This window comes from Pollachius pollachius (genome assembly GCF_949987615.1).
Source record: "Pollachius pollachius genome assembly, chromosome: 15".
In the NCBI taxonomy this organism is placed as follows: Eukaryota; Metazoa; Chordata; class Actinopteri; order Gadiformes; family Gadidae; genus Pollachius; species Pollachius pollachius.
Window position 1 is genome coordinate 14,385,078 of NC_136948.1, and position 51,555 is coordinate 14,436,632.

Here is a 51,555-nt window from a genome sequence, read left to right on the forward strand (position 1 = left end):
CCACTAAAAAAAATACATTAAAAAAAAATGAAAACATCTATATGTATAGAATAAAATTGGGAATTGCATCAACTGACCATCTTCATGTACATCATTCAGACAATATGAATATGTTATCTATATTACTACACGCACTACTGTCACCAATCAATACTATCAATATAGCCCTAATCCCTTAAATGATTGTTTTTGAATAGATATTAAAAGCATTGTTCCTCCCATGGGAAGGTTACATTGTTTTTCTCTGAAAGAAATTGCACATGTACCTCTGTATTCATAGAAAGTACATTATCATCACAATTCTTAAAAAAACACATTTAAATTAACAAAAATCTCATTGCAACTAATGGAGCCAAACATTTTCTTTAAAATAAAAGTATTTATTGACCAAGATTACTTAAACCCAATGGTTGAAGTTACAAGGCCTGTTTCACGAATTCTAGGCCTACTCATTGTACCTTTAGTCACTTAATGTGAGCAGAAATTCTCCATCAATGATGGCTCCAATTCTCCACCAACAAGACAAAGAATAACTGTAATTCTGTCAAAACTTCTTTCAACATTAAACCATGTTGTGTACTGCACTCGAAGGCTAGCCGTGACCAGGCGTCCGTAGGAAGGCGGACCACGGTGTGGTCTGTGGTCTCTCCACTCGTAGTCCAGCTACACTGAAAACATACAAGGCCCGTCCAGTCTCCCAGGTGGTCTTGTGCTTCATCATGCAAATACGCAGGACAACGTTAGCGTCCCGTCTGAACTGCCTACACAACGCTTCCGAGTGCTGTAGTTTCGGACTCAGAGTCTTCAGTGTCCCTGTTTAAGGATGGGAGAGGGACAAGAATGAGACGCAATGCATCGACCTTCATGGAAATAAGGCATGCTTAGAAATGTTATGAGTTCAAGTCTACAATTAAGGATGTCAGAACAAAGCATCAATCGGGATGTGTGTGTATATGCCAGCTCTTGGCTCATGAGACTACCAAAGCTAATGTTTGTTTAGTAACACAAACAGGCCACACGTTTGTTCTGTCATGTTGTGAATGAATAGCCTCACTCACAGCAGCTTCTGCAGCAGCTTGCGATTACTCTTCCTCTTTTCCTCATCAATGGGATAGGTCTTCAATATCAACAGTCCGATGGCTATGAGAGCCACAGGGACCGGAGAGACCAGCACCTTTAGAGTTAAGATGACCGACTCGGGTTGGTAGCAGCCCCTGGTCACATACCCGGCAAAGCTGCTCAACAATGTGGAAACACGGAGAGGGGAGGGGGCAAAAGAGTAAGTACAGGTGGTTATGAGAAAAGGGTTATGTTAATTTAAAGCCACATGACCTCTGGCTCCTGCTCTGGATGGTAACCTCATGCATACAGCAATGATCGAATGGGCAATTATGAACTCAGGACCTTTGTATTTGCTAAGTTGCTACATTGTAGAAGCAGTAACTGTTTAACCAAAGTTAGAAAAGGGAATTTGTGAATCATGATGACGAATAGGCAAGACAGATGGAATGAGTAAAAGTGGTTAACAATGCGATTATTAATGCACTTATATTTTAGTGACCACAGTGTGGCCCGTTGCAAAGTAAAAAATAATAACTAACTCCAGGCTGAGCGTGGAGATGCCCAGCGACACGCCCGACGCAAACTTAGTGAAGAAGACATAGAAGGAGAAGAAAATGGCCTCGTAGCCCCGGATGTCTGGGTTCTTCAACTTGAAGTCGTCCACGACATCTGGGAGCATCGACCTGCGGCGACAGACACAACTTAACTAACAAAACTAGCCATGAAATCAGTTGGAGGACCGAGTGGTCACCGCGGTAACAAAACAAGCCACGCCCTAAGGTCTGCTCATGCTTACCACGGCAGGAGAAAAGCTACTGCCACGCTGGCGCCGGTCGCCACGGAGACCATATAGGAAATCACCAGATTGCTCCTGATGCACACCATCAGGATCATGAAGGGAACCGCCCACTGTTGGGGAGAGAGGGGGTGAGCACAATGAGTCGGATACGGGGGAACCCTATCCACAAAGATTACCTCTTTGAAAGGAGGCAATTTGAATTCTGTGGTCGCGTCTCACTGTGATGCCCAAGTATACCGCCGTCTTCTTCCCGAAGCGGGTCAAGAACCACTGCCAAAACGGAATGGAGATGGTGCCTGAGAGCTGTGGAGGAAGCACATGGTAGCATGAGTTAATGATTCGGCAGGTTAAGCAGAGATCACAGTGTACTATAAAGGCTGCTTTTACAGAAAACTCTTTAACGAGAAGATACATTTATTTAAGTGAAATTGCCATTGATTGATAAACAGAGAGAGGACCTTTGGCCTAGGACACATGTAATCATAGAGCTATAAACCCTAGTAGGGAGGCTGGGCAACCCTTGAGCTCCGATGTGGGACATGGTCAGGACCGCCACTGTTGATATGAGCAACCATTTAAAAGTAAGTTTAAAGCAAAACCTAGGGAGAGGCTACAAACCTGTTTCCCACATGGCAACATGGAGCACTCAGTCATGTATCATTGTCTCTTCTACAATAAACCGGCTTTCATCAACACCACCCTGCGTCCTTGTGTTTGAAGAAGCCAAGAAAAAACAGCTAGGTGGAGCGTGGCATGGACTTTGCTACAATGAATACATGCATTTTTTGTTTTACAATGCGAATAGATAGATATCTTGATAAAGTCTGTAAACACGATTGATCACACTCACCATAATGACTAAGAGAATGTTCTGGAAGTCATCTCTGTGGTCCAGTGCGTATGTGAGGAAAAGGGCAAAGTTTCCTTCCATTAGCTGTGCCAACAGAAAAAAAACTATTAACGCGACTGAATGAACAGTTTGCAATTGGTAATTCACTGTATGACATAAAGTTGGATCAGATCAGAACGTTGTACCATGAAGGCGAGGGAGATGAAGAGGAAGCCCAGGACCAGTTTGACGTATGGTCCGTGCCCCATTACCAGTCTCAGGCCTTGGCAGAAGGTTATTGGTTTGGCCTTCTTTTGACTAATATCTGGAGATACACACGGTACATACAACCATGGTGGAGTAGAGCAGAGGGGTAATGAGTTCCCAGGGACCCAGATTATGTGCTGAGCATTCCAGCAATTCCTGCTATGATGTCTGCAAAGCAATTCATGAAGGACACGTATTCAGAAACAATGTCTCTCTGTGGAATTTCTTCAGAGGGAGATTGTAATGAGGTAACGGCCTCTAGGGATAACAGCCGGATCTGAGAGATGTTGAAAAATGTGTGCTGTTTTGTAACGACCATGGATGCAACTAGATTCTCACCTTTCTGCTCCTTGACCCCCACGAACAAGATGGCGGCACAGAGCACGTAGATGGCACAGATGACTCCGGAGGCTATCATGTACGCCTCTTTCTTTCAATGGGAAGACACAGAGTAAGCATTAGCTTCTTACAACTAGTGAAGTACTACTCTTAGTATAGTAGACAATTTAATAAAGAGTATTACACTGATGGAGTATAAGTAGTTGTTTTTTTTACAAAACATGAACTTATTAATACAAATGAAATTGCAGAATGTCAATCTCAGTGGACCTGCATTCTAATGTTTTCTTGTGATGAATGATGCATGGGGGTCTCACCGTGTCGTCCAGTGAGCGAGTTACGTTCCTCAACGGCTGGGTCCCGTTGCCATCGCGATCCAAATCGTACTCTTTGGGGATGCAGGGGGTGATGGCCCCGCCTACGATCTGGCCCTGGATGGCCGTACCCACCACCGAACCCAGCACTTCCACGGTCATTCCTGGGTGTGTGGATGGAGAGGAGGCGATAGGAGAGGGGAGTCAATGCGGAAAAGTCCGAAAACCGTAGGCTCTATCAGAGGCACTGTTTGTACCCCTGTAATGGTAGAAACTTAATTTCTTACATGGTAATGTAGAAATGTACAAACCTGTACAATCGTGTGTGTGTGTGTGTGTGTGTGTGTGTGTGTGTGTGTTTGTGTGTGTGTGTGTGTGTGTGTGTGTACCAAGGCTTACGGTAGGCGGTGGCCGAGTCTCTTTCCTTTTGCTCATCACTGATGAACATGGTGAAGGAGGAGTAGGGCACGTGGAAGCACTGTGAACCCACAGAGTAACAAAGTGAGCCCTCCTGGTGTACTGGGGTGCGTGTAGAATACAGGTGGCATGAGGTCAGTGCATCTGAGAATTGCTCGTTTGCATTTTCAAGTAGTAAATATTTTACTACATTCGTTATGCAAAAAGTTGTGGTTTGTTGCCTCTGTATTGGCTTGCTGGGCATAAATATTGCATATGATTATTTAATTAGTTCTTCAATATATCCATTTCTACCCATTTCTATCCAATGCACACCTTTCATGAGATGAAATGTAAGTAACATCAACATACATATATCGTCATAACATCCCACGTTGAACGGTGAGACCCCGGTGTCTACTGCGCTACACGTTGAACGGTGCGACCCCTGTGTCTACTGCGCTACACGTTGAACGGTGAGACCCCTGTGTCTACTGCGCTACACGTTGAACGGTGCGACCCCTGTGTCTACTGCGCTACACGTTGAACGGTGCGACCCCTGTGTCTACTGCGCTACACGTTGAACGGTGAGACCCCTGTGTCTACTGCGCTACACGTTGAACGGTGCGACCCCTGTGTCTACTGCGCTACACGTTGAACGGTGAGACCCCTGTGTCTACTGCGCTACACGTTGAACGGTGCGACCCCTGTGTCTACTGCGCTACACGTTGAACGGTGCGACCCCTGGGTCTACTGCGCTACACGTTAGCCTTTCTCCAGATTCCCCTACTGACCGTCTGCAGTGACTGGAAGAGACAGTAGAAGACCAGGTACCAGAGGACCTTCCCATGCTCCACCGCAGGAACGTACCAGATCAGGAAGTAGCACGTCACCGCAAAGGGCGTGGACAGGAGGACCCTGGGGAGGCAGGGGTCAAGGGTCAGACCGGACGGCAGACATGTGCATGGCATAAGGACTGGGTTTCAAGTGGGGTGAAACACACTTACAGATACAGGTTACTTTATGGAGTCAGTGAGGAAATGTTTTTATTGCAATATATGCAATGGTCATTGTTCATAAAGATCCTCATTAGTTGATTGATTGATCTTGATGTTTTATCTCTAGGTTATCAGGAATCCTCTCACTCCTCTTCATTTGAAACCAACAAACTGCAATCCCTGGTTTATGTTATCTTTTCATTCATGTCAAACTATATGGATTTTCCCCGTGTGATAGAAGCAGCTGCATATCTTGGACTCACCCTTGGATGTAGCAGATTGATGAAAGCTTTTATAGTCAACAAAGTTGTTGAATTATTCATTCATATTCTAAATGCAGTAATAAGTATTAACTACAAATGAACTAACAGTTAACTAATGGTCTAGTAATCATTTACAAATGGTGTTCAATTTTACTAATGGTGTTCATGTTAACTAAGGTATTAATTTAGACATTTAATAGTTTAACCTTCTGGCTGATGGAATAAGGTTAACTGAAACTGAAATTGAGGTCACATTGCATTTTGAAGGGCTGGGGTTCACACAGACATTGCGACACAGACACGTTTTTGTCATAGACATGTCTGTGCAGTATTATACATCTCATGCAGTATTATAGTTTGCAGTTGTACTGTACAGCAGATACCCCATCTTCTTTCTAACCATTATCTTTATAATTTACATTTAATCAATGTAGGACTCATCTTGTGCAAACGTCACCCCTTCCCCACCTGCATGCTCTGAGACTCCCTCACAATCTTCTCTCCTAGGCACTGCACCATTTGCCATTCGAGGCCGCCTCATTGGTCCAAAACGGTGGTGTGTTGCGGCTGGACCAATGGCAGCAGGAGAAGCTTGTGTTTTCCCCCGACCCCCACACCACGTGCAGCTTTACGAATAACCGGCCTTCTTACGCGGATGCTGAGGTGACTCAGTCAGTATTTTTTGCGGAGCATAGAATGTTACATTTGCATACTGAACATTCTCTGTTTGACTGGCTGTACTCTTCCTGTTCAATGAAGTACAGATACTATAGAGCATGCAATAAATTACATGCACTACATAGACCCTGGCTACTTCCTTCACTATGTGTGTGTCCTCAAATAATGCAAAGTTTAGGATGGATTGCCCTCTCAATATTGCAGCTAAACATTAAATACCTAATCACCAATGTGCTATATAACAGTTCTATTCAAACAGCCACTGTAAGTCGGAGGTATCCTCGTTGGTTGAAGCCCAGGAATACAGGTAGCAGAGGAAGAAAGTATTCCACTCTTCCATGTGAAATGCCATGCTGAGTTAAAATGCAAAGTGTGTCAGAAGAAGGCCCTTTTAAGAAACCTTTTCGCAGTCTTCTTCCCTTTCAAAGCATCAACAGTTCAAAGAATTCTTTCGCTGATAAAAGATGATTTTGTAATTACAGTTGTATTTCTTAATTGTAAAAGCACAATGAAGAAGAAATAAGAAATCATACATAGTACAATGACAATGGAAAACTGCTTGAGTGTCCATGTCGCACATCGTTATTTCTTCTTTTTGTCATAGACATAAATAAATGCTTAATATGATACTTCCCCCCATTCACAAGGGGAAGTAGAGCCAATCTATGACTCATCTTCCAGCAAACTCCTGTCCCTGTTCCTTCCACAAAAAGAACACAGTATATATATATATATATATATATATATATATATATATATATCGTATTTAGAATGTCTATAGTATGTTTTTTTATCATAATTATTCGTTTTTTAATATCCACACATCTTGTGTGTGCATGCATGTGTGTGTGTATGCACGCAAGTGTGTGTGTGTGTGTGTGTGCGTGTGCGTTTCAGGTGTCAGGTCCCCTACCAGGGCATCATGCGACCGAAGCGAGTCCACCTGGTGCGGCTCACCAGGAACCCCACGCAGGGGTCGGTCACTGCATCCCAGGCCCGGCCCACGAACAGGATGATGGATGCGTAGAACGGATCCAGCTAACCACGGGAAAGAAGGACCAGAGACAGGTCAACACTGGGATGTGGAACAGCCAAAGGAATGAAATGTGTCCCTGAATGTTCAGTGGAGGACAGATGGGAGGCTGAGTTGTCCTCGACAAAGGGCTCAATGGGAGGAATATCGAGATAAGGGGAACACCAAATACTTGAGAATTTCACATTTCTACCTTCTCGGCGCACCGGGTTCAGGGAACAAATAATGCAGTGAGATCATGCTTAGAGCTGAGTGGGGTGACTTCATTAGCTTGTTCTCCGTTGCAGTGAATCCTGCTAATTGAACACACTGACTAGTTGAGCGTTAAATCCAAACAGTAGGGGTTTGTGGGACTACATGCCACGCACTGTTAAATGAATACCACCATTCTCAAAGGGGTGTGTGAGTATGTGGGTGCACCCCCTGGAATATCATCGATATATATCTGATAACAATATGATAGTAATTTAAATTGCTTATCTTCACTCAAAAATCAGATAATCTTGCTTATCTGGGTATTATCGGTAATATACTTCATTTTTAAAAATGTTGGTTTTAATTCTCTTCTCTTGTGGCTCTGATGACATGGGTTGAACCTCCCGCCTCACCTGTGCCACATCCAGTAGGTAGATCTGCAGGAAGAAGCCCAGGGCGCTGCCGGTGATCTGGTAGGGTGCGCCGCCTACGGCGTAGCACAGCTTGCTGCAGACGGACAGAGGTTTCCTCCGCTCCTTCGTCTGCGAGGTAGGCCAAAAAAAGAGACCCAAGATGTTTCACACGCACTGAACCCTGTGACTCCCCGGTTCAGTGGGGTCTCAATGTGCACGGACTGCATTTCTACCTGAAGGGGGATTAATAAGCGATGGCGCTTTATAAGATTATGATATGTTCATGTCGTCCCTTCCGGCACACACATGTGCTGACACACACACACACAAACGTAGACACACACACGCTGACGCACACATGCACACACACAAACACATGCTGACACACACACACACACACACACACACACACACACACACACACACACACACACACACACACACACACTGCCTCTTCTCCTCTTTCCTACGAAGTCACTTCTTGTTTGGCCGCCTGCCTCCCTACTATCAAACACTTGGCCTCATTCATAGCATTAAACCTCCACCTGTTAAGACCAGGGACCAAGTTGGCCGGCTCTTCTCACCCCACATGCTGAAAATGTCAGATTTAGACTCAAATCCCCTACGGCTGTAGAGTATACGACCGGGCCTTTGCTGCAGCTTAGAAAGTGGTTTGAGGGTTTTAAATGACTTGAGTTAACACACACACATGCCAATGCACTTTTGCCTGACACGCACTCATCCACTCACTCATTCACTCACTCACTCAAACACTCACACACACGCATATGCACAAATGCATTAAGGCTGGCCCATGGATGGATGGATGGATGGATGGATGGATGAATGGATGGATGGATGAACAGAGGAATGGAGGGATCAGGGGATGGTAAGACTTGAGCTGACAGTAGCCTATAGTGATAGTAAGATCATCCTGAGCGGTTGCATCCTGGTCCTTGGTATCTTTTGCCTGAATAACTGCAGGCATACAACCACCCACCTAGGGGCCATTTTTCATTTCTAGTAATTAATGTCGTAAGTCACTTGAAATTGGCTGGACAAAACGTTTGACTGAAGAAAAGTGGAGGCTCACTGTCACCCCTTTCGGAAGACGCAAAATGGTTTATTCCACCAAAACACTACCTCAGCTAATCGTGTGTTGAGTCACTGCTATGGCTGAAGCGCTAATTTGCAACAAGATAGTCATGTCTGTCCCCAAGAAAGAGAAATCAGGGTCACAAAAAGGTTTCGACTGCAAGCTGAGGGAAACAACTAACTGATTTCTTTCAAAAGAAAGGTGAGCTCAAAGGTTTAAGAATGGTTTAAGCTGATTTCAGCAGTTTTTTAGATTAAAGGCTGTGAGCAAGGAATCTAGCTTGGAGCATAATAGCATTGTATAACATAAAATAATCAATATCATATATTAATCAGCATTAGACCTACAATGTCATGACCTATATAGCAAATAAATTACATCTCTAGCAAATGAATAAAATACCTAGTAAAGGTTAACATCATGAATAAAAAGAAAGATGTGTGAGATAGATGGATCAAGAGAGAAAGGGGGCATACGGCGTCTACTTTTGTATAGGGCCAAGAATATGTGCTACACCCCTGCTTACACCTTCCCGCACAAGCACCTGAGTCTGCGCGTTCGGGGGACACAGCCGCAAATCTAGAGCACCTAAGTAAAACGTACAATGCATACGTAGCCTATAATAGGCTAATATAGAACCGGGCAGCGATTAGCCCTAAACGTTTAAATTGTTTAAGTCGCTAAAAGCTGCCGGGATGAGTGTAAACGCCGGTTGGAAATGAATGAAACGTCCTAATAATGCAATCATGTATTCCTCCCAATCACGTTTCCCATAGCTGTAGTAGTTATCTTACCTTCTTTTCAATTTGTACTCCATCTGCACTTAATGGTTTTACTGGTAATAAAGTTGTCGCCGAATACTGCTCTGCACCATCCCCTCTTGCCATTGCCTTGACGAATGTGGATGAAAATGCTCGGAAGACAAATAGCACATTGAAAATAAATGTGCTTGTGTGGTCTGTTAAGAGCGTCTTGTTCCTCTGCTCACTGCCTGGGTTTGAACATTATAAAGCCTACTACGCTTCTGACGTCATTTCAATGTCATACCTGACGACTCGACGTAGGTCCAAAGCATCCATACACACATCCTCATGTTGCCTACTCTCATCAGTGCTGCTGTAATGGTTCTTTTCTGGTATTTATCAAGGTAGGACATACAATTATGTCGTTTATAATTTGTAATAATTTACCAAAAAAAATCGATCAGGTGGTTACATATACATTTTTACTGCTGTTTCTCACATAATAGGTAGGCCTATTCATATGACAGAGAGGGACATATTTCGCTTAACCTTAGTTTGCCCCCATAATTTTATTCAAAGGATGTTATCTCATTAAACAATATTGATTTAGTAGATTAATTTAGTACCTTTTGTTTTAATGGGATAAATTATAATTGATTAGTATTCTACAGAGGCTTTTGTCCAAATGTTATTATTTTAAATTACACTTGACGTATATAAAAAACAAGATTTTTCCTTTTGTTTAAATATAATACAACATAAAACGAAAACGACAAAGCCACAAAAATTGCGTTATGTGGCTTTACTTATGTGACACAAGTTGTCACATGTCGGCATGTGTGTAGGGTAGTTTACAATTCAGAGCAAGCTTAGAATATGCAAAAATATAAAAATGCACCTGGACATAACTCGATCTCCACTGGAATGCAAATGTCAATTATACATGGTGTGGCAAAAACAGACACTCCCCCCCCTGCTCAGTGACGTAAACAAATATTGGCCTACACAGTTAAAATTAATCCATCTGATCCATCCGCTCCCGCTGTCCCAATAGGAACTAATGGTCTGCCTCTCCCAGTTGAGGTCCTAACTATTGGGTAGACACCAGCTATTATTGAGGTGGTTAGATGAGTGGTTGGAGAACACAAATCCCTGGGTCTTTGGCTTTTGATTGACCTTTTAGAATGTCTGAAAGAAAGACATACAACCTTGTAGCCTTGGGCAAATAAAAAAGAACCAATGGAGGAACAAACATTCAGATTTGACAAAAAAAAGCATTGACACAGGCCTAAAACTTTACGTTGCCAACACAACAGAAGAGTCGTGTCACGTCAGTGATTACAATAGTTTATTCATTGGTTTTAGATACAGAACGTTGTGTGCACATTTTTGTCCACTGTCCAGAAGGGGGTGCCAAAAGGTTACCTAGTTCAAGCTCAACCTGCTACCAATTAACAAGAAGACCTAAGTTGGACCTCTTTGCGTGCTGCCTATATTAACCACACAGGAAGAGTTCATTGAGAGGGCATTAAGTTAGTAATACCTGGCTTTTTGTTGGACGAGCGTCCGACACACAAGCCCCATCAAATCGATAGTCTTATGAAATAAGCTTACGATTCTTCATTTCTTTTCCAAAACAAGACTATTGTTAGTATAAAATACATACTTTTTTAGTAAGCCTGGCAACCTTCTTACCTCTTGTAGATTGTGATTCATTTTCTCGTGGTGAACACTAGAGAGTTCAGGTTCTAACTCTAAAGCCCCAACCCATCATTGTACTTTACAAGGCTGTACGAGAGACGGTGTGTAGACGGTGTGTAGATGGTGTGTAGACGGTGTGTAGACGGTGTGTAGATGGTGTGTAGACGGTGTGTAGATGGTGTATAGACGGTGTGTAGACGGTGTATAGATGGTGTGTAGACGGTGTGTAGACGTGTGTAGACGGTGTGTAGACGGTGTGTAGACGGTGTGTAGACAGTGTGTAGACGGTGTGTAGACGGTGTGTAGATGGTGTGTAGACGGTGTGTAGACGGTGTGTAGATGGTGTGTAGATGGTGTGTAGACGGTGTGTAGACGGTGTGTAGATGGTGTATAGACGGTGTATAGACGGTGTGTAGACGGTGTGTAGGTGGTGTATAGACGGTGTGTAGATGGTGTGTAGACGGTGTGTAGACGTGTGTAGACGGTGTGTAGACGGTGTGTAGACGGTGTGTAGACGGTGTGTAGACGGTGTGTAGATGGTGTATAGACGGTGTGTAGACGGTGTGTAGATGGTGTATAGACGGTGTGTAGACGGTGTGTAATGTGTAGACGGTGTGTAGACGGTGTGTAGGTGGTGTTTAGATGGTGCAGCTGCCTGGGCCACTGGCTGGGGGGGCTCATCAGGAAGGCGGCCTGTACGGTAATGGGTCCTGAGTTGGCCTAGGCCCACACATGAGGTTCAAGAGAATATGGGGTCTGAGGAGCGGCAGCCTGGAAGAACTCTCCTGTTTTTCTTTCCAAAAGGGCCACCACACTTTCAGTTTGGAATTAATCAACATGATATTTGCTCTGTTGAATTGCTTTGTTGACCTATTTTACCCAATAGTTTGCGTTCCTGGGCATTCTGGTGTTACGTGCACCAGTATCAAACTTGCAGGATGAACATAAGACTATGGTTGCTTGTCACATTGTTGGTCTGTTTGATTGGGGCTGCTCTTGCATTTTCGTTGTTGTAGTTATTACTTCTTTCCATCGCTTTCATACGCACACAGCTGTTCACCAATCGGACACCAGGTGGCAGCCTCGTTCAGAAACAATATCTGCTGCAGTGTGGTAAGAAGATGTACTATTTCGGGTTTACCACTTAAATGTTTTAACTAAACTGTTCTTTCATCACATGTTCAACCCACACACACACACACATACACACACACACACACACACACACAGTGCAGAAGTTAATGTGGTAAAAGTAAAAGCTTTGTGTACAAAAGGTAATTATAAAATTACCTTCTGTACTAATATCAACACTAACCGCAGAAATCGGCATGACAAAAACTCAAAGGTGCAACATTGATAAACACGAACGCTGTTTGTCACTGCGAAATGTTTGCAACCTGCTGCCTACAATGGTCAGGCCTTCTGAGGGCGTGTCACATATGCTGTTGACCATCCCTGGGGAGCCATTAAGGTTTTCAATGAGTTGTATTCCCTTCCCTTTCTCTGTCCTCCGCACTTCCCTCATCGTAGCATATGAGCACCATGCCTTTTGAAATGTGCCTCGTAAAGAAATAAAAAATGTCCAGACTGGTTGGAGAAATGGGCAGAGGTCAGGGGATCGATGACCCCTGTGTCACAGAGGCCGTGTGGGATAGGAGTGTTGGCTGACCACTGCAATCAACCGTGAGGATGATTCCACTCAGTACCTCCAAGTCAAAGTATTGCCCCCCCCCCCTTACACACTCACACACACACAGTCACACACACAAATTCCTCCAGTCACAGATTCCCCAGGGTGACTGAGTAGGATGTTAATGTCCGCTGCATGAGTGCCCCTGTTAATACCTCCTACCCCCCCATCCCCCGTTTTACCGATGTCTTTCTCCCATCTCACTCATATGCTACTCTGACAATGGCAGACAAAGCAGGGTACTTGAATTTAAGATGGAGATGACTTGGGGAGCAGGCTATTGTTGGTGTAAAAGCATTGTTACCACAACAATGATACTCCCGATGGGAGAGGTTCAGAGTTTTCAGTCCTCCTGAAGGCCCTCATCTGAATTTTATGGGGCCTTTTTTGTTCCTACTGGTCAGGATGGAGGCATTTGTGAACGTGGCAGATTGCAGGGTGGCCTGTTGTGGTTGGTAAACCGTGCAAGGTGGCCGGTGTAGGCACTGCTTTGTCCCATTAAACAACCTCCCATTGAACAGATGAATCATTTTCAGTTCTACGCCGTCATCCAAGGCAGCCGACATCAGTGTATGTATAGACCTTCTTACTCCTGCTCCAGGAACTATAATGAAATGAAATGAAAAAAGTTAAATCCATTTAAAACCAAATTATAGTTTAGATCAGGTATGCATGAAGGTGCACTTCAGATTCAGGGCTGACACCTGACTCAGTGGGACAGCTTGATGGTTAAAGCCTTCTAGACATAATAAGAATGCCCTCAAAACAACAAAAACAAAGGCCAAAATAAACCGATATAGGCCCAAATACAAAAACACAGGCCGAAAAAAAAACTATATTAGACCAACTACAAAAAACACAGTACAAAATAAAACAATGGAGTCCAAACAACAAGAACAAAGGCTGAAATAGAACAATGAGCTCTCTCCAGTAAGAAGCACCACAGTCAGACAGGGATGATGATGCCACGGGCCAGAGGTGTGTTCGACCTCAGACGCCATCGGCAACAACAGCTGTTTATCACTAATCAGCTCGTCGCTCTCGCTCTGCGTCCCTGAGAAGCTTCCAGAAGGGCTACACTGATCGATGTGCTTCGGGGGTTAGGGCAGGGGGGGGGGCTCTTCGTCTCTGTCTGCCCTTGCCTCTTCTAGGAGTCGTTGGCGAACTTTGACCTCTGACCCGCATCCTGGCCCGGCCGCCTGTCCACACCAGACAATGCGGTATCAAATTAGTTTACACCTCCACTTAATCATTGCCTGGTGCAATATGGCCGCAGCGTGTGCATGTTTAAACCATGTCTGCCTGGAGGTGGACCTTTACAAAGGTCAAGGATGCCTTTACCTCAAGCTGTTTTATATCCAGAAGTGCTTGGACCCAATAAAGATGTCCGTAAAATTATATAATTTCGTTAGGGGGATCCCTGCTGGGTACACACTCCTGCAGCACAATGAGGCCTTGTCACGTTAAGGAGACAAAGAAGAATGGACTACACACCGTTTTACTTGTATGTCCATAGACCAGCAGATGTGGAGAACCGAACTCCTGGCCGTCACTGGGTGTCTTGTGGAGCGATCTTATCATCTCTTATTCACACTGATCTGTCTTTCAGGGTTCATTACAACACAGACCACTGTGGTTTATGTTAGTGTTCAGTCATTTATAAAATATGCATATTTGACTGTCATAAAAAATAAATGAGGCAAAAAACAATTCATTTTTTATGAATTCATGTATGAATTCATTCATTCAGTAAAATTAATTCTAAACAAATTCTGGCTTGCAGACATGGTGATTTGGGGAAACCAAGGTGTAATATAATTGTCATCACGGATTTCCACCCGACTATTTTGGTCGCGTTTTATTTTCTGCTCAAACCCCAGTCATTCTAGTAGAGAGAAAAGAGCCCTCAATGACTTTAAAAGGCTGGGCAGGACTGTATACATCCCCCGCCTTTTATGTAAATGACCAGGCTTACCCGGATCAACCGCTGCAGATATTTTCGAGGCTCCTCCCTCAGTTTTATCATCATATAACAGGATATATCAGTGGCGCGAAAAACGCACTGTGTGGCTCCATATGACCGACAGAGTTGCAGGCTGGAAAGCGTGTGAATAAATAAGTGGTTTTAAATCGTTCCGCCCTCACACCCAGAGCTAAGTCGCCGTTCGGCACCGGGTGTTTTCCGGATCCCTAACTGTGGAGTTTGCCTTTCCTGGAGGAATTTTCCATCTCCTCAATTACGCATTGTGGTTTGTGGATATCCTACTAGGGTGAGTAGCGCTTCCTGTTTTTAACGGTTTTAACTAATTACAGCACTACAAAGTTTATACCGAGGAAGTGTAGAAGTGCACTCCGGGTATCTGGGAAATACTCCTGGTTTAAAAAGTCGTCTTTGGGGGCTAATTTGCGTCGGAAGTCTGTTGTTTGGGAAAGCGTGTGTAACAAAGCATGACCCGATATCCCCGGTTCCCATGTCAGCGCGGAGCCGCCTGTACAAAGGGCATTTAAACATTACAAAGAGCATTCACACATTTCAAAGGGGATTTAAAGATCACTTAGCGCATTTAAACCATCAAGGTAGATGATCAGCAGGTCATATAGTAGGCCTACTGTAAGCGATAAACAATAATAGAATAAATGGTAGAGAAACGCTCCGAATTCGCTACCATTAGTAGCCTACTATTGTGTTGCAGTGCTGTACGACGTGCTCACCATCTGCCTTGATGGTGGTTGCCTTGCTGCAGAGAGCGGTCATCCGCAACATGCAATCAATTATTAACACAGTCCTATTTGGAGAACGTGGGCTAGTAGGAGACGGGGCTCTGGATGGGGTTGCATGGCGCTTTCTACATAGGAGCCCAAATCTTCCCCTTAAAAGTGAATGCGCAGGTCTGTTGACGCTGATTACGGCTGTTTTGTCATGCAGGTGGTGTGCGGTCTTGAATGCAAACTACTTGTAGTATCGTCGCCCATCGGGATACAGGAGTTGACGCCAGGTGGTAGCCTCTGCAAACTCTTAAGGACTTTTGGGAAAAGATGGAGTTCGACTGTTATCAACCGTATTTTTTCGAAGATTTCGACACCAAGGAAGACTTTTACAAGTCCACCGCTCCCAGCGAGGATATATGGAAAAAGTTCGAGCTGCTGCCCACCCCTCCCATGTCGCCCACCCGGACGCTCGGCGGTGCGGCCATGCTCGTTTCCCCGGGCGACAAACTCAGCTGGCTTTCCAAGTTCCTGGGCCAGGACGACGAGTACGAGGGACAGTTCATCCCCGACACGGAGGAGCTCTTTGGCAACCTCAGCTCCATCATTATCCAGGACTGCATGTGGAGTAGCTTCTCTGCAAGGGGCCAGCTGGAGAAGGTCAATAACGACCGTCTGTCGGCCATCCAGAATCGAGGACTACTCCCCGCGCCCCAGATCACGGGGAGGGCCACTAAAGCGCAGTGCGCCTCACCTGATGCGTCACTGGCCACTGCCTTGGCGACAGACTGTGTTGACCCCGCGGCGGTTCTCACAATCCCAACAAACAGCTTTAGGAAACCGGCCTCGTCGGGCTCAGAGTCTCGGACGGATTCCTCGGGTAAGAACCAATTCTTGAATATTGCATGTACCCATCTAGTATATAGGACACAGAACATAGCTAAAGTAAAATAGATGTGGACACTGCACACACCAGCATATATACCCCGGTGTTAAACACTGCGCCCGTATCGCAGTTATGCTTGATGTGTTATTATTAGAATGATAGTGCGGTAGAAGAAGGGCGGGGTGATGGGTGTTCTTGGGGATTTATTGCTCTCTAGGAGAAACTCCTGAAGACCAAATTAGCACATGCCAATTTACATAAAATAGGTTAATCTTATGTTAATTGTTGAGGATTGGCCATTCTACCTGACCACATATCTACGTCCTTTATTTCTGAATTAGCATGGGTGTCAATGGCCCTATACGCATATCTTGATTGTTATTCCACTGAGAAGCAGTTGAACCATTAACATTTTTCCTTTAGCGAAGAATGTCAAGGGTTGCTGCTGGCAATCTTCAGATTATTTCGCCAGTGGCAACTGGCGCCCCAACGCCACTTTACCGTTTGAAATGTTTAATATTGTGAACATGAAGACCTAACCATTTTACCCGTGATTGCCTCACAGACGATGACGAGGAGGAGATCGACGTCGTCACCGTGGAGAGCAAGCAGAACCGCGGGCGTGTAGCGAGGACGCAAAAACCCGAGACCCTCACGGTCCGCGCAGACCCCTGTCCCGCCCGCTTTCACCTGTCCGTCCACCAGCAGCAACACAACTACGCCGCGCCCTCCCCGGACAGTGACGACGACGACGACGACGACGAGGAGGATGACGAGGATGACGACGACGACGACGAGAGGCACGGCGAGGAAGAGGACGACGAAGAGCCCCAAAGGAAGCGCAGCTGCATGGAGTCGTCCTCCGCGTCCCCGGCCGGCTCCTCCTCGGACACGCCCGGCAGCTCGGACAACGAGGACGTGGACCGCCGGCGGAACCACAACTTCCTGGAGCGCAAGCGGCGCAACGACCTGCGCTCGCGCTTCATGGCGCTGCGCGACGAGGTCCCGGGCCTGGTGGAGTCCGCCAAGACCCCCAAGGTGGCCATCCTGACCCAGGCCACGGAGTACCTGGACCAGCTGCACCAGCGCGACAAGCAGCAGGCCCAGGAGAAGAAGAGGCTGAGGGGGCGGCAGCAGCAGCTGCTCCGCAGGCTGGTGGACCTGCGGCGCACGTGAGGCCCAAAGAGGACCGAGAGGAGCCAAGGACTTTAGTGTTTGTTTGATACTTTGGGGGGGGGGGGGATCCTATGACTACTTGCCTTGTGTACAAAGCGTTGGACTTAAGTTTGACAAATTGCCTCTGCGAATCTCTGTGGGCCTCTTAAAAGGTGTGTGTGTGTGTGTGTGTGTGTGTGTGTGTGTGTGTGTGTGTGTGTGTGTGTGTGTGTGTGTGTGTGTGTGTGTGTGTGTGTGTGTGTGTGTGTGTGTGTGTGTGGTAATGGATATATAGCTATGACCAATGTTTGTTCCCGGTATGCTCTGTATAGTTGCTCAAAGAGCCTATTTTGAAAAGAAAATATCTTCATAATTCACCTGTGCGCTGGTGTGAATATCTATGTACCCTACAGTGTCTGTGTGTGTCCAAACTTAATTTTCCTCGATGAAATGACTCTGCATTTCTTATTGCACACTTGGATTGGAGTTAAGTGTAAAAGCCATCGTCATGTACATGAACGGGTCGTCCTCTGATTTAGTTAATTGTTCAAATATCTTTTTTTTTTTTGTACTCACGTTTGTCTGTAATTAGTTCATTACTCCCTGGGAAGGAGGCAAAATCAAAACTTGTAAATGAACTTTGTTCCCTATATACCATGCCCACTGGCATCGTAGAGCTTCTATTTTGTTAAGAAAATGTAAAAACGGGCAAAAAGAATTAAGTGGCACTACTGTACTTTACTCACAAGTCACTTTGTGAAATTCCGAATGCTTTTTCTCCTGTTTGATTTCGACGCATACTCATATCGCCAGCTCATGTTGCATTAAATTTTGATACATTTGCATATAATATTTTGTATTCATCTTTCTATTGTGTGTTGGAGTATTACACTCTTCAGGTCTGTTTGTATGTGTGAGCCGTACAGGCTTTCAATTCACATGACGAGTTGTATTTAAAGCTTGTCTCGCTCCAGCGGGCCGTATGTAAAATGAGCCCAGGATAAGAGTGAGCCCGACCTTGAGTTGTGCCCTTGAAGTGTACGCGCGGTACCTCAAGAGGATCCTCCCATCTGCAGCTGCTGCGGCAGCATGCTTGGGTACCTGATGTTCCTTGAACTAGGTTACACTGACACGCACACGGGGCGAGGCATCTTTAGAACAGTCCCTTGGTAACGGGAAGGACTGGGGTCACTTAAGTGCCATTGGATGCGTCTACCATCGTGAGTTATACGGTTTAACTCTGCCAAAGTGGTTTTAAAATAGAAGCAGGGAGTTGTGAAGATGTCAGAGCTACTCACTTTGTTATATATAGAATTACAAATGACATATTTATTGATCGAGTTGAAAAATATTAAACATTTGAGTGATCTTTAAAAAATCACCCAACCTAATGACCGCGAGGGCATTCATTGACACGGCCACATCTGTGAATGTACAACAGTGAGATATAGCACTGTTATGGTAAAGTTAGCCCGCAGAGCTGGATGCAGGTAACTCGATTATCTGTTCTGCATTTGAGTTTCACTGAGGAACTTGTTTTCAACGATACAAAAGTGGTCTAGAAAGCTCCTCTTGTGGGCGTGGAGCTGATACTTACGGTTCTGTTACTAGAGTGCTTCGACGCAAATTGAACTTGAACCGCTTGCTTACCTGCTGAGGCGATCCCTCGCAGATGCCTCCAGAATCCAGGCCTCATCCGACTCGATCCACGGCTGTTGGAACAATCAACACAAAGACCCATTTTATTCAAAAACAGCCAGATAGAATTGCCAGACACACCCTGAACCACAAACTGTCTCACACCTTACCACCCTTTGTTGTGACTGGCATGGCCGTGGTGTCGTACTTTTATTTTCCGCCACGACTGGGGACAATTCTACCCCTCAGGACATCCTTCCCGCCTGTGAAATTCCCTTTGGATGTATACTTTTTGATCTCAGGAGGATACGTGGCACACACATCGCACCAGACACCCGCATTTAACACGTGTCACCCCCCCCCGTTCAATATAGCAGCCGCACAATGCCTGTCGTGTGCAAGGGGACACCTGCACCGCTACTGTTAACCAAAGCATCCACTGCATGTCTAGGTCTCAAGGCCCAGGAGAACATTCTGTAACAGCGTTTTATTCTCCACGTCAGGTATTACAGGCCTGACCTAGATAGTACAGGACCGACTACAACGTTTGTCTGTGTATGGCAGTTGAGGTGCCAGTAAAAGGAGGAGATAAGAGCGACGACTTTGTGATCGGGGCAGGTGCTTGGCTTATCCAGCTGCCCCTATGCAGATCTAGGAAGTGAGAGCGGCCCTGCTTATCAGATATTAGTCCTCCCCCCGCGGATCAGATAGCAAATGCCTGCTCGGTTTCCTTTGCTCTCACCCAACCAGATATTTTCAGCATTACACAACTTCCGTGTGAGCTCTCCAAGAATGGTGGAGAGGACGTTCTAGGTGTCTTGTAGGAATGCAGTGCTTTCTGAAAAGGTCTCAAGATGCCTTTCGTTTATTGTGATTATATGTGTTTCCACATATAATCTCTATATATAATGATATAATGACTCACAATCCAATGAGGATCGGTTTGCAATTCACCAATGTGTGTGGATCGGCTTTGTTCCTCTGACTCATCCATGCCAAGTGCACCAGGGGTTAACTACTGGTTTACTCAAGTTTCCTCTAACACCCCCTGAAAAAGAGAAAGAACATGGGATCTCTTCCTCAAGGAAGCGTGATGTAAGGGGATCCCTTTGTGCTCGCGAGGTGTGCCGGTGTTTTTTACGGCAGGCTGACGGTTGAACTCCTCCGACTCGTCCGACCTGATTTTTCTTCTCCAGGGGCCCACGCAGCGCCTACGCAGGGCCCCACTCCACCACACACGTGGGATCAATCTTACACACATGTGCAGCCTGTGGGTGGCTGCTGTCTGCTCTGTGCAACACTACAAAAGAAGAAAAGTGTTTCATTCACTCACATCTGCGGGGCCCCGTTCATTTTCCATGTTTTTTTTCTTTGTCATGGCCGCGGACCATGAGAGGCCCGCGGCCTCCGCTGTATGTTCCCATGCCTGAGAGAGTGTATGATGGCTTTACGGCCGGGCTAAGCCTAAGTGTGTGATCAGGGTGGGACTGTGGCGGATCGATTACTCGGCTGGTTTGTGTTGTACCCGCTAACCGTTTCTCCGTCTCCCTGCATATCTCTCTTCTCCCTGCCTTTATCACTCTCACTCCCCCTCTCTCCCTCTCTCTCTCTCCCCCTATCTCCCCCCCCCTCCCCTTCCCGCTCTTTGATTCATTCATTTTCCTCTCACTTGTTCACACGCTAGTTTTTGTCCGCAGTTGCAGCATTGATCGGCCGCCAGCGATTATTTGTCTTCCTTATTACCTCTGTGTGACACGATAGACAATAAGTGCGGCGCGGTGGAGCGAATGAGCTGAGCCAACGGTTTGATCCATTCACTTTGACACTCCATGCTTGGTAGATCAGAGCTCAATGAATTCACAAGATGATAGGAAACCTGCTGCCTTTGTCTGTCTATGGTCTGTCTGTGTATTTTTCATGAGACGCTGTTTGAAAAACATAACAATCCCAATGAAGCACTAATAGGAAAGATTCAAGTTGGTGGGGAGAATGTCATTCTATTTCACAGATAACCAAATTCATGTCCAAGTTCACTCAAGGATCAGTTTGTACAGAGTGTGCATGTATGTGACCTGTTAAACGAATGAGATTGCCCTTGAGCAAATACAGGAGCTACATTCCTTGATGACAGTTCATGCATGATGTAAACATATGAACCGACCAAAAAGCCTCAACTGACCCAGCCATTACTATTATGCTTCTTTGTCTTTCAACTACCTATAAGATTGGTGTGTGTGTGTGTGTGTGTGTGCGTGTGCGTGTTCAGTTCAAAACACTTCAGCCTCAGTGTAATGAACTGCAATATTGTAATTGCCCCATAACTCATTCCTCTTGAGCAACCTAGTGTATGAAAAAACAAGTGCATCCTTGTTCTTGAAAATGTACGTTGTACTTTCGCAATTGGACAATTCCTGGCTGTCACTGCGATCATCATTGTCCTATCCTAATGCTGAACAAACATTGGCTCGAGAGAGGTTGAGCAATTTCTCTAAAGCCATTTGAGCTGGTAGCTAGTGCTGCAGTGGTGTTAAAAGTACACACTGTACCAAAGTGCTAAGATACACTTCTAGTTCTCCTAGAGACGGCATTCCTCCACGCTGGAGTCCCACTCCCGTCTCCGTCTTTTACACAGTTAACGTCTGTCGTGCGCGATAAGCACCAAAGGTTACACCGAGGGCCTGTCTTTTCTGTGTGTAACTGTTCAATCGGTCTTGATGTAAGGAAGTCCAATGATGCAAAACCTAAAAATAATCAATCATTCAATACTGTTTGTACACAATGAACCGGCGATTCGTACTGAAAACCTGCAGCACTGCATTGACTGCTGCCGTATAAGTTTAGGCGTGTTATGTAACTGTCGGAGCTGCAGAAGGAATGCGGGGTGGTTTCTCATCGGCTTCTGACTCTCACTTATTTTAACAAACCTCCGTTCCATAATGCAACTGTCAAGTGGCTGACAGTCAGCAAAAGGAGTAACAACCAGCAAGCATTCACACACACCCAACACACTTACACACACACACACACACACACACACACAAAAATACACACACACACACACACATATGGAAACATTCCCTGATTGCGGTGCTCCATCTCCCTGACCACCGGCCTACGTTTCGGCTGAGGTGTGGACTCAGCTAGTGTCTATCTGACCTTAATGAGGCTCTAGTCATAGACAGTACAATGCTTGTAGTCTTTCACACACACTCACACACACAAACCAATGGGTAGTGGCACTGTGGCCACATCATGAACATGCAAGTCATGCAAGTGTGGACCAGATGACTTATTCTGCTTGGTGACCTCTCACTCTCTTACTCCCCTTCCTATTATCGCTCTATAATAATCTCTATTATCGATTCCTAGTTCCTTCTTTTACAATCTCCACCCGCCCCCCCCTCCTCCGGCACCTTATAAATGTTCCAGTGTCTTTTGCTCTTCCCTCAGGTGCTTATCTCTGCCATTCCCTGATGTAGGTTGCTCCGCTTAGATCATTCCCGCTCCCGCCTGAATCCCCCCCCCCCCGTTGTCAGGCCGGTGTTACATAACATCAATGATTCAGTCGGAACGCACTGTACTCTCTGTCTGCATATGGCTACAGCAGACTGCTGGCCCTCCACAGCCCGACAGAGTAAAGACGCATAGGGCATCGCTGCACAACAACACATGGGCCTCACTGAGGACAGAGAAGGTCAGCGTTTCATGACGTTTGCTGTGGTCTGTTGGCCTCCGCTGAGCGGCCCTCGGTCATCCCCGGGCGCCACCCCCGCACCAGTCGGTCAGTAGGATCAACGGAGACGTGCTCCTCGTCGTCGGGGTGGTAGGGGTGGTAGGAGTTAGCGTCGCTGCGTGTCAGGACGCGGCCACGTCTCGCCTTGATGGAGGCCCCTTCGACTCGCCTGACTAATCTGGCAGCTAATCCTAATCCCGTTAGCGTAAACACCGCTGCCATCTGTGCCCAGCACACACACACACACACACACACACACACCGACGGTGATTACAATGAATGAACCCGGCAAACCCCCCTCCTAGCGGCTGTGAGCAGTGAGCAGTGCGGGGCTGGGGCTAACCCGGGTCCAACGAACGCGCGAGTCATGCTAAGCGCCTACAGACGGCTGGAGCGGTTGACTCCCAGCCGGGAGGTACTCCACGTCCAAGGGTCCGTCTTCTTGAGGCAGCGTCTGTGGTGAGCGTCTGTGGTGCTTGGTTCTGCGGTGGTCTCGCACTGTTGGCACTAGTCGGCGCTTGTCCGGGGTTTTTCGGGCCGATTCAGCACGTTGAATCGGGGGCAGAGGCCGTTGGTGAGAATTCATTCGCATTTGGCTGTTCAGTGTAAGCGAATCAATGCGCGAGAAGAGAAACGGAAGTGAGGAAAGGTTCGTCTTTTTGCCACTCATTTGATCATTTATTATTTTACCATATTCTCGGTGAGAAGCAGTTTTATTACCAAACCGTCAATAGTGAGATTGTTGGGAAACAAAAAAGCGCTGCTTTGTTCTATGTTTGTATACCGCTGTCCGAGGTCTCCCGGTGTCCGTTTTTGGAAAGACAAATACAGACTATCGCCACCTGCTGGTAGGGAGAGAGGCGCAGAGCGTACGTGCTAGTTGGCCGTCTGCTGTAGTCTTTGCGTTGTGTTTGAGTGCAACTTTTTGGCCACGGTGACGCAAGGCAACACTACGGTCAGCCTTCTTCAAGGCTAGTTCTTTGACCTTGGTCTGGTGTGTCAGGGCCTTGATTTGTATTCCGTGATGACAATTTGAAATTCCTTGTAAGTAGTGCCCAACAAAAGAAACGCAAAAGGACTGAATAGCAATACACATGACATACATTGACGTAAAATGAAGACCAATATTTTAGGTAAAGCTACTATAGGGCTACACTGAGAGGTGTGCTTGTATTTATAGACTATAACAAATTAGTTTTAATACGCTTTTACACTTTATATTTCCAAAAGGGTATGGTAGCCATGGTAATGGTCCATTAAGTGCAGCAATACTGGACTACAAAGTGGGGGTAACAGGGCCTCCACAGTACAGCTGCTGTGTTGCCCTCACCCTGGCAACCCGACATGCACACGCACGCAAACACACACACACACACACACACACACACACACACACACACACACAGAACGGGTGAGGAAGGTTAAGACGGTTTGCGTCAATACAAGATTCATGAGAGTGACTGTACCGCTGGCCTTAATTCATAGTGTTTTAGCACATCAAACCCCATGTGATAATAAAGGGAGCAAAGGGCACGTATGCATTGAAAAGCCCCAGCGTTGTTTGATCTGTGAATCTGTCCAAACCTGTTGCCCAGAGCAGCGCACCGCGCTCCGCCTGAGTAAACCCGTGCTTTGTCAGCGAGCAGATGTTCCATTGTTTCGCTCGTGCTCCACAGTATAAGGTTGCACCGGTTGAAGTTGAGACACTTGCTGCATCTTTTGAATTTGCTCCCGTTGAGGCCCTACTCCCCTCCAATCCCTCCCTGAACACGACCATCCCCCATCGCCGCAGTGACCTAAACCCTGCCTCCCCCTTCTCCACACACCCCTCGAGCTACCCAGTGGGGCATTGGCCCTCCCCCCTCCATAGTTAGGGTTACCACTCCTGAAGAGATCTCCCCCCCCCACTCCCCCTCACAGCTGAGCGGGACAACAATGTTGACGCCCACCCCCCGCAGACCCAACTGTTTTACAGCACTGCCGGACCACCATTCCCACACAACTTTCCCATATGACGTAACCGGGCTGGAGCAACCCGCCGCATATCTGTGTCCCACACAAGCCTCCCATTATCCAAACACAGATCGCTGCTTGTGTTTTGGAAAAGCCGCTTGCTGGTTGCATTCCCTTTCCTCTGCCCGGCTCCGTGGCGGAAGTACATTAATCAAGCGTCCCTTTGTGATGGCTAATGTATTTCACAAGACAAGGGGGAAGGATGCATCCTCCGTGATGGAGATATGATGATGTAACGCTGGAGGAGATGGAACAGCAGCTGTCCGTCTCGCCGAGAGTCATCGTTTGCTCCGGAGATGCCTAAAACTCATCTGCTAAGTAAACTTCTAAATCTTTAGCAGTACAACCCCCCCCCCCCCCGCCCTTACTCCCCCACACACAAGCACACACACACAAACTCAATGGCTAAGTCCTTCAACTAATTACCAGTGTGTGTGTGAATCAGAATAAGCATACAAATGTTTGCCTGTCAATACACATCAAGTGCTTCTGCCCGCTCCCTGTGAATCGCACATAGCCCCCACACATCACATCAGCTCTTTCACATTCTTGAATGTATAGTATGCAGATGCCATTGTCTTTGTACTGTGTGTGTGTGTGTGTGTGTGAGAGTGTGTGTGTGTGTGTGTGTGTGTGTGAGAGTGTGTGTGTGTGTGTGAGTGTGTGCCCCCTCCTCCGGTCACAAGTCTCTCTTTTCAGCCCACATCTGAATGTGGCTGCTGTTTCAGATCAGGGCCTCAGCTCTGTAGACCGGCCAGCACCACCACTGTGGCTGCTATGGAGCTTATGCAATAATCGATGCTCTTGTCTCTCCCTCTTCCTCGCTATGTGTGTTCCTGTTAGTGTGTGTGTGTGCGTGCGCTTGAGCAAGAGACAGACAACAAGAGAGCAGAGGGAGGGAGGGAGAGAGGGAGGCACGGGCGGCATAGACTTCCTGTTTTTACATGGGACTCATTGGCAGCAGGAAATAAGGGAAGCACTGCTTTGTTCTATGTTGAGGTAACATTCTCCCGGAGAAAAGGATCCCAGCAACTACCTACTCACTAAACAACAAACCACACCATAGAGGTTACACATGCTATTACCATAAGATTAAGTGTAGGGGCACCAGGTACAATACTCGCTATGTATAATAATATGTTCATGGCCTTCGTGTATTAGGATCATTCTAGACATGGGCAAAACCCCACCCCTGTGGATGTGTCCATTTTCTCTTTTAGCTAGGGAGAGAGTACTCCAACTGACAGCATGGGTGTTGTTTGTTTTGGCAGTTGAGAATGGCGCCGCTTGGGTTCACTGATCAGAAGGTGTTTATTACCTCACCGGCTTCTGATTGGGCGCAATGCACCTGACAAGAGGCTTTTCTCGTTCTAGCATTGCCTCTCCTATTAATCGGATAAAGTAATTCATGTAGTGTGCCTTTGACCCAGAATGACCTGTGTATCAGTCATTTTGGTATATCAAATTCATTAATTTAATTAATTTGATATCATAGTACTTTATTGTCAGGAAAACCTGTGTGGTCACTCGGTAGAATGACCGTATGTAAAATGGTTCTGTTTAGGTATTTTACTGCAGAGATAAATTTGCTTTTATTTTTGCAATAACAAACAGAGCCGAAAAAGTTGGTCTGAAATCAACTGCAAGTGAAGAACAAAGAGATCGGCAACCGCTAGGCCAGCCTTTCCCCTCTGAAGGTCTGACTGAGGTTGTAATAGTCATCTGCATTGCCTCTACCCTCCAGCCGGCATGTGTGTGTGTGTGTATGTGTGTGTGTGTGTGTGTGTGTGTGTGTGTGTGTGTGTGTGTGTGTGTGTGTGTGTGTGTGTGTGTGGGGGGGGGGGTCCTTCTTTGTTCCGTCCCTCAGCACTCATGACTGCTTTTGTCCCCACCCCCTGTCTACCAGAGAGCTTTATCTCTCTTGCTGTCTCGCGCCAAAACGGGGCGTGTGTGTGTGTGTGTGTTTGGTGTGGGTGGGGCGGCTGTTGTATAATCTTTCCCCTTCTTCTTCTATTCCTTCCCTTCCTCATTTCAGCGCCTTCACGCACGATTCTAAAAGCAGTCCAATGACAGCAGGCAAGCGGTATTTGTAGAAAGCCTCTCTGAGTCTAGCCACTGCAGTCTCCCTCCCGCGCGCACGCTCGCTTGCTCTCACGCTCGCTCTCTCTCTCTCTCTCTCTCTCTCTCTCTCCCTCTCTCTCGCTCTCTCTCTCTCTCTCTCTCCCTCTCTCTCCCTCTCCCTCTCTCTCCCTCTCCCTCTCTCTCCATTGCTCTCTGGCTATTTCCCGCCACTCTGGGTGCATGGGGAGGAGCCATCGGCTGCATAAAGAAAGACAGGCTTAGAGTCTCGCGCCAAATGCCGGCGTTATTCAAATCAGCTCAGTGGGTGCGGCCCAACTGCCTGTGTTCCTATTAACCCATTCAGTGCCCGGGGCTGTTTGGAACGCACACAAAGGAAACATACGGTTGAGGCCTTTTTCGAGATAAGGTCCGACCATAACCAAAAGGCACGAGGCAAACTATTATGAGTATAAATATGAGTCCTATGACTCAATCCTAGATTTGTTTGGAATTCTAACAACCACCGTTCAGTTTAATAACATACATTAATGTTCGGTGACACAAGCGGGTGTTGCTGTAGCCTTCTTCAAAACCCCTTTTTCTTAATGACAGAATTGCTTAAAAATGCAGAGTTTCAAAATAACTTCCTTTTCAAAACTGTCCATTTGTTTCACATCCTCAATGCTTTGTCTCAGGATGCCTTCTTACATACTCAACGTCAAGCTTTATCTCTCATCTAGTGAACTCTAGTGGCCATGGATGGGTGTGACTGCCATAAAATGCGTTTTAACAAATCATGCGGCCATGTTTACATTTTGTTTCCAAACTAACAAAACCAAACCACTGAATCCACATACTTTAAAAATGATGTTGAGTAGTTTGAAAGCAAAGCATATATTCACTCTATAGTGGAAGTCTTGTAGGATATATCTAATACAACCAAGCTAATACCACAAACAAGCTTATAGCAGGCCCTAGCCAATCAATAAAAGATCACCGCACACATTCTCCAGGGAGTCTACAGGAAATTCTGGTTGCATGGACATCTCAAAATTTTTTCCAGTATGTTCCTAGTTTGGAAGTGATGGTATTCAGATGTGTAATTTGAAAACTTAGAGTTGTTTTATGGCTGATATGACAAACCTTTGTCAAATGCAATGGCGCCCTCTGGGTGTGAACTGAAGGAGCAGGGGTCCCTTTATAATCCTCTCCCATCACTCCACCTAAACACATTTTGATGTCAGTATATCAGAATTATATATTCAGATGTTGGTCATTATTGCCATGTAAATTCTAATAATATTGGCAATTGTTCTTTCGGGATATATATATATATATATTAATTAACATGTATATATCATGTTTAATACAAACTTTTTCATTTCATTACCCGGAATGTAATTTAATAACTATTTAATACTGCTAGCTTTCAATATGCTTACCCTCACCTCACTAAATATGATAATATGATGTGGGGACGGTGCTGGGTGTCTGCATGTTTGTTCGTTATCGTGACTATAGTAGAGGAGAAAGACTATCAGTGGTTTAGCTATCAGCATCCCAGTTGTAGCTGAAGGATATGCATCACCTAGACAACCAATAACTGCCTGTCTTGATGAAGAGCTTCCATCATATCATTACTCAGTCATGTCGCTCAAAGGGAAAGCTAAACTTGATCTCGTCCCTACGCGCCTCACCGGTCTGATTGATAGGGAGGGGGAGGGCTCTTGGAATATTAACCAATCAGATCAGAGGTAACCCGAGTAACCCCCGCCTCCCCCCGTTGCTTGGCAACAGAGGTGGCTGATCAGAAATTCAATCGGTGGAGTGGAGGCTGTAAGTGCATGGATGAAGAGACATATTACAACATCATCATGATGACTAAAGTGGGTATAGTCAATGACCGTGAAAGAAGTCCATTTCCCCACAGCGGCAAACCTGTCTCACATGTCACGACTTTGACAATGTTTCCGACTGTCCTCATGCAGGAACTGGGCAAGGTTAAAAAAGGGGGGAAGAGCCACAGAATGCCTAGAAGTCATTAAAAAAGGATGAGAGTGTGGGAGACACAGAGCGCATTGGACTGAGAAGAAACACAGACAGAAAAACACCAGAAATGAGTCGTATCTCCCTCTCCGAAAATCCCTTTCTTAATAACATCATCATCTCTCCCAGTCCCAACCCCCCCTGCTCAGGGCAAATTGCTGAATGGTTCTGCTAGAGCGGTTTCCTGGTTCTCTGCTCAGTGCACCACTTGGGAACCTATCGATGAGCGGATAAGAACCGGTATCACCTGCCCTGTCAAGAGAGAGCAGGGAAGAGAGAGAGCGAGAGAGAGTGTGCGATTGTGAATGCGTATGTGGTTGTCAGTGTGTTAGATGAGGAGAAGCTGAGGAGGACGCAGGAGAGGAAGGATGAGCTTCAACAATGGTCCCAAGCAGACGGTCGCAGAACGGGGGTTGGTGAGAAACGGGAACAGTACCACAGACCAGAATGCATCCAAGCCTTCAACTCCCACTCGGAAACCAAAATCAGTATGTATCATTTGCTTCTCTAACATAGGCTGTCAGGACCAAATAAATCTAAAGAACACACTTAAGAAATGTTGCTTGTTTTCCCATCCTAGTATATACTGTAGTATTTAGAAAACAACGCTAGCCTACTAATTCTACAAAAAATGTTATGTTTCAGTAACTGTTAACTGTTCAATTAAATGATGATTAATTTAACATCATAGGCATATAGGTAGGTGTATTTCCCCAGTCAGGAGATTATCACCAACACATTTAGTCCAGTCAAGTGTCTTGGAGGCAGCAGCAGCACACAGGTTTTGGATTAATTTGATTAATCGTGGTGGTGGCTGAGTGACGCACCATTTAAGCAAAACTATTATTGAAATAAAGAAAAATTACATCAATTTTGGAATTAATGACTATCACACTGACCGCTCAAACAGTCCAGGGCGACTTTTAGCCTTGCAAACCTGGAAAACCGATGCAAGTATTTCTGCAGTCTGCAACATTCAGTTTCCCTGGGATGGCAACTTTTCAACTTCTACGGAGAGGATGCTTAGAAACTTTTCCATTCTATTTTTGCGACCTATACATTCATACCAACCTCTCGGACACCGATCACAATAACAATAGTTTTCATATGCAGCACAAGATAACAGCCTGCATGTTTGAACAACAATAGACTCCTATAGAAAATACGAACATCCCCTCTGTGGGAGTGTATGTGGTTGATGGCGGGTTTAAGCAGCCTCACCTGGCCCGAGTCAGACCGATTGGACTCTGGGTCTGGGTGAGGCTGCACACCTGTTGTGAATGGAGAAATCAGTGTGCACAGGTTAAACCAGCCATCACCACGCAACTCAAGCAGTTATCCTGCATGGCAACATGGAGCACCAGCTCATGTATCGTTGTCTACAAACGTTAACACTAAACCGGTCTTCAAACACCACCGCCACCCTTCATCCTTGTTATGGAGGAGCCCAATAAAAACCGCTAGGGTGGAGCACGGCAGCAACCTCGTTGGCTTGTAGCATCGCCATGGTTCCAAACGTATGTTTACGCTACGAGCAGTGCACTTCATGCCGGCGGTGCTGGGTCCAGCAGCCTCAAACGCCTCAACCTATTCAGGCAGCGACGGATCCGTCGGCCAATCAGATCGCGTTACCCATTCGTCAGACATGCCCTCCGTCACTCGTCGACGGGACATGTACAGTATGAACGCATTGTTACCCGCCTCTCTGTATCCAACCTCCCAAGCCCAAGCCGGAGAACGCGGTCACCATCGCCGTGTCCCCCAGGGTGCTCTTCCACATGGAGGCGGAGCAGCAGATCTACGAGACACAGGGGATGGAGGAGTACGTCCGGTTCCAGAAGGAGCACGAGGCGGAGCCCTTGAGCCCCGGACCCGCCTTCTCATTCGTCAAGGTCCGTTAAAGTAGCCCACAGACGGCATGTGTGCTGCACACCCCTCTGCTACCCCGGAGCAGGGTTAGTGTAGGGTCAAATGTATCCTATCCCATCCTATCCCCCCCCCCCCCCCCCCCTTTTCATGCAAGACCACAAACCCTGTTTGTCGGCTGAAGGTTTGTGGTACTGGATAGTGGGACTTCAGGTGACCCATATAGACCCATGAAGCTCTTGCAGCCTTCAACTCGGAATGAATGACAAAACCACGAAGAACCATAATGCTACATAAATAAGAGTCTACATTGACTGACACAACGAACCCCCACACAGACACTAGGACCGAGCCATGCATCTAACGTCCCCTACCTAACGTTTCTGGGTGTCGCCGGCAGGCTCTGGAGGCGGTGAACGTTCGCCTGAGGGAGCTCTACCCCGACAGCGAGGAGCTCTTCGACGTGGTGCTCATGACCAGCAACCACGCCCACGTCGGCTTGAGACTCATCAACACCATCAACCATCACCGTGAGTGACCGACTGAGAGATACACTATATACACATGTGTATGCAGGCTGTGCAGTAACGGACCTGTTACTCTTTCCACTATGAAGACATGTTGACATGTTGTTGCACTTTAAGTAGGGTCCCTGAGTGGGCCCCTGGGTGACTAATTAAATTGATATTAAGTTGATATGGTTTTGTGTGAGGTGCAACAAGGCATTGTGGCAGAAGCATGGTTCTAGTTACTGCTGTCTAAACATTAGATGATACTCATTATTAGATCAAATATTATCGATGTTACGCAGGCACACACAAGGCTGCCTGGGGAGGTCCTGGTAGAGGGAGCAGCGAGCACCGTGGTGGTTAGTTTGATGTTGGATATTCTATAGATATTCGGATATTCATTTCGGCTTCATCAGCAGTTCCTGCTGTGCTTTCACTCAGTCTTGGCAGAAAACAATACGACACCCATTTGCTCCAACTGCTTGGTTGTTACCTAGGGACCGTCAATAAATGATCCAATTCATTTCCTATGGAAGATGGCTTTTTGCTCATTAGCTTCCGAGTTATGGGACCCAGACACCCCAGACCAATGCAGTCCTGTCCTTCTATGTGGTACTAAAAACGAAAACAGCAGGAACTGCTGATGAAGCCGAAATGAATATCCTAATATCTGTTGAATATCCAACATCAAACTTACTATACCACGGTGCAGCGAGTTGTGTTATGGCGCTTGCTAAAGCTAGAGTCCTCCATTGCCACAGTGGGGCTGACCCCATGACCCACTGCCAAACACAGACACGCTCTGCAAAAAGCAACGAGGATATAATAAGTCAAGACACTTATACATTGAAGTGAAGCGAACACCAGGGGCGCTATGGAGCATAGAAAGAAGAGTGAAAGGATGGTTGACCACTAGTCCTCCTCATGTACATTTATTGTTGGAAAGTTAATAAGTAGAACGTTTAATCTATTCTGATGGCATGCGAGCTCTAATGTCAAGGCTTCGATCCTTCAAAGGGGTAGATAAACAACAAAAAAAATAAAATAAAACTACTAGCCACACGGACGCGAAACCAGACTCTCGCGTTATAACGGGGACCTGGGGGCATAAGCGACTGTGCCACGACGGTTTGCAAACATGGCTAGACTCGTGTAAAGCGCTGTCGCCTTGGTTCTGCCCCAGCCGATCGTATCGGAGGTCTGATAATACATGCCAAAGCACACATCAACTAAACTATCCCCGTAGCCGGTGGGTAGACGCGCTAAAACGTCCTGTCCAGACACCAGCGTGCTTGGACACCCACGCTGAAGTGTCTGTCAAAGGTTGAAATCAAACCTTGGTTGTAGACTGGCCACTGTAGAAATAGATTTGTTAAAATCATCTTCTGAATCCTCCATCTTGTCAAACTTTTTTTTTTTCCGACGAGTCCGGACGAGAATCGCCGTAAAATAACAGCAAACCCTGCGTATCTCCGCCACAAAGTAGGCAATGTTTTGCCTAAGAAGGTTCCTAACTGAGTGAAATTATCTCCCCTCATCTGATTGGCTGATGTTATGTGGTACACCCCGCAGAGATTTCTGATATTTCTGTATTATGCTCTCTACGTTTGGTCATTTATTAGACGTTCAGCCCTAGCACTGCGTCACTCCCGGGACTCTGATGGCGTTAAATGTTAATATCACAACATGGATTAACTATTTAGTTCTGGTACATTGGTACATTCCACAAATACATCAATATGCAGTTTCTGTAATATATTTCAACATTGTAGTTGATATATTGTAAGTGATTCAAGCTTATGAACTCTTAAACCTGACAAAAGTATTTCACTTTGGTTTCTTCGTGTTTTTTTTTTTTTTTTAGAGTTGTTCATTGAGCGCTTCTGCATGACTGGAGGAAACAGTCCTATTGGCTACCTAAAGGCCTATCACACCAACCTATACCTGTCAGCCGACTCAACAAAAGTTAGAGAGGCACTGGAAGAAGGTACGTTGCTATGAGGGGGGGGGGGGGGGGGGGGGGGGGGGGGGGGGGGGGGGATGATCTGATCAACCTGACAAATCTATGTGCGAATGTTCCGCTCCTCTCCACCAGGAATCGCTGCGGCCACCATGTTCGCGCCGGAGAAGATGACGGAGGTGTCGGAGGCCCAGCTGCGCGTGGCCTTCGACGGCGACGCGGTCCTCTTCTCCGACGAGTCCGAGCGGATCTTCAAGGCCCACGGACTCGACAAGTTCTTTGAGCACGAGAAGGCCCATGAAAACAAGCCACTGGACCATGTATGGCCCGAGGAATATATTCAGTACCTTTTTATTAATATTGAAAATGTACTGCAAGATTTAACATGAGATTACTCAACGCTGTTGAACCTAGAGCAATGAACCTAGAGCCTTGAAGTTAGTTAACATAAAAAAAATGTCTTTAGTGCACGTTTCAAAAGCAACATTTTTGCATATTGTGATATGCAAAAATGCTATAGCTGTAGCAAAATGCTATACCTATAGCTGGCCTAGGACGGCAGTGCATCTCATGAATAATTCTTAAGAAGATTTGACATGACACCTCGCTGGTTTAATACAAGTTAATGAAAATGTTGACGCTGCTGTTGATGACCACTGAATAGCGCGTACGATTTTAGTTCGATTCCTACCTCTTTTTCCACTGCAATTTGTTACAATCAACATTTAGGTTAAGGTCTAAATTAAAAAAATGGAAATGGTTAGATAAGGTATTAATTAGAGATGTGTAGGTATAAGGTTAGACATGGTTACGTTTAGGTAGTAAGTTGAAGATGGTTTAGTAAAAGTATGTTAGAGGTGGTTCAGTTAAAGGCTAGTTTTAAATAAAATATTTTGCCATTTATTAAAGGAGACATATTATGGTGTTTTCCCAACAAGTAAACATAGTATTTGAGTTCCAGAAAACATGTTTTTGAAGCTGTTTGCTGGAAATAGCTTTTAGGAAAAAAAAATCTTGCCTACCGCTATTCCCCTCTCTTTCAGTCCCTTCAGAATGCGCTGTTTCTGGTGTCTGTAGCTTTAATGCAAATGAGCTGCTGCCGAAGCTTCGGCGGCAGTCCGGCAGCTCCGGCGGGGGGAGCTCAGCGGCAGTCCGGCAGAGAAAGGGATTGTACACCCGGAGCTGAGCTGCCTGGCTGCCGGCGAGTTCCCTCCGCCAGAGCTGCTCGTCCGCTGGTCCACAAACTCTAGCCTATGCTCTGATTGGAGGGGAGTGGGAAAGTGGGAGGTAATATTAAAGTGTGCCCCCTTCCTACGTAGGAGAGGGCGCCGAAACTACATTGACTGAAAACTTCATCATGAACGCCGAAACTGACTCGCTCGTTTTTTAACTGTAGGCAGGGTACTTTCAAAAATGCATATCTCACGCAAAAAATCATGTACAGACTTTTTTCAAAGTTGGTATGCGTGTTGGAGCACCAGAGACCCAAAACAACACCCAAAATCCCAGGAAAAGTGATTGATCCCAGTATTATGGTTTCAGGCGCCTACTCTTTCCCTGCTTTTCCCAGGGGCCGTTGAAGGGATTCCTGGAGGCTTTGGGGAAGCTGCAGAAGAAGTTCTATGCCAAAGGCCAGCGGATGGACTGTCCTATTCGCACTTACTTGGTGACGGCCCGCAGTGCAGCCAGTTCAGGGACCCGTGCTCTAAACACTCTTCGATCGTGGGGCCTGGAGATCGACGAGGCTCTTTTCCTGGCCGGGGCCCCAAAAGGGCCGATGCTGGAGAAAATTCGGCCCCACATATTTTTTGATGATCAGATGTTCCACGTGGAGGGAGCAGCGGAGCTGGGGACAGTCGCATGTCACGTGCCCTACGGCATCGCTCAGAGAGTGGGCCCCAAAAAGCAGGTTAAGGACACAGACACCCCCATGGCAGCCATTTAGTGTGAATTAAGAGGAAGTAGTTTTCTTATGCTCTTATTTATTTAAAACATGAATGATACTCGTACATGGACTGGATAAGGCAGCAATGATGTTCTTTGACTAGCTATTTGAACCATACTCAACATGATTATATAGTTACAGTATACTTTCTGCATCCATCCGTTTTGATTAAATGAAAATTACTTTTAAAACCCATTTAAAATGTTCTTCCCTCCAACTATGTGGCGTCTCACCAGGTCTTAAGTGCAATGGTGATGAGTTTCAGAGGAACAAAGTTCCACCAGTGTCATTTACCTTCGTCAAGTATGGTTGTCTAATGCTCCAACTGACCCATAACAAAAAACATGATGGTCGTTTAAGTAGAAAATTCTGATGACATTGTCAGTGTTTTATTATCGAATGCACTGAAGGTCGATAACATAGTGTCATATTCAATTCTCAGGACATGGCCAAAAAAATGGAAAATATTATTTTAGGCAAGGCAAGGTAACTTTATTTATATAGCACTTTTCACAAGGCAGACTCAAAGTGCTTCACCTATAAACATTGTCATACAATACAATAAAATAATAGATAAGTAGAAGAAACCATATCCAAAAAATGAGTAAAATAGATAGAAAATAAAGGCAAAGTTTAAAAAGCATTCAAAGCATGCAATGTATTTAAGATCAGATCAACAGTCTCTCTTTTAAGTAAATAAGCAATATGAACACGTGAATATGAATGGTCTAGTCCAGTCATGTGACCCCTGTGACGAATAACATCCTATAGAGTACCCCCAGAATCAGACATCTCATTAAGGTTTGTAAACTAAATAGCGACACTAAATAGAAACAAGCAACACATATACATAATGTATAAATACAAGACAGAATAACCAATAATTGTTGGTCGCCAAAAGAAAATAGCTTTTTAATTTGGATGTCAAACAGGTGGTCTGCACCTTAACTCAAGCACAGCATAATTTATGACATGGTCAACAAAATAAGTCAGTAAAAAACTGGATTACAGCCATAAATTATACTTGCTCATTTTTTATCAATCAATGTGTCGATTCAACTAACCTCACGTTACTAAGGGGAAATCTTTTAGCCGACCTTTAGACAAGATGTCTTGTCATGGAAATGTTTGCCAACGCCTGAGAACAAGCTTTGTAGATCTTTTGAACACCCGCTGTTCAACAGGCCCATCCAAAACTTTTCTTGAAAAATATAATAATTCTGAAATGCTTTATTTTTGCAATGCAGCAAACTTTGTTGATATTGATGTTTGATCCGATTTGCGTTAAAGGGCTGTCATCGTCGTGGATGACCGTGAAATCGTGGTAGGCTATAGTATTAGTTATTATCTCATAGTAGCCTAGGGTACAATTGAATGCATCTTCTTTGTATAATAAGCCAAGCTCAGTCTGTTGCTAATGATATCGAAATATTGTTGAAAACTTAAAACAATTAAATAGAATTCTAAAATAGTCTGCCTCATGTTATACGAGCATAACTAAACTATGTGGGAAATATTCGATTCCTGACCACTTTTACAGTCTATAGGCCTTGGATCTATAGAGTGACGCGCTAAAGCACAGCCAGGTATGGTGCGTAATGGAGACTCCAAAGCGCTCTTCTTTGGTCAGCACCAAGCGACGTCTTTACACTCCCGGACCCTACACACTGGCGGTTTCTTTTTTAATGTAAATGCGAATAGACGCGCCGCGGTACAAGAGGGGGTGTGGGGGCGGGGGGGCTTGGGTAGAGGGGTTGCTGCGTTGTCTCTACAACAGAGACAATAAGGCAGCGATATCAACATGAGCAGCTCTAACTGGAGAGACGGTGAAATCCGCGAGCTGCTGACCATCATGGGAGAGAAGGTGATGCAGTCGCATTTAACAAAGACGTTGATAGATGGTGCGCTCTACGAGAAAGACGCAGAGGAACGTTCCTTCGTGCCAAGCTGCGACTGAACAGGCTTGGCAGTGTGAAAGGCGCGATCGCGGATAGGTCCGTCCTATGCACCGGAACCTTTTACAATGCAACAAAATATTTAAAGAGCATCAAGCTTTTATGCACAGATAATATAACAGTATATTAGTCATTTGTATTAGGTTAAACAAGGTTTTTAATTTAAGGACCACCCACAATTGGTCTGGCCCATCCACAACTGGAATCCTGGCGCCGTGCCTGATAAGCATAAGGCTGTTTGGGAGGGTAAATCAGATTAATTTCAATTCCCCCCTTGATTGCAACGGCACATTACGATGTAGGAGAGCGTTCGTTTCTGCACAAAATAAGTTATTTTCATGCTCTACAATGCATTTTTAGTGTGTGAGGATGGGGTGTTTGAGGACGATGTCCTGAGTCAGTATGATTAGACTCTGGGGCCAGGTGAGCCCTGCACACCTGTTGCGCATTGATCAGTGTGCCCATGTTAAACCCGCCATCACCGCACACACTCAGGAAGGTCTCATACATCGCGCCCCCACCTCTTAAGCTTGCTGCCATCACCCCCCTCCTTAAAAAACCTGGCCTTGACTCCGACGACACCAACAACTTCATACCCATCTCCAACCTCACATTCCTCTCAAAACTACTGGAAAGAGCCGTCGCAACACAACTCAAGCAATACCTCCTCTCCAATAACCTGTAAGAAACATTCCAACCCGGCTTCCGAACCCACCACAGAACTGAAACAGGCCTACTTAAAGTCACCAACGACCTCCTACTCTCCTCTGACTCCGGCTCCCTCACCCTTCTCCTCCTCCTCGACCTCAGTGCTGCCTTCGACACGTCAATCACTCCATCCTCCTCAGCCGTCTGCAATCCAATGGCATCACTGACTCCTCGCCCTCTCCTGGTTCACCTCCTACCTGTCTGAAAGATTCCAATAAATCTCCATCAACAACCACAAGTCCCACACCATCCCTGTCTCACACGGAGTCCTCCAAGGCTCAGTGCTTTGCCCAATCCTCTTCATCCTCTACATGCTCCCACTAGGTCACATCATCCGCCGCCATGATCTTCAATTTCACTGTTACGCCGATGTTACCCAACTGTACATCACCACCACAGCCATTACTCCTGCCATCATCTCCACTCTCACCAACTGTCTCACGGACATCAAAACCTGGATGAACCACAACCTCCTCAAACTCAACGGCAATAAAACTGAAATGATCATCTTTGGCCCAAAATCCATTCTCCCCACCTCCCAGAACTTCTCACTTTGTATCGATGGTCACTCTGTCACTCCCTCCCCCTGGTCAGAAACCTCAGCATCCTCATGGACCCCACGCTCTCCTTCAAGACCCACATAAACAACGTCAGAAAAACTTCTTTCTTCCTCCTCCGCAACATTGCACGCCTTCGACCCACTCTCTCATCCTCAGCTGCCGAAACACTAATCCACGCCTTCATCACCTGCAGACTCGACTATTGCAATAGCATTCTCACCTCCACTGTTCTTCAAAAACTGCAATATGTACAAAACTCTGCTGCTCGACGACTTACTCACTCCCCCTCCAGAGAACACATCACTCCCATCCTCCGTCAACTTCATTGGCTTCCCATAAAACGCATCAATTTCAAGATCCTCCTCACCACCTACAAAGCACTAAACTACTTTCCGCCCTCGTACATAACTGATCTCTTCCATCGCCACTCCCCCACTCGCTGCCTACGCTCCGCTGATGCCAACCTTCTCACCCCCATCACCAGGACCCAGTACCGCACCCTGGGGGACAGAGCCTTCACCATTGCCGCCCCTAGCCTCTTCAGGACCACCTACAACATCTGACAAATCATCCTCTGCCATCTTCCTCTCTCTCTCTCTCTCTCTCTCTCTCTCTCTCTCTCTCTCTCTCTCTCTCTCTCTCTCTCTCTCTCTCTCTCTGTGTTGTCTATTGTTGTGTTGTTTTTTTCCTTTTGTTTGAGTGTCTGTACAGTCTGTATTCCTTTTTTTTGTTAAGCGTCTTTGAGTATTTAGAAAAGCGCTATAAAAAACTGATCAATTATTATTAGTATTAAAATATTGTTGCTCTTCTTAAATACTGAATAAATGAGTCAAGATGATGTATATACATTTATTTTTTTTAAATGGGATTTAGTTTAGATGGCTACATTAATCTTGCAATTCTGTTTAACAAGGTCAACTGACACTTAAAATGATAGTCACTCACCCCATTCTGTTATCAAGGATTGTTAATGCACATGGGGAAACTTGATGGATTACTTGTTCACAATTCACCCAAAACATTCAATGCTGTTTAGCCTAATGCAAAAAAGTAAGGCTTAATTAACATCTGTTTGACATAGTGAGAGCATTATCAATTAAGTTGCAGCAGATCTCATAACCTTTATAGCTTTTTTCAGACCCAGTGCAGTTGCTCCTCCTACGCCAGCGGTTGCAGCGGTAGCAGCTGTTCCCAGACCAGCCGCACCTACAATCAAGCGAGACATAATTATAAAGAGACACCCAAAAATGACTGGTTTGCTTTGCGTATTATTCCATTATTGTCCCACCAAAAAGGAAGTAAAAAACATACAAAATATGAACTTATCAAACGGATCCTGAAATGGTTTCAACATGACCTACTGGTTTGGACAATGGACAGAGAAAGGCAAAATAGTCAGGTGATATGGTGCACCGGTGCTAAATTATTTAAAGTCTGCTGGTTTGTCATTCTTACGCTCTCCTGTCGGTTTGTGCTACCCTTTGTTCCAGGTTACCTTACCCAGAGCTGTTGGTAGTTTGACCTCAACTGGACACGCATGCTGATAACCAACGTTAATTCTTTAATGTTACTGGTTGTTTTTTGGTTACTTAAGAAGGAAATAAATATCCTTTGTAAAGTTGTTAGTTTGAACTCCATTTTATAGACCCACTAGGCTAATGATAATCAGTTAGGTGCGTCTGTTTTGAGTCGCCACACATATAGGCCTACCTACTGACTGCAACACAGCCACTGTAGTGCCCGCTGCCACCACCCCTCCGTTCGCTACGGCAGCTGCGGACATCATGCCTGCAGCCCATGACCCAGCGGTGATTCCTGCCGCGGTGAATCCAGCGGCACCCAGAAGTACAGGGGCAGCGAGCACGGCAACACCTCGTAACAGATAAGCAGACAAGCATCCTTGACAACATGATAATTACATGGAAGGATTTTAACACAGAGCACTTTATTTTAAACAGGGCAATGACTTCCAGAGATTGCTTACCAGCACCAAGTGTACCAACGACTGCGGTAGTTACTAAAAAAAGACAAAAACAATATTAATAGTAATATAATTTTAAAGTTGTATTTCTCTTTCGTATAAGTCTATTCGAAACGCTGAATAAACCTTTCGACCAAAAATGTTAAAGAGAAGCTACTTACGCAGACCCATGTTACAGAGAGCTGTCTACGTTTTGTTTATTGGGGGTTGGGGGGGGGGGGGGTGGACTGGGGGAAGAGATAAATAGGAAACGGAAATACACAGCAAAGCGTTTGTCACATGTATACAGTGAAATGAAAAAGGCAGCCACCTGGCGGTTGTTCATTATTTAGCTTTCGTTTCTCGAGGTAGGCTACCATGAGGAAAATAGAGCAGAGCCACTTGTGTGTCCGTTTTCCCTTGAATCCTGTTTATGCTTAAAACAACATAAAAGACGACAATACGGAAAGATAAAGAATGCATACAGGTTTCTGAGAATTTCTGGGTGATAAGTAAATAACTTGTCTGTGAAAAAGCCGTGAAACCGGGAAAAAAACAATTTCTGTTCAAATTTCCTTCATTCGTGGTTGGTGATGAGCGCCACCTCGAGGAGCAATGAAGCAGCGACGCTGGGTTCAGGGAAATAAGTTTAGACCGCCCATTTTATTAATTAAAATATCGAGATTTGGGGGGATATTTTCTGGCTAACTATTCATGTTTAAAGCATAAAAAGCAATCGTAAAACACTAAACTAAAAAAATGATATCGATATTTAGCGTAAGTATCGATTCTCGTAACAAGGCGGATGATAGGTTCTGTTGGGAGTGCTGCCATGTACCCTTATGTAACTTATCAAGGTCATTGTCACAACATTCTCTATTTCTGTACAAGACACTGCATGGACGTCACTCACTTGTCATGTTATTATCAATAATGTTTTTGCCTCTGATGGGAGGTGAGTAAAGTGTTAACTTTGTTTGTTTTTACCGCGTGTGCCGGTAAATGTCCACTCTGCTGTTCACGTGTTTATTTTGCTTCAATGCCAAAGGCCAGCGGATGAACTGTCCTATTTGCACTTGATAACTGCTCGCAGTGCAGCCAGTTCAGGGACCCGGCTCTAAACACTCTTCGATCGTGGGGCCTGGAGATGAAGAGGCTCTTTTCCTGGCTGGGGCCCCAAAAGGGCCGATGCTGGAGAAAGTTCGAGCTGGGGACAGTTGCATGCCACGTGCCCTATGGCATCGCTCAGAGAGTGGGCCCAAAAAGCAGGTTAAGGACACAGAGACCCCATGGCAGCCATTAAGTGTGGGATCTCAGTAGCATTGGGAAATTAAGAGTTAACAAGTCGTTTTCTTGTTACGTTTTTTTTTGGACTCACTCTTTTATTTGAACAATGCTCATTGCGCTAATATAGTTACAGTATCTCTTCTGCATTTTCAATTTAGCCATAAACTGTACTTGCTCATTTCTTATAAATCAATGAGTTGGTTCTTACCTATCTTACCGTTACCTAATAAGGGGAACATTTTTATTTTCCGAGTTGTTTTTTTTTACTTGCAAAGTAAGCCACTATATTGCTTTACTTCCTTCGGGCCTGGTGTTTGTGGTGTTTGAATGGAAAACATGTTATATACTGTTATGCCTTTAGGGGGCGCGGTATAATCTAAGTAACTGCGTAACCATGAGTTGCCAGACAAGATGAGGCTGTAAGAGGAACAGACATGTTCATGTTGCTGTACGCCTGCTATTAAAGTAGCCACGTTTCTATGCATATTCCTCCCTGTCGTTTTTCATCATAAGTATCCACAAAGTCTGTAGAGACACAACAGTGTTGAACCTTTTAAAGCATCGTTGCTCTGCTTAAATTCTGAACAAATGAGCTATGATGTATATGCACATTCCTTTTTTAATGGGATTTAGTTCAGATGGCTACATTTTGTTAGCATAAAGAAATCAGAATTATGTTTAACAAGGTCAACAAGGTCAAATTCTTAAGGTGATAGTTAATCACCCCATTCTGTTATCAGGGATTTTTTAGGGCAAATGGGGAAACTTGAAGAATTACTAGTACACAATGCCGCCAAAAATTCTGTTGTGAAACCTATTGCAAATAACTAAAACCTAATTAAGAAATCTGCTTGACAAGAGGGGAGCATATCAATTAAGCCGCAGCTGATTCTAGAGCCTCTTTCAGAGCCAGTGCAGCTGCTCCTCCTGCACTAGCAGTTGCAGCAGTAGCCACTGCCCCCAGACCAGCCGCACCTACAACCAAGAGAGACATCATTATGAAGGGACCACACAAAACAACTTGTTTGTTTTTGGTAACTTAAGAAGGAAATAAATATCCTATGTAAAGTTGTTTTTGTGAACTCCCTTTTATAGACCCCATAGGCAAATGAAAATCTGTGTAGGTGGGTTTGTTTTGAGCCGCTGCATATTATAGGCCTACCTACTGACTGCAACACGGCCACTGTAGTGCCCGCTGCCACCGCCCCTCCGTTCGCTACGGCAGCTGCGGACATCATGCCTGCAGCCATCGACCCAGCGGTGATTCCGGCCGCGGTGAATCCAGCGGCACCCAGAAGTACAGGGGCAGCGAGCACGGCAGCACCTCGTAACAGATGAGCAGAAAAAACACACTGAGCAACATGATCATAATGTGGCTATGGATTTAGAAATCATATTATAGGCTAACCTATTTTAGTGACTTGCAAGCAAATTATTTTACAGGTTTCACACCGCAACAACTTCCAGAGATCGCTTACCAGCACCTACTGTACCAACGACTGCTGCGGCTACTAAAAAAAGGAGAAAAATAAGCGTTTTAGATATGTATACCTCTAAGTGTAGGTCTGGTATCAAACATGTTGCATTCTAAACACTTAAACACTTGTTAACTTTGAAACAATGTTAAGGACAAGCTACTTACGGTAATCCATGATGCAGAGAAATGCCTCGGATTCGTTTTCCGTTTGCCTTTTATTTGGGTAAGTTGGGGGTGAAACGAAAGCTATTTATCCAATGAACGCCTGATTCCACTAGACAGCACAGCAAAGTGCTCTACTCTGATGCCACCTGACGGTCATTCATTATATAGCTTTCGTTTCTCGAGAAACAAAGCATCTGATAGATTGCGTTTACATATCTTAAATACAAATCTGTTCCGAGTAGTTTCTTGCATGGTTTCAATTAAAATAATTCGGAACAATTAACCTAGATCCCCAGCTTGATTGGAGATGGGTTCATTTCTGTATAAGGTTAGAGATAAGTTTAGGTATTAAGTTAGAGATGGTGAAGTTGATGGTTAAGGTACTGTCTAGGCAGTAGGTTATTTATGGTTCAGTAAATGTAGTAGGTTGGGGAAGGTAAAGGTAAAGGTATAACGTTAAAGATGGTTCACTTAAAGATCTAGTTTTAAATAAAACCTTTTTTAGCGTTTCCAAAATTTAACTCTGTACAACAAATGCATTGATCCCGGTATTATGGTTTCAGGCGCCCACTCTTTCCCTGCTTTTCCCAGGGGGCATTGAAAGGATTCCTGGAGGCTTTGGGGAAGCTGCAGAAGAAGTTCTACGCCAAAGGCCAGCGGATGGATCGTCCTATTTACATTTACTTGGTGACGGCTCTGGGCGGCTAGCGGAGCTGGTTGTTGTAATGCAACCAAAATAACTTTAATTCAACTACCCTTTTGGTTGTCAAACTAAACAAATTGCCAGTTATTCAACTTAAAAGTGTTTCAAAGTGCTCAATTGATGAGACAGCACACTAAAACATCCCCTTCAATTTTTTCTTTATTAAACACTCAGAAGCCTCATCTGACCCACATAAAATGAATGCCCATAACAAGACAAAGCATTAGGAAATTAAAGGAAACCAGTCCAGGTGTTTATTGTTATAGCAAAGGTGTTCCAACTACCCAGCTCTATTCTTGCTGTGTTCAGGACAACTCTGAAATTCAGCCACAATATGCTGAACTCTCCCTCCGGCCTGGAATTTAACATTTTAAGGCATTGCTGCCTTCCTTGAATATTAAATAAATGATCCAAAACAATGAATATGCTGTAATGCATTGTAAGCATAAGCAATGAGAAATAAATTTGGCTTCAGAATTTTGTTTAACAATGTCAACTGACATATTTAAAATGATACACTAGCCCCATTCCAATGTTAGCAAGGATTGCTAAGAGAAATAGGGAAGAACATGTTTTTAAAGGCCTTTGTGTAGCCTATTCCAAAAAACCAATGAAGGAATCGCTTGGACAAGTTCCGGCTGTATTTAGATGAGAAAAGCCAGTAGAGCTGCCGTTGCTCCTCCTGCACTAGCAGTTGCAGCAGTAGCAGCTGTGCCCAGACCAGCCGCACCTACAACCAAGAGAGACATAACAATGATAAAAAACAACAACTATTATTTGTATATTCTATACATTTAGAAATTCAATTATTGTCCCGCCAAAAATGTAATTAATCAACAAAATCTGAACTACCATTATGAAAAAGATCCTGCTATGGGTTCAATGGTTCAAACTTTTGATGATCTCTCTGTACCTCTCTGCCTGGAGTCTACCTGACCGTTTGGCCAATGGGCAGAGAGAGGCGGGATATCCAGGTGATAGTAAGGTGAGATAGTCAGGATGGTGAGAATGTCAAACAGATTTTAAATACTTTGGCATAGGTGCAAAAGCACACATACTTTGGCACAGTTGCATGTGCCAAAGCATATAAGTCAGCTGTTTTGTCATTCACTCTCCACTCGGTTGGTTTGTGCTACTCTTAGTAACGTTAGTATTAAGTAGTGGGAGATGGGCACCTAGTCCAATGGTAATTAGGGGCGAGGGAGGGCCGTCAGAACTGTCACTCAAACCTCTGCGCAGTCGTAAGGAGATGTGATTCATAATGTATTAGGGGAGCTGGGGTTGATTGTACATAGTTCTCTGGTTTATGTTCTTTAAGTTCCTTTTTTTTTTCTATTTCAAGTGGAACTTCTTCAAAATGTAAGATCATTTTGCGCTTGACTACTTAGACGGTTGATTTATTTTAGCCCATGTACCAAACATACATTTTCGGTGGCTGTCTCCCAGCACACGGAGTTATTAAGTCAATTAGGTAGCACAGACTACTGACCTACTGACTGCAACACAGCCACTGTAGTGCCCGCTGCCACCGCCCCTCCGTTCGCTACGGCAGCTGCGGACATCATGCCTGCAGCCCATGACCCAGCGGTTATTCCGGCCGCGGTGAATCCAACGGCACCCAGAACCAAAGGGGCAGCGACCACGGCACCACCTCGTAACAGATCAGCCGACAAACACACTTAGCAACATGATAATTATATGGCTAAGGATTTGAACACGTAGGATATGAATACTATTTTAAGACGCAATAATTTCGAGAGATGGCTTACCAGCACCAAGTGTACCAACGACTGCTGCGGTTACTAAACAAAAGAAGAATACAAAAACAATCTTTAGATTTATATCACTCTTAAGTATAGGGCTAGTACCAAACATATTCCATTCGAAACCCTGAATAAACATTTCTACCAAAATATTAAAGACAAGCTACTTACAAAGACCCATCTTGCAGAGAGATGACAAGGACGCTATCCGCTCCCCTTTATATGGGGAGGGAGGGTGTGAGAGATGGAAAAAGAGGAAACGAAACCTATAGACCAATTTTTTTATTTGTAAACATTCGGATGCGCGCGCAGGGTGGTGGCAGAAAACAGCGAAAGGGTAGTTATTTATAACGGCAAAAGGACCACTCGGATAATAATACAAGTAGCCTAGATAGATTTTTTAAAGATTATAGTTAATATTGATTAGATCTGATTAGTAAAATGTTTTCGACATATTTCAATAGCCTGTCACCCAGTGATAAACACTGATAAACACCCAGAAGTACAGGGGCAGCGAGCACGGCAACACCTCGTAACAGATAAGCAGACAAGCATCCTTGACAACATGATAATTACATGGAAGGATTTTAACACAGAGCACTTTATTTTAAACAGGGCAATGACTTCCAGAGATTGCTTACCAGCACCAAGTGTACCAACGACTGCGGTAGTTACTAAAAAAAGACAAAAACAATATTAATAGTAATATAATTTTAAAGTTGTATTTCTCTTTCGTATAAGTCTATTCGAAACGCTGAATAAACCTTTCGACCAAAAATGTTAAAGAGAAGCTACTTACGCAGACCCATGTTACAGAGAGCTGTCTACGTTTTGTTTATTGGGGGTTGGGGGGGGGGGGGTGGACTGGGGGAAGAGATAAATAGGAAACGGAAATACACAGCAAAGCGTTTGTCACATGTATACAGTGAAATGAAAAAGGCAGCCACCTGGCGGTTGTTCATTATTTAGCTTTCGTTTCTCGAGGTAGGCTACCATGAGGAAAATAGAGCAGAGCCACTTGTGTGTCCGTTTTCCCTTGAATCCTGTTTATGCTTAAAACAACATAAAAGACGACAATACGGAAAGATAAAGAATGCATACAGGTTTCTGAGAATTTCTGGGTGATAAGTAAATAACTTGTCTGTGAAAAAGCCGTGAAACCGGGAAAAAAACAATTTCTGTTCAAATTTCCTTCATTCGTGGTTGGTGATGAGCGCCACCTCGAGGAGCAATGAAGCAGCGACGCTGGGTTCAGGGAAATAAGTTTAGACCGCCCATTTTATTAATTAAAATATCGAGATTTGGGGGGATATTTTCTGGCTAACTATTCATGTTTAAAGCATAAAAAGCAATCGTAAAACACTAAACTAAAAAAATGATATCGATATTTAGCGTAAGTATCGATTCTCGTAACAAGGCGGATGATAGGTTCTGTTGGGAGTGCTGCCATGTACCCTTATGTAACTTATCAAGGTCATTGTCACAACATTCTCTATTTCTGTACAAGACACTGCATGGACGTCACTCACTTGTCATGTTATTATCAATAATGTTTTTGCCTCTGATGGGAGGTGAGTAAAGTGTTAACTTTGTTTGTTTTTACCGCGTGTGCCGGTAAATGTCCACTCTGCTGTTCACGTGTTTATTTTGCTTCAATGCCAAAGGCCAGCGGATGAACTGTCCTATTTGCACTTGATAACTGCTCGCAGTGCAGCCAGTTCAGGGACCCGGCTCTAAACACTCTTCGATCGTGGGGCCTGGAGATGAAGAGGCTCTTTTCCTGGCTGGGGCCCCAAAAGGGCCGATGCTGGAGAAAGTTCGAGCTGGGGACAGTTGCATGCCACGTGCCCTATGGCATCGCTCAGAGAGTGGGCCCAAAAAGCAGGTTAAGGACACAGAGACCCCATGGCAGCCATTAAGTGTGGGATCTCAGTAGCATTGGGAAATTAAGAGTTAACAAGTCGTTTTCTTGTTACGTTTTTTTTTGGACTCACTCTTTTATTTGAACAATGCTCATTGCGCTAATATAGTTACAGTATCTCTTCTGCATTTTCAATTTAGCCATAAACTGTACTTGCTCATTTCTTATAAATCAATGAGTTGGTTCTTACCTATCTTACCGTTACCTAATAAGGGGAACATTTTTATTTTCCGAGTTGTTTTTTTTTACTTGCAAAGTAAGCCACTATATTGCTTTACTTCCTTCGGGCCTGGTGTTTGTGGTGTTTGAATGGAAAACATGTTATATACTGTTATGCCTTTAGGGGGCGCGGTATAATCTAAGTAACTGCGTAACCATGAGTTGCCAGACAAGATGAGGCTGTAAGAGGAACAGACATGTTCATGTTGCTGTACGCCTGCTATTAAAGTAGCCACGTTTCTATGCATATTCCTCCCTGTCGTTTTTCATCATAAGTATCCACAAAGTCTGTAGAGACACAACAGTGTTGAACCTTTTAAAGCATCGTTGCTCTGCTTAAATTCTGAACAAATGAGCTATGATGTATATGCACATTCCTTTTTTAATGGGATTTAGTTCAGATGGCTACATTTTGTTAGCATAAAGAAATCAGAATTATGTTTAACAAGGTCAACAAGGTCAAATTCTTAAGGTGATAGTTAATCACCCCATTCTGTTATCAGGGATTTTTTAGGGCAAATGGGGAAACTTGAAGAATTACTAGTACACAATGCCGCCAAAAATTCTGTTGTGAAACCTATTGCAAATAACTAAAACCTAATTAAGAAATCTGCTTGACAAGAGGGGAGCATATCAATTAAGCCGCAGCTGATTCTAGAGCCTCTTTCAGAGCCAGTGCAGCTGCTCCTCCTGCACTAGCAGTTGCAGCAGTAGCCACTGCCCCCAGACCAGCCGCACCTACAACCAAGAGAGACATCATTATGAAGGGACCACACAAAACAACTTGTTTGTTTTTGGTAACTTAAGAAGGAAATAAATATCCTATGTAAAGTTGTTTTTGTGAACTCCCTTTTATAGACCCCATAGGCAAATGAAAATCTGTGTAGGTGGGTTTGTTTTGAGCCGCTGCATATTATAGGCCTACCTACTGACTGCAACACGGCCACTGTAGTGCCCGCTGCCACCGCCCCTCCGTTCGCTACGGCAGCTGCGGACATCATGCCTGCAGCCATCGACCCAGCGGTGATTCCGGCCGCGGTGAATCCAGCGGCACCCAGAAGTACAGGGGCAGCGAGCACGGCAGCACCTCGTAACAGATGAGCAGAAAAAACACACTGAGCAACATGATCATAATGTGGCTATGGATTTAGAAATCATATTATAGGCTAACCTATTTTAGTGACTTGCAAGCAAATTATTTTACAGGTTTCACACCGCAACAACTTCCAGAGATCGCTTACCAGCACCTACTGTACCAACGACTGCTGCGGCTACTAAAAAAAGGAGAAAAATAAGCGTTTTAGATATGTATACCTCTAAGTGTAGGTCTGGTATCAAACATGTTGCATTCTAAACACTTAAACACTTGTTAACTTTGAAACAATGTTAAGGACAAGCTACTTACGGTAATCCATGATGCAGAGAAATACCTCGGATTCGTTTTCCGTTTGCCTTTTATTTGGGTAAGTTGGGGGTGAAACGAAAGCTATTTATCCAATGAACGCCTGATTCCACTAGACAGCACAGCAAAGTGCTCTACTCTGATGCCACCTGACGGTCATTCATTATATAGCTTTCGTTTCTCGAGAAACAAAGCATCTGATAGATTGCGTTTACATATCTTAAATACAAATCTGTTCCGAGTAGTTTCTTGCATGGTTTCAATTAAAATAATTCGGAACAATTAACCTAGATCCCCAGCTTGATTGGAGATGGGTTCATTTCTGTATAAGGTTAGAGATAAGTTTAGGTATTAAGTTAGAGATGGTGAAGTTGATGGTTAAGGTACTGTCTAGGCAGTAGGTTATTTATGGTTCAGTAAATGTAGTAGGTTGGGGAAGGTAAAGGTAAAGGTATAACGTTAAAGATGGTTCACTTAAAGATCTAGTTTTAAATAAAACCTTTTTTAGCGTTTCCAAAATTTAACTCTGTACAACAAATGCATTGATCCCGGTATTATGGTTTCAGGCGCCCACTCTTTCCCTGCTTTTCCCAGGGGGCATTGAAAGGATTCCTGGAGGCTTTGGGGAAGCTGCAGAAGAAGTTCTACGCCAAAGGCCAGCGGATGGATCGTCCTATTTACATTTACTTGGTGACGGCTCTGGGCGGCTAGCGGAGCTGGTTGTTGTAATGCAACCAAAATAACTTTAATTCAACTACCCTTTTGGTTGTCAAACTAAACAAATTGCCAGTTATTCAACTTAAAAGTGTTTCAAAGTGCTCAATTGATGAGACAGCACACTAAAACATCCCCTTCAATTTTTTCTTTATTAAACACTCAGAAGCCTCATCTGACCCACATAAAATGAATGCCCATAACAAGACAAAGCATTAGGAAATTAAAGGAAACCAGTCCAGGTGTTTATTGTTATAGCAAAGGTGTTCCAACTACCCAGCTCTATTCTTGCTGTGTTCAGGACAACTCTGAAATTCAGCCACAATATGCTGAACTCTCCCTCCGGCCTGGAATTTAACATTTTAAGGCATTGCTGCCTTCCTTGAATATTAAATAAATGATCCAAAACAATGAATATGCTGTAATGCATTGTAAGCATAAGCAATGAGAAATAAATTTGGCTTCAGAATTTTGTTTAACAATGTCAACTGACATATTTAAAATGATACACTAGCCCCATTCCAATGTTAGCAAGGATTGCTAAGAGAAATAGGGAAGAACATGTTTTTAAAGGCCTTTGTGTAGCCTATTCCAAAAAACCAATGAAGGAATCGCTTGGACAAGTTCCGGCTGTATTTAGATGAGAAAAGCCAGTAGAGCTGCCGTTGCTCCTCCTGCACTAGCAGTTGCAGCAGTAGCAGCTGTGCCCAGACCAGCCGCACCTACAACCAAGAGAGACATAACAATGATAAAAAACAACAACTATTATTTGTATATTCTATACATTTAGAAATTCAATTATTGTCCCGCCAAAAATGTAATTAATCAACAAAATCTGAACTACCATTATGAAAAAGATCCTGCTATGGGTTCAATGGTTCAAACTTTTGATGATCTCTCTGTACCTCTCTGCCTGGAGTCTACCTGACCGTTTGGCCAATGGGCAGAGAGAGGCGGGATATCCAGGTGATAGTAAGGTGAGATAGTCAGGATGGTGAGAATGTCAAACAGATTTTAAATACTTTGGCATAGGTGCAAAAGCACACATACTTTGGCACAGTTGCATGTGCCAAAGCATATAAGTCAGCTGTTTTGTCATTCACTCTCCACTCGGTTGGTTTGTGCTACTCTTAGTAACGTTAGTATTAAGTAGTGGGAGATGGGCACCTAGTCCAATGGTAATTAGGGGCGAGGGAGGGCCGTCAGAACTGTCACTCAAACCTCTGCGCAGTCGTAAGGAGATGTGATTCATAATGTATTAGGGGAGCTGGGGTTGATTGTACATAGTTCTCTGGTTTATGTTCTTTAAGTTCCTTTTTTTTTTCTATTTCAAGTGGAACTTCTTCAAAATGTAAGATCATTTTGCGCTTGACTACTTAGACGGTTG

At 44.8% G+C, this 51,555-nt stretch overlaps 3 protein-coding genes across 3 annotated transcripts; 2 read left to right on the forward strand and 1 right to left on the reverse strand.

The window, feature by feature from the left end:
- Positions 1–703: 703 nt before the first annotated feature.
- LOC307086561 (sodium-dependent lysophosphatidylcholine symporter 1-B-like) lies at positions 704–9,569 on the reverse strand (the record flags this gene model as incomplete). The annotated part of the gene is made up of 14 exons (XM_079751807.1): positions 704–813; positions 1,059–1,235; positions 1,602–1,745; positions 1,859–1,971; positions 2,081–2,164; positions 2,712–2,795; positions 2,897–3,015; positions 3,297–3,387; positions 3,614–3,774; positions 4,010–4,088; positions 4,801–4,924; positions 6,859–6,983; positions 7,587–7,715; positions 9,477–9,569. 14 exons carry the CDS (start codon positions 9,567–9,569, stop codon positions 762–764), a joined length of 1,575 nt encoding a protein of 524 aa, XP_079607933.1. The 3' UTR covers positions 704–761.
- Positions 9,570–14,870: 5,301 nt separating this feature from the next.
- LOC307087229 (protein L-Myc-1b-like) lies at positions 14,871–18,407 on the forward strand. The gene is made up of 3 exons (XM_079752727.1): positions 14,871–15,086; positions 15,743–16,402; positions 16,974–18,407. The coding sequence occupies exons 2-3, from the start codon at positions 15,853–15,855 to the stop codon at positions 17,582–17,584; spliced, it is 1,161 nt and encodes a 386-aa protein (XP_079608853.1). The 5' UTR covers positions 14,871–15,086; positions 15,743–15,852; the 3' UTR covers positions 17,585–18,407.
- Positions 18,408–29,422: 11,015 nt separating this feature from the next.
- LOC307087322 (cytosolic 5'-nucleotidase 1A-like) lies at positions 29,423–35,334 on the forward strand (the record flags this gene model as incomplete). The annotated part of the gene is made up of 6 exons (XM_079752855.1): positions 29,423–29,542; positions 30,779–30,946; positions 31,321–31,450; positions 33,294–33,416; positions 33,525–33,709; positions 34,960–35,334. 6 exons carry the CDS (start codon positions 29,423–29,425, stop codon positions 35,332–35,334), a joined length of 1,101 nt encoding a protein of 366 aa, XP_079608981.1.
- Between the last annotated feature and the right edge of the window lie 16,221 nt (positions 35,335–51,555).

Coding starts and splice junctions, on each gene's coding strand:
- LOC307087229 (XM_079752727.1), top strand. CDS start 15,853: ATGGAGTTCGACTGTTATCAACCGTATTTTTTCGAAGATTTCGACACC. Junction 16,403..16,973: donor GTCTCGGACGGATTCCTCGG/GTAAGAACCAAT, acceptor ATTGCCTCACAG/ACGATGACGAGGAGGAGATC.